Source organism: Chionomys nivalis, chromosome 14, assembly GCF_950005125.1.
Source record: "Chionomys nivalis chromosome 14, mChiNiv1.1, whole genome shotgun sequence".
NCBI classification, from domain to species: Eukaryota; Metazoa; Chordata; class Mammalia; order Rodentia; family Cricetidae; genus Chionomys; species Chionomys nivalis.
In genome coordinates, this window is record NC_080099.1 from 45000038 (window position 1) to 45072126 (window position 72089).

Here is a 72089-nt window from a genome sequence, read left to right on the forward strand (position 1 = left end):
GATTAAAGAACTTGAAATCTGCTGTGCCAGAGTCTCCAGTCAGACACACCTCATACTGGTAACCCTGGGACAGGGTCCCTGCACCGCTGACATCCACCAGGTGACCAGGAAAGTGACCCTCAGTCACAGAGCAGCCACCCAGTGAGGTCGCCCTGGCCCTCCTGCACAGCCTTACCCCCACAAACAGCAGAACAGACAAGAGGAAGAGTGAAGACACAGATGCCAAGGCGATAACCAGGTACAGTGTGAGTGCGTCCTCATCTTGGGCGGGGTCGCGCGCCACCTCAGGCAGAGGCAGGTAGGGCTGAGAGAAGCCATCCACCACCAGCACATGCAGAGTGACACTGGCAGACCGCGGAGGATCGCCATTGTCCTTGACCAGCAGCAGCAGCCTGTGCTTGGGCGCATCGCGCTCACTCAGCAGCCTAGAGGTGCGCACCTCGCCATTGTGAGCCCACACGTTGAACAGCCCTGGCTCCGTAGCCTTCAGCAGCTGAAAGGACAACCAAGCGTTCTGGCCAGAGTCGCGATCCACAGCCACCACCTTGGTGACCAGATAGCCAGGCTCTGCTGCCTTAGGCAGCAGCTCGGTGAAGGGCGCAGAGGCGTTCTGCAGAGGGTAGAGCACGAAGGGCGCATTGTCGTTGGCGTCCAGCACCTGCACGCGCACCAGCGCCTGGCTACTGAGCTCAGGTGAGCCTTGGTCTGTGGCGCCCACGTGGAACTCAAAGGTCTTCAGGGCCTCGTAGTCCAGCGCCCTGAGCGCGAACAGCTGCCCATTGTCGGCATTGATGGAGATGAGCGAGAAGACGTCCAGCTGCGGGTCGTGGGTGGGCAGCAGCGAGTAGGTGATGTGGGCATTGGAGCCTGAGTCTGAGTCTGTGGCGCTGATGGTGCCTATGTGCAGGGCGGGGCTGTTGTTCTCTTCAACAAACAGGGTGTAGGAGCTTTGTGTGAAGGCTGGAGCGTTGTCGTTGACATCGGAGACCTGCATTGTTATGGTGTGCTGGGTTGTGAGCCTGGGTGTGCCCATGTCGCTGACTGTGATGGTGATGTTGTACTCAGCTCTGCTCTCTCTGTCCAGTGGCCTCTCTGTCACTAAAGTGTAATAGTTCTCAAATGTGGGTTTTAAGAGAAATGGAAGATCATTTGGAATAGAACACACCATCCTTCCATTGTCGCCAGAATCTGGGTCAGAAACACTGAAAACAGCAACCACAGCTTCAGGAACATTTTCTGGGATTGAACTAGTGAGCGAAGATATGGTAAGTTTAGGGGCGTTGTCATTCACATCCAACACCTGTATAGCTACACTGCATTTCCCTGAAAGACCTCCACTGTCTGTGGCTATAATTTCCATGTTATAATACTGAGTTTCCTCAAAATCCAATACCCTTTTAAGACGAATTTCTCCTGTGACCTGGTCTATTACAAATGGTTGAGAAACTTCACCACCTTGAAACAAAGAGTAGGCGACATTTCTATTTATCCCAGCATCTAAATCCCTGGCAGACACCATTAAAACTAAGGCATCAAGGGGGCTGTTCTCAGGGATCTGAACTTCATAGAGCGACTGTACAAACTGGGGAGCATTATCGTTGATGTCCAAGACTTCAATGCGAACTGTGGTGGTCCCAGATCTGGACGGCGACCCTCCATCCACAGCAGTGAGGGTTAAAGTGAGCTCAGGCTGCTCCTCCCTGTCCAGGGCTCTGTCCAGCACCAGCTCTGGGTATTTCCTGCCATCAGCTCGACTGTGAGTAACGACATGGAAGTGGAGGTTGGGGCTGATTGTGTAGTTCTGAACAGCATTGCTGCCTATGTCAGGGTCCTGAGCCGCCTTCAGAGGAAACACAGTCCCTGGCTGGGCACTTTCTTGGATTTTTAGGAGCATTTCCCTGTGCGGGAACTCTGGAGAATGGTCGTTTATGTCTGTGAGCTGCAGGTCAGTTTGGAAGAACTGCACAGGGTTTTCCAGTATGAGCTGGAAGTGCAGCACACAGGGTTCTGTCACCCCACACAGCACTTCACGATCTGGTTTTTCCTTCAGGAGTAAATTCCCGGTCTCTGCATCCAGCTGCAAGAGCTCTTTGTTTCCTCTATGATGGATTCGCGCCCCTCTAGTGGCCAGTTCACCCACCCTAAGGCCCAGATCTTTTGCCAGGTTAGCCACCAAGTATCCAGTCTCTGTTTCTTCTGGCATGGAGTATCTAATTGCCTCAGAGCCAGCGTCCCACAAAAGCAACAACATAGTAAGAAAAACGACTTGCCTTTTCTCTGGCGTTTTTGCTAGAGCTGTCTCCATTGTTCAGATGCAGTTCCTAGGCGGCTGCTACTTCTTAATCTTTGAATAATGTTTGATAATGTTTGATAAAATAACCTCGACTTAAATCTTCCCGAATTGCTTACAGGAGTCTATTATCCTAGATCTTATGTAAATGCGCCCTTCTTTCAGGGAACAGTCCGCATTCTGATTACTGGGAAGGACTTCCTGCTCATCCTTAGAGCGCCTCATTTTACAAATTGTTAGTCTGCAGCGCCACCGTGCGTACTTTTCTAGTGTTGCAATTGGGTACACTCGTTTTGTTCTCAGTCCAACCCTGTTGTGTTTAAACACCCTTTAAGATGCAGAGCTATTCTTCCATTGAGTGCTCAAATCTTAGCAACCATAATTTCCGACACATTTGATGAGTTAATTTTCAATGAATGTAACTTTTTAAATGAGCAAAATAGCAATAGATATGTATGAAAGACGTTTTGAATACATAAATTCAATGTAATGGATACCGACAAAATATTGGAATATTCCCCAATTACTTTCCACTGAAATATACATAAAAAGGGCACCAGTCTTGAGTATATAGCACAACAAATGATCACCAAGATAATACGGTTTGATAAGCAGAATCTATATAAGTAGCTCACACCTAAAGAGAAAAAAGCTCCCCCTGCCGTTTTATTACCATAGGATATTTTTGCTTTTCTTAGGACTTTTAAAGTAGTGCCGGTAGAGTACTCCTCTGATGTAAGATTGCTCTTCACTTGCATTTTCTTTGGCGTGCTCATCTATGGTATGATGCTGTCATCGTTTGTACCATTCCTCCGTATGTCTGCATCATTTGCATGCACACACACCACAAAAGGAACATTGCAGATTTCCAGGTTTCAGTTTTTAGTTGCTTGTTTTTTTGTTTTGCTTTGTTTTGGTTTGTTTTGGCTTTCTTTTTAAAGGCAGGGTTTCTCTGTGTAACAGCTCTGGCTGTCCTGGCTCACTTTTCAGACCATGTTGACCTCAAACTCAGAGAGATCTGCCTGTCTCTGCCTTCCGAGTCCTGAGATTATAGGCGTGCATCACATCAAGCCTAGATTTGCATCTTGGATATTACTCTTGTGAACAATCCTTCACATGTCCAATGTATAAAATATGCATAAGTTATACGTATCAGAATGATGTGCTGTACATCCAAGTGTGAAAATACATTTGGCCTTGACAAATGCTGTGAAATGGTTTTCAAAAGCACTTGTGCTGAGCTGGTGGCTCACCCCTTTAGTCCCAACTCTGAGAAGACAAAGAGGTATCACAAATTCAAGGCCAGAGTGGGATACATAGCCAGTCACTATCTCAAAGACATTCCTTTAAATGCTCGAAATAGCTCAACAGTAGAATGCTTGCCTAGTGCACTCAGTGGATTGGGCTCCATTCCCAGCAATGTGAAAAAGTAATTCCAGGAACACATGGGAATTCCTGTTGCTCCATAATCTTGTCAACATTTGATGCTGTCTTTCCCGGTTTTAACCACTCTAGTGAATAGGGATGTCATAGTGTACATTTAATTAGCATTTCCCTAGAGATTAATGAAATGTTACAAACTTTCACATGTTTATTGACCATTCAGATGCATTCTCATGATGAGGTCTTTTATATATTTCCTATCTGAGACATTGGTCTGATGGCTTTTTGGTCTGCGGAAGAATCTATATTCTTAGTATAATCCTGTTTTGTATATGCATATTGCAAATAATTTTTTCTATACCTTCTTTGAGAAACAAAAATTACTAATTTTAACTTAACCTTATCTGTCAATATTTTCCATATCTGGGTAGCACTATTCTACTGTTTAAATCTTTCTATCTCCATGGTCATAAGAATTCTTATGTATTTTGGATGATTACTTTTTATTTTCATATTTAAAGCTATAATCAACATAAACTCTTTCAAGTGCATAAAATTAGGGTCCATATTTTCCCAAATCCTTTGCATTCTGTACTGAAAAGATGACCCATTGCCCATTGTTTCTGAGTTGTCACAATGTCCTAAGTCAGGTGATCATGAATCAGCTCAAAGATTCCATTTGCCTCGAATATCAAACAGTAATGCTCTTCTCTCTTACTTCTTATAACTCCACAATAGGTCTTATTATCTTAAAGGTAAGTTTCCTTCTAAAATAAATGACTTTTAATGAACGTTAAACCAACAAAAAAATATTAAAAGGCATAGAGAACAGCCACAACTGGGCACAACCTTCCTCATTATAGTTCAGTCTAGAGTGGTACATTTCTTATAACTGATTGAGCTTCAATATTAACATATATTTCCCTGAGTCCATCACTTTAACTGGGTTTCCTTCTACATACTACACACACACACACACACACACACACAATTTATCATGGCATGCATCTATTTTTTAGTAACACGAAGCCATTTCTCTGACACCAAATCTTCAAAATCAATTTATTTATCTACATCTCCATTTTCTGAATCTCTGGAAATCATTGATCTTTTATACTGCCTGTATCCTTTGAATTTTTTGATATTTCATATAGTTAGAATTTTTCAGCTTACTTCAGTGATAAATGTGTTTAAGTTTTCTCAGAGACTCTTCATGATTTGACAGCTCATTTCACTTGTTATTGAATAATATTCCATTTTGTGATTGCATTAGGCTATCTCAGTTTCACTTACTGAAGGATCTTGGTAACTGTTAGAGTTTGACAAGTTATGTAAAAGGCTCCAGTAAACGCCCCTGTTTCAGTTTTTTGTGCAAACATAGTTTCAACTAACTTAAATATTAAGAAACATGATTGCTGTCTCCTATAGTAAGAGTGTGCTTGGTTTTGCTGCCAAACAATCTTCTAAAATGACCATATCATTCATTCCCATAACCCATAAATGAGGTCCTTAGTGTGTCATGTCCTCTCAGGAGTGGTAGTGTCAATGTCCCCGAGATTAGTCATTCTGCCTTATGGTTGGGTAGTGGTGTTTTATTTCTCAAACTTGTTGACATGGAGCCTCTTCCCATGTGATTATTCATCATCTGTATTAGTTGGGGTTATCTAGAGTATAGATATAGATGATATATATATATAATGTGTATATATAGAAAGAATATTTATTACAGTAAGAATATATATATAAAGGAATTCATTAGAATGAATTTCATTGTTACTTAATAAACTATAACCTTGCTACTGTTGTGACTAATAATAAAAAATCTGTGTTTTCCAATAGTCTTAGGCGACCCTTGTGAGAGGGTCATTTGATCCTCCTCAATGGATCACAACCAAAAGGCTGAGAACCACAATTATAAAGGCTCCCAGTAGAAGGTGCAGCCCAGATTAGAGATGAATCTTCTCCCACCAAAAGAGCTGGATTAAAGGCGCGTCTACCCACCTTGAAGGTCTGTTTAGAGGTGGATCTTTCCACTTCAAAGTAAGCAAAATCTTTCACAGGTGTGCCCCATTTGGGGGTTTTAGTTCATTTCAGCTGTAGTCAAGTTGACAACCAAGAATAGCCATCCCACCATCTCAGAATTTTGTTTGCTAAGTGTTAGTATCTTTGGCATTATGTAGGCTTGTTTTCTTAATGTTGAGTCTTTAAAGTCTGTATTTTACACAGCTGTCTTTTATCAATTGCATCATTTGGCAGCATTTTCTCCTGATCTTTGACACTTTTTGGTAGACTCTTTCACAGAGCATAAAATCTAATTTTAATAAAGTGTGCATCTTCAATTATTTCTTCCACAGATCATTATTTTGGGTCAAGATTGTTTATTGTTTTTTCTTTGCATTTGTATACAAAAAAGTCCATCAAATACACAAAGAAGATTGCTGAAATTCTGCATAAGGTTTTATGATCTATTGATTCTTCCAAAGATAAACAATATTTCAGCAACTGAGCCTTTCCAATAGATTATTGTGCATTCCTCAGTTTATTTAGATCTTTATATTTTTCTCAATAATTTTTGATCTTCCTGCTTTATAACTCCCTAGGAGATTTGTTTGTTGGTGTTTATATATTTGGAAGCCATTTTAAATGCTATTTCAATTTTTCTTCTTATAAACAGAGCTGATCTCACATCTGCCGGCGTTCCTGGCTTACATTATCACTTCTGTGCTGCAGGAATTCCTACTGCCAGTAGCCTTTAAGTTACCCAGCCACTTGGGTGTAGCCTCTTATACTATTTATGCTGATGTTTACTTCTGATTGCAGAATTTTCATAATTTTAATCACATAATTTCATCACTTAAAATATAATTTTATTCCTTCTGCTGTGCCTTTTTCTTCTTCTTTACCTTATTTCTCTGGCTGGAACTGGCAGTAAAATCTTGTTAGTAGCCAGGGTGGACATCCCTGTGTCATTGTTGATTTCCAGCAGAAAAATTTTAATAGTTTGTCTTTAGTAATATTTATTACACACATACATACTTGTTTGGGTATCTTATGAGAGTGGGTGTCATTATGTGTAGCTTGGGCTGTTCTGGAATTCACTATGGAGAATGGCCTTGAACTCAAAGAGATCCACCAGCCTCTGCTGCCTGAAGATTGCTGAAATTCTGCATAAGGTTTTATTTTATTCTGCCTCCTGCATGCTGGAATTAAAGATGTGCCATTATGTTTGGTTACTGTATACTTTTGAACATGCTCAAAAGTTTCCTTCTGTATTCTTTTCTATAATTTTGCCCATTAATATGTGCTGTATTTTGTTGAGTAATTTTTATGTATCCATTGTGATTAATTGTGTTGCTTTTCTCCTTGACCTCATGCTATGGTGGGTTACAGTAATCAGATTTCACATGCTAAACTGCTTTGCATTATACAGATTAATGCATGATGTCATCATTTGATTTCTTCTCACACATCTCTGAATTTGATTGTCTTTTTGTTAAAAAAAAAATTTAACATGCCCATGTATATATATATAAAAGAGGTTGTTATGTAATTTCTTTCTTATAGTGTCCTTTTGAAATTTGGATATCATAATCTATTCAGAGTTGTTGGCACCTAGCTGATTTGTGATATGCTGACTATTTTAACAAGTTTAAACATTTGTGTTAGTCATCATATATTCATTTTTAATAATTCCACATTTGAAACTGACTTTTATAATATCTAATAGATGCGACAGATCAGATTTTATGTTTTCTTCAGTTTTTTAATTCTAAGTGGGATTTTTTTATAAATTGTCAAATGCAACAACATTGTTCCTTATAAATTTGATGGCTTGATTTAGTAAAGATTAACAAAAACAAAATAGATACACTTGTATGACAGATATGACAATGTAATCTAGGAAGTTCATGACCCATTAGTTCACATGATTTCACCAACTGAATACAGTCAAATTTTATGTTTTACCAAATATCCTGCACACATTCAACATACTTACCATTCTCATGTAATGTGCTTCTTGACTCTATATATTTAGTACAAGTGAGATAGAAAGAGAGGAATGAGGAAAAAAGAAAGAAAAGAGGGAGGGCAAAAATGGCAGGCAGGAAAAGAAAGGTTGTCACAGCAGCCATTGTATGAGAAAAAATTCATTGGAAAAAGGTAACTTTCTCATTAATCTGTTCTCATTGCCCTAAGACTTCTCAGCAAAGTAAAGAAGAGAGCAGCCAAGGTTAGCAATAGTAATTCCACATAGTAAACCGATGATAACCAGAAAGTAGATGCAATACATGATGGTGTAATTTATCTGATAGGAGCTGTACATGTAGATTGTGTAGGTGTGTGTGTATATATGACTTCTCCATCATGAAGATGTGGTCAGCTCCATTCTTTATATCTAAAGGAACCAAGGGAGAACTGAGAGATGAAAACTCCATCCCAAGTAAATATAAAAATCATGTGAGGTCTTTAATTGTTAAAAATAATGAAACTAGAAATAAATTATCTTTGAAACAAACTTTATAAAACTAACTCTTAGATGCTTGTACATCCTTGTTGACTGACAGACTTGGCATGAGCTGAGATGACACTAAAATAACCCCCTAGCACAGCAAGGAGAAATAAAAATATAAAGTCAAGGGACATAGAGAATGGAATGAGAATCTCAGAAAATAAAGTTTCCAGAAAGAAATCATAAAGATAAGGAAGAAAATGAAAAAGTCAAATAAAGAACTGTTTATTTTTTCTAAAAGTACACTTAATTTCCAAATAAAATACCCTTAAAGCCTACTGAAACTGTAAAAATAAAAACATATGTAACATAGCTGTGTGAACAGAAGGATATTTCAAAGAAAGAGAAAAATCGTAAAAGGCTCCGCAAAACCTAAATTATACAAAACATGCTCATGAATTGATAAGAAAAAGGAGTAAGACTATTATATAATCGGCTTAGAAAACCAATTTTTTTGAGTCAGGTCTCACTATATAGTCCTAGCTGGCCGGGTACTCACTGTGAACAACAGGCTAGCCTCCAACTCAGTGATCCACCTCCTTCTGCTTCCTTAGTGTTGAGATTGAAGGAGGATGCCTCCAAGACCAGCTCTCTTTTCATTTTTAAAGCTTTTTCTGTTTTCTCCCATTTTCTTGCACATCTATTTCTCTGCCTCTGTATTATCTTAAGATACCACTGTTCTTGCTTTATAGAGCCAACACCTGGTCAATATTCACTTGTAACCTTTCCTGCTACTTTTTACCTCTTGACACAAGTCTGTAATTCATTTGGGATTGTTTCCTTCCCCCTACTTAATCCATTAAAGGTGTTTCTCTCAGTGTCACATGAGTCAATGATTTCTCTCAGTCTTTGCTGAGAAGTTTGAACTCTGAAGGCTCTGTGCACTAGAGTTACGCTCGGGAATACTTTCCCCCAGGAATTTAATGGCATTGTCTTTGATTTCATGACTAATGCTCACAAGTCATTTCTTGGCTTTATAGATGCTCCTTTAATAGAAATATATGTCTTCAGATGGTTTCTTTAGTACTTTTCCTCTCCTGGATCTTGTGTTGAGCACCTTTCCTGTGAGATGCTCAAGTAGGCTTTGCTTTTTACAGTCCCTGATGAGGTTTCCCTTTCCTACACCTCAAATCTCCTTTCTTACTGCCTCCTCCTGACAAAGCCCTTCTTCCCAACAGGTCTCCTCCCCACTTTCAGGTCTTCTGTGTGTGTGGCTCACTGACTTTCATGGCTATTTATTGCTTTTAAAAAAATCTGAATAATGACTAAACTCCACATTTCACCAAGAACCTAAACTGCCGTAATTTGCCTTTTTCATTGCTGTGTAGCTTTCATGAGGAGATGAATGTGGGCAAAACTACAACTACTTCTCTTCAAATAGACTGACAGATTTGAAATAGATAGAGGGATATAAAGAAAGCTTTTCAATTGCTCATTTTCTGCCAAAACTTCAAGAAGTTTCGACAGAGTCTCACTTATCTACATACATGTAATGAGTTAGAAACCAAGCAATCAATTCCACGGGCTTATTGAACACAACAGAGAGCTGTAAATACAAATCAATAAGTATGCTACTGCTCCACTTTATTAACAAGCAAAACACATTATTACTCATCAGTTTAACTCAAAGTAACTGAAGGGTATGCTAAACAACAAAACAAAATGATTTAACACCAAAAGTAATCTTTGCTGCTTGATAAACTCTACCGATATCCACCAAGTAACAAAAAGTGAAAAATTTCAGATCTGTTAATAAACGGAATCAAACAGAATAACCAAATTTCAAAAAAAATTCATTTTAAAGGTGTCGAGAAGCTTCCAGGAAACACACACACATTACCCCATGCTTGGATTTCTTTGTATGAGGAAAGAAAAAGATAAATGTGAGGCCCTCAAGAGCCCTGCATTTTCCTTTTAAGAAAGAAAGGACAAAATTCTGATTCTGAGATTAATTATTAAAAGAGATTATGGCAAAGCAGTGAGGCAACAATTTTATTTAATAAGTGAAATGAGAAATTAATTTATATTTTCTCTTTAATTTTTATCACGTAAGAATTCAAAACTTTAACCTTAGTATTTCCAGGACACCTGCAACCAATAAACAAGACCACTAGCGTGCATGATGTTCACAAGCAGAGAGTGTCACAACCCCTGTCTACATTCACATACAGTTGAAATTTTATGACTTGACTATTCAGGGCACTTGGTCTGAAAGCGAACACGATGTAACGTTACTTTCTATTCATGCAGAAGGATCCAGGCAACTTAAGTGATCTTTAACAATCTACCTTTGAAAACATCAAATTACATGGAAAGCACAGGTGCCACAAATTCATGCACAAATGCAAGTTTTCTTGAGGGCACTAAAATGCCTCAGACGATCACTAAGAGTATCACTCAGAGAACTGGGGAGATGGATGGTTCAGAGGTTAAGAGCACTGGCTGCTCTTTCAGAGGTTCAGAGTTCAATTCCCAGCCCCCACAGGGTGGCTCACAACCACCTTCTATAATGAGATCTGGTGCCCTCTTGTGGCATGCAGTCAAAAAGCTGTATCTATTATAAAAGAATAAGCCTTTTAAAAAGAGCTATCATTCAAAGAAAATTTATACTATTTGGGTTATTTAGGTTTATAATAACCCTAATAGTAGATATACATATGCAGAGAAAAAGATAAAATGTGATTAGTACGACTAAAAGCCTAATAGCTTCATACCAATAAAAACAGCGCAATTAAGAATATGTAGGTTAGACTAGTAGAAAACCTCTTAGAAACAAGGACATTTCTTAAAATGACAATGTCTAGGAATTGACAACACTTAGCTGAAGACAAAGCTATCCCTGCAATGGGGACTTTCCTTAACTTCTCTCCCAGCATCCTGAAGCAACAGGTTGGAGACCATGGGTTTGAGGAATTTGAACTCACCAGTCCCAGAGTCCCCGGTCAGACACACCTCATACTGGTAGCTCTGGGACAGGGTCCCCGTGCCACTGATGTCCACCAGGTGTCCAGGAAAGTGACCCTCGGGAGCAGAGCGGCCACCAAGAGAGGCCGCCCTGGCCCTCTTACACAGCCTCATCCCCACGAACAGCAGCACAGACAAGAGGAAGAGAGAAGACACAGACGCCAAGGCAATGACCAAATAGAGTGTGAGCAAATCCTCATTGTCCTGCACAGAGTCGCGCGCCGCCTCAGGCAGAGGCAGGTAGGGCTGAGAGAAGCCATCCACCACCAGCACCTGCAGAGTGACACTGGCAGACCGCGGAGGATCGCCATTGTCCTTGACCAGCAGCAGCAGCCTGTGCTTGGGCGCATCGCGCTCACTCAGCAGCCTGGAGGTGCGCACCTCGCCATTGTGAGCCCACACGCTGAACAGCCCTGGCTCCGTGACTTTGAGCAACTGGAACGACAGCCAGGCGTTCTGGCCAGAGTCTCGATCCACTGCCACCACCTTTGTGACCAGGTAGCCAGGCTCTGCCGCCCTGGGCAGCAACTCTGTGTAGGGCGCAGAGGCGTTCTGCAGAGGGTAGAGCACGAAGGGCGCATTGTCATTGGCATCCAGCACCAGCACGCGCACCAGCGCCTGGCTACTGAGCGCGGGAGAGCCTTGGTCTGTGGCGCCCACGCGGAACTCGAAGGTCTTCAGGACCTCATAGTCCAGCGCCCTGAGCGCGAACAGCTGCCCGTTGTCGGCATTGATGGAGATGAGCGAGGAGAGATCCAGCTGCGGGTCATGGGTGGGCAGCAGTGAGTAGGTGATGTGGGCATTGGAGCCTGAGTCTGAGTCTGTGGCGCTGATGGTGCCTATGTGCAGGGCGGGGCTGTTGTTCTCCTGGACAAACAGGGTGTAGGAGCTTTGATTGAAGGCGGGGGCGTTGTCGTTGACGTCAGACACCTGCACTGTGATGGTGTGCTGGGTTGTGAGCCTGGGTGTGCCCAGGTCGCTGACTGTGATGGTGATGTTGTACTCAGCTCTGTTCTCTCTGTCCAGTGGCCCCTCTGTCACCAGGGTGTAGAAATTCTTATTAGAGGGTTTTAAAATAAATGGCAGAGTATCTGGAAGAGAACAAATGATTTTCCCGTTCTCTCCAGAGTCTCTGTCTCGTATTCGGAAGATAGCTACCACAGTTACGGGAGCATTTTCTGGGACTGAGCTGGTCACTGAAGATATGGTCAGCTCTGGGGCATTGTCGTTCACATCCACCACCTCTATCAGCACAGCGCCCTTCCCAGAAAGGCCTCCTCCATCCGTGGCCTCGATTTTCACATGGTAAGATTTTATTTTCTCAAAATCCAGTGCTCTTTTCAGTCGTATTTCTCCTGTGATGTCGTTTATTGAGAAAGTCTGTTGAACTTCATCTGATGCTTGGAACAAGCCATAGGAAACTCTCCCAAAGTTGCCAGCATCTGCATCCCGTGCTAGGACAGTCAGGACCGGGGAGTCTGGGGGGCTGCTCTCCAGGACCTGCACCTCATAGGGGGTCTTCACAAATTCAGGGGCATTGTCATTGATGTCCAGGATCAGGATTCGAACCATGGCTGTTCCTGACCTAGGTGGAGAGCCCCCATCCAGAGCTGTGAGGGTCAAGCTCAGCTCTGCCTGCTCCTCTCTGTCCAGGGCTCTGTCCTGCACCAATTCTGGGTATTTCTTGCCTTCACTATTATTTCGAGTGAGGACATGAAAATGAGAGTTGGGGTTGACTGTGTACTGTTGAAGCCCATTGCTGCCCACATCCAAATCTTGGGCTAAATTCAGTGGTAACAGAGTGCCTGGCTGGCTGTTTTCTGGTATTTTCAAAAGCATTTCCCTATCTGGGAATTCTGGTGAGTGGTCATTTATGTCCTGGATCAGTAATTCTCCTTGAAAAAATTGCACTGGCTTTTCTAGAAACACCTGGAAATGCAACACACAGGGGTCCACAGAAGCACAGAGCTCTTCCCGGTCTAGTTTCTCCCTCAGAAGCAGATCTCCAGTCTCGGGATCCAGAATCAACTGCTGTTTGTCATAGTCAGAAACCACCCGTGCAGACCTGGCAGTCAGATCCCTAGGTTTCAGACCCAGGTCCTTGGCCAGATGGGCTACAAAGGAGCCGCTTTCTGTTTCCTCCAGGACAGAGTACCGAGTAGGCATCGTTAGAACCTGATCCCACAGCAGCATAAAAAGGAAAGGAATCACTTGCCTGTTTGGGTGATTTCTCTCCTGCTTCTCCATGATGAAAACGCGAGTGCTTGCATCCGATTGTTCAGCTCACTCTGAATGGCTTGAAAGCAGAATTTTGATTTCTCCGTTAGAGAATTCTTTACCTAGTTGCTCTTAATCATTGTTAATTTAGAATACCGCAGCCCAAACCCATTTAGAGCCTGGTAATCCTTGAGATGCTTCCTGTCCGTGTTTTTGATTCTGTCTTACAACACAAAGGGCCGGGAAGCTTTTTAAGCGGTTATTCATAACCTTAGCCTGCAGCGCCACCCTGCGTCCATATTGAGAAAATGACAGTGTTTTCAAGTCGGAAATCTTTTGAAAATTTCCAAATGAACATGTAGAAATGTTTGTACTTTTTATGTTTACAAATGTTTTTCTCATTTTAGGTTACATAAATAATAAAGATTTTTCAATTTGGAGTATGTTCCAGAAGAATTTTTAACATAAAACAGGAAGTTAACTCAGCGTTTTCAATGGCCAAGTGGTGGGATTTGATAGTTCTTTTGTATTTTGCATATCTAACCAAGTAAACTAAATTCTTAATTTTGAATCCACTTCATGATAGTCACATCAGTTTGTTTCTCACAAATAAGCACATTTTAGAAATGCAAAAATTTCAAGTAATCTATACCACATCATCCTAAAGAAGAGATCCCCCCCCCTTAAGGATGGCTTCTATTTCTCTACACTGGTGTGCCAATAGCAGAATCAATGAATAAAATAGTTTGATGTTTACTGTGTGAAATAAAATAGATCTAGAGAGAGAGATTAGGTAAACCACAGTAGAGCCACAGAATGTTAGGCCTGGAGAGAGGATTAAAGAATTTTAACAAATAAGGTAATTGAGACTTGAAAGGATGATAGAGTTAATCTATAATCAGGATCCAAGCAGGACAAAATCAAGAGAGTGGAGCTCATACATTTTTTTCTAAGGCTTTTAGCTACCTGTATGTAAGGAATTAATTCTTAAATGAGGCTTTATTTTGGTTTCTGATTTGATATGATATAATCTATCATAGGTGTTTATTTTATAATGAGCTTCATGTAACCCTTTAAATCATGGGCATTATAAACTCCAGGAGAAAGCAAGTACTCACTTAAAATATTTTGTGCATGAAACAATAAGATTCCTATCTCCTCACAGTCTTATGGGCAGAGAGTGAAGGGTGTGCCAGGGATTGCCCATGAAAACTAGAGAATATATCTGAAAATATTTCCAGCATGAGTGTAGCTGCTGTGGTTACCCTGAAAGATAACTAGAGCATCATGGGGGAACATTTAACTAGGTCATTGGCTACAGGTTGTCTACTTGATGGTGTATTATTTACCTTTCTTGTGCAGGATTTTCTGTGCCTGTTCACCTGATTTCATTTAGTTATTGGATTCATTTATGGTTTATGTTAAATAAGTTGTTACTAAAATGTGTCAGTTCTCTCATACTCTGGATTAGAAAGCGTGGGTTATTTTAAGTATTGATCAAGTGTCAGTTGAATAAATAAATGCACTCACATAGTTACATTTCTGTCTGCATAAGCACTGGCATAAAATAAAGTAAAAATATAAAATAAATACTAAAGAGACTAAAAACAAAGATGTATCTTTTTAAAAAAAATGAATGAAAAACAGGTCCCCTGAGCAGAACAAATAGAAAAGTCCCTAGCATAGTAGGCAGGTTCTAATTAGACATACAATAAATGGTTCGGAACAAAATTTGACTATATTTTATTTTCCCATTTCCACATGTTGACAAAGTTTTGAGATAAAATTTCAGTAGTACTAACATTATAAATCACCAAATGGAAAAAAATCAACATTTTACATATCAATTCATTTCCTCTCCAATCAACTCTGTAAAATTAGTCCTTGCATTGTCCATGTTGTATAGATGAAGGAAATGAGATTTAGCAGAAATAACTTCCCCAATGTCACATGCCATGTGATGTTCTCCAGGGTTTGCTATACATTTTTAGCTAAGTCAGTTCTGATGTGTTATATTCCTTTTCTACTTCTGGATTTTTTAAAACACTATTTTTGGATAATGATTTTTGTCCTACAAACTTAATAAATTTTTATAATTTATTTTAAAATTTAATAGTCTTTTGTAAATTCTCCAGAATTTTGCTTATATTTGTATATCATATGCACACAATAAGTAGTATCATATGCAAGTATGTTTCTGTTTTTCATTTCTCAACCTGGATAATTTTATTCCTTGTACTTTCCTAATTACAATGGCTAGAACTTCTAGTACAATGTTAAATAGAAGCAGTGAGATCAAATGTCCTTTATTTGTATTTTTTTACTGTTAAGTATGATGTTAACTGTGTGGTTTTATAGCGTATTTAATCAGGCAGAAGACTTTTCATTTTACCCCTACTGTTTTGTATGTTTTATCATTATGAAAGTGTTGCATTTTCGAAAATGTTTTTCTCCATTTATTGAAATAGTTGTGTGAGTTTATTTATTATTTTGCTAACACGGTGTATTACATTGATTTGAGTATTGAACAGATGTTTTATTCCTAGGATAATCTTTCTTGGTCATAACATATAATCTTCATGTATGTTAATGGAGTTAATATCCTAGTATTTAGTTGAGAAATTTTGAAGGCATGCTCTTAAAGAAAATTAGTGTTTAGTTTTCTTGTGTTTGTCTGATTTCATCATGGGGCAATTACTACCGTCATGAGTTCATAAGTAGTTTCTGCTCCTCTGTTTTCTAAACAAATTCTAAGTATTGATGCTGTTCTTTAATATTTGGTAGAATTTTTATGTGGAGTCATCTGGTTCTAGGACTTTATGGGAAAATTTGAGTACTAACAATAATTCATTATGGGTCTATTCTGACTTTCTATTTCTTCTTTAGTCAGTTTTATCAGTGTATGTTTCCAGAAATTTTTAATGTTAATCTTAGTTTTATAACTGGTTTACCTGAAACTGATCATAGGATTATAAGAGAACTCTATTTTAATCTCTTCTGTGTGAAACAGGTTAAATTTCCTCTTTATTACATATTTTGGCAATTTGAATCTTCTTTCCCCCTGTGTTAATCAAAATAAAAGCTTGCCAGTTTTCTTGATTGTTACAGTATTCTCACCTTTGTTTCAATTGGTTTGCACTTACGCTGTTTTCCATTTTGTAATTCATTGGTTCCATCTACTCTAGTTTTCTTTTGTTTGTTGGTGCTTAAAATGATCCTATTATTCAATATTTCCTTTTGTTCCTTTTTTCAAGACTAGATCATTACAACCCATTTAGCTTTATACTCACCAGGAATACCGGTCTTGCCTTAAAGTAGAAGCCTGAGATTTTGACTTGAGATCTTTTTGATATGGGTTATTATCTGCCATAACTTTCCTCTAAGCATAACTTTTATTGCATATCATACACGTCGCTATGTTGTATTTTCATGTTTTGGTCATTTGAGATTTTCTTATGTTCCTTGTAATTTCTTTCTACCTCATTGAGTGCTAAGAAATATGTTGATTTCTACATGTTTGTGAATTTTCTGAATTTCCAAGTTAATTCCTTTATAATTGTAGATCAAGCCTTGCTTGGGTTTAATATTTAAAATTTGTGTACTCATATTTTATCATGGTCTATCACAAAGAATGTGCTATTAGAAATTGAAAAAACTATCGCCTGCTATTTTTGAGTAGAATGCTCTGTTAGGTGTAGTTTTTGTTTAGTTAAAAAGTATATTGATTTGGAGGGCATATGGCATAATGCATGTGCTGGGGTCAGAGGAAAACTTTTGAGAGTCTGTTCTTTCCTACCATGTAGGTCCTGGGGATTTAACTCAGGTCATTAGGTTTATTAAAAGGTATTACCCACCAAACCATCTCACTGGACCTGTAGTTGGTTTTTAGGTCTTGGTGGTAAATTAGGCACTTTTCCCATTGTTGTAATGAATATTCAGTGACAAAAGAGTTTTGCTTTGACTTGGCATTTGAGAGAATACAATCCATCATGATGGAGAAGACATGACAGTGGGCACATGAAGTGGCTGGTCACAAGGCAGCTAAAGTCGGGGAGCAGAGAAAGAAGTCTCCTGGAGCTCAGCTCACTTTCTTTTTGTTTTGTCTTGGACTCCACCCCATGGAATGGTGCCAACACGTTTAGGGTGTCTTATCTCCTCAGTTAATTATCTCTGGACACACCTTCACAGACACACCCAAAGGTGTACCTCATTAATGATGTAGGTGTTCGTTTTAACCTCAGTCAAATTAATTCATCAAAATTAAATATTATTTGTGTCAGATTTTGTTTAATTTGTTGGGACAGGTGACCTCAGCTGTTAGCTTGATAAGATCTAGAATTACCTGGGATGTGTGCCTTGGGCATGTCCTTAGGGGACTACTTTGAATCATTTGAGGTAGGAAGATCTGCCCACTGTAGGCAGCACAAGTCCTTTGTCTAGGATCCTGGACTGTATAAAAATGGAAAAGTGGAGTGAACACAAACATTTCTTGTTCTCTGCATCCTAGCTGTAAATGCCATGTGTCCAGCTACTTCAAGCTCCAGGACTTCCTGCCAGGACTGACTATCCCCTTGAACTGTGCGTCAAAATAAATACTTTATCCCTAAGTTGCTTTGGCCATGGTGTTTTATCACAGTCACAACAAAGTAACTAAGACATTTATTTTGAGGTACTATATTTTGGTACATATATGTTTAAGTTGTCATGTTTTCCCAATAGATTTTCTCTTTTATCATCTATGATGGCCTCTTTAATGGTGATTTAATGATCTTTAAAATTAATTTGTGTTTGACTTTGCTATTCTCCAAACTCTCTTTTGTTTACTGTCTATATGGTATAAACTTTTTTCATTCACCAACTTTCAACGATATGTCTTTGAATAATTAGGAATACATGTTCATGCATATATAATTTGTAAAAGTAGAATTTGTGCTATTATGTAACACAAAGGAGAAGGAAGGGCTATAGATAGCCTGTACTGTACAAGATTCATAAAGATTAATGATTAATCTTAATAACTATAGAAAATCCTAGGAAAATAACCACCCAAAGGAAAGTTCTTTTGTGGTACTGGAGATAGAACCTAAGGCCATGAGCATGCTGAAAGTGACTCTACAGCAGTCAAGCTCAGTCTATGGGGGTCTGAATGAGAATGGTCCCATAGGCTCACATATTGAATACTTGGTCTCCACTTGGTGGAACTGTTTGAGAAGGATTAGGTGTGGCCTTGCTGGAGCTGGTGTGTCACTGGGTATGCTTAGGGGTTTCAGAAGCCCATTTCTTTCCAAGTTAACCCCTTGCTCCTGGATCAAGGTATAAGCTTTCAGATGATTCTCCACACCATTCCTGCCTCCTGCCATACTTCCTGCCATGATGCTCACGTACTCTCATCCTCTGAAACTGTAAGTCCCCAGGGAATTTGTTCTTCTTCATAGAATCTTTCTTGATGGGACTCTTTGTTCTTGCCTTGGTCGTCATGTCTTACTGCAGCAGTAGAAAACTAAGACATTTTTTCATCCAAAATATTCATATTATTTGAAGGTTTGGTTCCTTCTAAATTTAATTCTAAATTATAGTTGATCTTTGTCAATGATATTGTTCTCTGATTCCCATTTTCATACATCTTTGAATTACCATGGTGGAGGCAGAACATGGATCAAAAGTTATTACCTGAACAAGATTCTGAGCAATTCTAAATCATATCAGGTTACAATTTAAAGGAACCTTGACAGTAAGTTAAGAAAATATTTTTCTCCTAAGTCACAATATACATGGAAATGATTATCAGTAACCAATATGGCTTAATGGAACTCCATCCTTACTGTAGTACCTTTAAAAGTTAACCCATGGTTTTTACTAAAACAGCTCAGAATTTACAACCTCATCCAATAATATGAAAAGGAAAGAATGCTCAATAGTTTATTGAATGTCTTCTTAGTTTATTCCTGTACACTGTGATTATACTTTTAACAGCCATGTGGAGTGAAAGCATAAAACTAATCCAGTGGGTTTATCTATGGCTTGCCTTTTTGATCAATATAAAAATTAAAGCTTGAATATTAATTACTTCCTGGTATGGTCATGCATGCCTTCAATCCCCTTACTAAGGAGAGAGAGGTAGTTGGAGCTCCATGAGATTGAGGCCAACTAGGTCTACATAGTGAGTTCCCTGACAATCAGGGCTCTGTAGAGAGACACTGTCTCAAAAAAACAGCAATTACTAGTGCCAATAAAGAAATGTATTAACCCTCTTACTCCTAAAATGATTGCAAATGACTATATTTCTTTTTTAAAGATTTTTTTTTATTATGTACACAGCATTCTGCCTGCATGTGTGCCTCTGCACACCAGAAGAGGGCATCAGATTTCATCATAGATAGTTGTGAGCCTCCATGTGGTTGCTGGGAATTGGACTCAGACCTCTGGAAGAGTAGCCAGTGCTCTTAACCTCTGAGCCATCTCTCCAGCCCCTATTATATTTCTTAAAGAAAGCATATTTCATTTGTACTTAACACTGTATTTAACTATAAAGAAAACACTTTAAGATTATTGAGCTAGTTCCGGGACAGGCACCAAAGCTACAGAGAAACCCCGTCTCGAAAAACAAACAAAAAAAAAAATTACTGTAACGGATTAAAAAAAGTGGTGTTTATGCAAAATGCTTTGTTTTGTCTTTTGAGAGAGAGAATCTCCCATAACCCAGATGGAGCTTACGCTTGCCATGTGATGTTGGTGCTCAAAGCCAGGGCATTGTGCATGTCAAGCAAATGCTCTACCAACTGATCTACACCTCCAACCCACACATTGTGATTTTACTCATCCATAAAGAAGAATGAAGCTACATCACTTGCAGGAAAAATGGATGGAACAATAGCCACACACACAAGGACAAGAACAGAACATTTTCATTTGTCAGTGGTACTCAGGGGTTATATGAAAGCAAGGGGGAGGGCTGAAGATTAGGAATGAGATTGAATAAACAAGATAAATTATCTGCATGTATGCAAACATCACATTAAGCCTAGCACATTACATAGTTAGAATCACTACTAAAAATCAAGGTGGAAATTGTTTAGATAAATTGTGAAAATTTTATGGATTCTGCATTATTCACCAAATTCACTATAATAAATGAGATTTAAAACTATTTCAGTCATCACTAACAGAGTGAAGATTTTACTTCCTTCGAAGTAAGAGAAAAAATACATTAAAATTGCATTGGTAAGACAGGAGACATCTTAAGAATTAACTGATTATGGAAAAGGAAAACCACACAGAAAAAAAATAAAATCTCAGGGAAATAATACCTTTTACCAGAAAAATAATGACATCCCAACAGCAATGATTTTAACCTCTTAATGACACCTAAGTCATTTCTGTAATTTTAACTATTCAACATATAAGTGTCTGGAATCAGACTACTGGGAATAACAGGCTTGAGGAAATTGAAATCTGTGGTCCCAGAGTCTCCAGTCAGACACACCTCATACTGGTAGCTCTGGGACAGGGTCCCTGCACCGCTAACGTCCACGAGGTGTCCAGAAAAGTGGCCCTCGGGCACAGAGCAGCCACGCAGAGAGGCCGCCCTGGTCCTCCTGCACAGCCTCACCCCCACGAACAGCAGCACAGACAAGAGAAAGAGCGAAGACACAGATGCCAAGGCGATGACCAAATAGAGTGTGAGCAAGTCCTCATTGTCCTGCGCAGGGCCGCGCACCACCTCAGGCAGAGGCAGGTAGGGCTGAGAGAAGCCATCCACCAACAGCACGTGCAGAGTGACACTGGCAGACCGCGGAGGATCGCCATTGTCCTTGACCAGCAGCAGCAGCCTGTGCTTGGGAGCATCGCGCTCACTCAGCAGCCTGGAGGTGCGCACCTCGCCATTGTGAGCCCACACGCTGAACAGCCCTGGCTCCGTGGCCTTGAGCAGCTGGAATGACAACCAGGCATTCTGACCAGAGTCCCGGTCCACTGCCACCACCTTGGTGACCAGATAGCCTGGCTCTGCCGCCCTGGGCAGCAGCTCTACGCAAGGCGCAGAGGCGTTCTGCAGCGGGTAGAGCACGAACGGCGCATTGTCGTTGATGTCCAGCACATGGACGCACACCACCACCTGACTGCTGAGCGCGGGCGAGCCTTGATCTTTGGCGCCCACGAGGAACTCAAAGCTCTGCAGGGTCTCGTAGTCCAGCGCCCTGAGCGCGAACAGCTGCCCATTGTCGGCATTGATGGAGATGAGCGAGAAGAGAGGCAGTTGCGGGTCATGGGTGGGCAGCAGCGAGTAGGTGATGTGGGCATTGGAGCCTGAGTCTGAGTCTGTGGCGCGGATGGTGCCTATGTGCAGGGCGGGGCTGTTGTTCTCTTGGACAAACAGGGTGTAGGAGCTTTGATTGAAGGTGGGGGTGTTGTCGTTGACGTCAGATACCTGCACTGTTATGGTGTGCTGGGTTGTGAGCCTGGGTGTGCCCATGTCGGTGACTGTGATGGTGATGTTGTACTCAGCTCTGTTCTCTCTGTCCAGTGGCCCCTCTGTCACTAAAGTGTAATAGTTCTCGAATGTGGGCTTCAAAAGAAATGGAAGATCGTTCTGAATAGAACACACCATCCTTCCATTATCCCCAGAATCTAAATCAAAAACACTGAACACAGCAACTACAGTCTCCGGCGAGTTTTCTGGAATAGGATTTGTGAGTGTGGAGATGGTCAACTCTGGCGCATTGTCATTTACATCCAACACCCGCACAGCTACAGTGCACTTGCTTGAAAGGCCTCCTCCATCCGTGGCTGCTATTTCTATGTTATAATGGTTAGTTACCTCGAAATCCAACTCTCTACTCAGACGAATTTCTCCTGTGACTGCATCTATTACAAATGGTTGAGAAACTTCACCACCTTGAAACAGAGAGTAGGCTACATTCCCATGTATTCCAGCATCTAAATCCCTGGCAGAGACCATGACAACTAAGGCACCAAGGGGGCTGTTCTCAGGGACCTGAACTTCATAGAGCGACTGTACAAACTGGGGAGCGTTATCATTGATGTCCACGACTTCAATGCGAACTGTGGTAGTCCCAGACCTGGGTGGAGACCCACCATCCACAGCAGTGAGGGTTAAAGTGAGCTCAGGCTGCTCCTCCCTGTCCAGGGCTCTGTCCAGCACCAGCTCTGGGTATTTCCTGCCATCAGCTCGACTGTGAATAACGACATGGAAGTGGAGGTTGGGGTTGACTGTGTAGTTCTGAACAGCATTGCTGCCTATGTCAGAGTCCTGAGCCGCCTTCAGAGGAAACACAGACCCTGGCTGAACGTTCTCTGGGATCTTTAGGAGCATTTCCCTGTGCAGGAACTCTGGAGAATGGTCGTTTATGTCTGTGAGCTGCAGGTCAGTTTGGAAGAACTGCACAGGATTTTTCAGTATGAGCTGAAAGTGTAGCACACAGGGTTCTGTCACCCCACACAGCTCCTCGCGATCTGGTTTTTCCTTCAGGAGTAAATTCCCGGTCTCTGCATCCAGCTGCAAGAGCTCTTTGTTTCCTCTATGATGGATTCGCGCCCCTCTAGTGGCCAATTCCCCCACCTTAAGACCCAGATCTTTTGCTAGATTAGCCACCAAGTAGCCACTCTCAGTTTCTTCTTGCATGGAGTATCTAATTGCCTCAGTGCCAGCCTCCCCCAAAAGCAACAATATAGTAAGAAAAACGACTTGCCTTTGCTGTGGCGTTTTTGCTCGCGCTGTCTCCATTGTTCACACAGGATCCAGAAGGGGCAGAGCCTTTTAATTTGTTTGAATCCACTCTCGCGTTTTGAGGGAATAATAGAACTAATTTTACTCAGACTTGCTATTGGAGCTATGCCTTCTCTGAAGATTTCGCTCCTAGATACAGCCTGAATGCCACCTTCTTTTAGGGAGCAATCTTAGTTCTGATGCTCAGTAATGGCTTCCCGGGCATCTGCCGAGCTCTTTATTCACACGCTTAGCCTGCAGCGCCACCAAGCGTCCGTATTCACAATTGCATGTACCTTTTTCGTCGTGTTCCATTCCTTCCTTGCTTGTTAAAATCTATTTATTACACTTTTTATTTTGATTTTAAGAGCTGGTATTCAAAGTGGAGAGACCTGCCTGATCCCGGTGAAAAAAATACTAACGGTAATCATTTGGGAGATCCGCTTCCGAAAAATACACAAGTGTTTCAAAATTATTGTGAGCCTTACCTTAAATTCAACTACTAACCCTTGATATTTCAAAAATTATAATACTAATTTTGTGACTTTAAATCATAAACGTACTCGGTACTAAAACATGCGTGTATCTAACAAATATTCAACTTGGTCAACTGTCAGTAACTGATGGATGCTGTTGGCCTGGCATGGACGCTTAAAACAAGTTCGTGAATTAAGACAAAACCACGAATACTTTTCTCTGCATGTTACAGTAAAGAGGGTGGAAGGAAGCTGTTTTTGAAGTTGGTTTCCCAGTGGAAACAACATGAAAAATGACTTTAAAGAACTCTGAAGTAGCAGAGTTCTTGGTAAGTTCTATGTGTATGGTGCAAAGCTGGGGAACATCCTGGGCTTCTCTCTCCGTCTTGATCATTTTGGGTTCCCAGCCCTATTCTTCTTTCACAAGACTTATTTCCTAGTTTGTTCTTGTTTGTTTGAGACCGGCTTTTTCTCTGTAGCCCCAGATGTCCTGGAAGTCACTATGTACACCAGGCTGTTCTCAAACCCAGAAATATCCCCCAGTCTTTGATGCCAAGTGCTGGTATTAAAGACATGGATCCTGCACCCAGCCAGAAGATCTCTTACAGTGCCAGAACTAGAACTATTCGTGAACCTGATTGCTGAGAGAATAGCAGTACAACTAGAAGAAGCATCTGGTCTCTAGGGCTGACCTCTGTAGGATGGAAGAGTATGACTTTAATTGAGGGCAGTGGTTTGTTGCCAGGATCGCACCTGGGAAGTCCACGTCCCCATCTTCGTGTCCCATGTGCACTGATACACCTACAATAGCAGCTTCCCCGTGGGCTTGTCTGTTCCAATACTTTGACTTCCGACATTCTGCCAGTTTTCTTGTATCATATTTGGCCTGATCTGACCCACCAGAAACTGGAATTCATTCTGATGCCTTTTACAACATGTACTGTGGATTTTACTTATTTCTGTTTCTGCTTGTTCCTTTGTAGAGTCATGACACCAGCATTGTGTCTCCTTGATTTAAGGCACACTCTGGCCTTCTCTGTGTTCTTAATTTCTTGCATGTTTTCAGCTGCTGATTTGGGGTGCAAAGCATCATATTGGGCATTGTACATGTGTGTAAATTCTTGGTGTTTTTGAACAAGCTGCCGCTCATTTCTTTGAATAGATAATCCTTACCGGTTTAGCTTTTTCTTTAAATCACAGTCAGAGAGCAGGTTTTGCAGTTTGGGTCAACAGCTTCCTTTTACATGCAGAACTTCTAAGGTTCTTTTCTTGACTTGAGAAGCTGTTGTCTAGATGCTTAAGAATGAGACTTTCAGAAATGTTGGCCCCACAAACGGGACCAGCCACTGTAGTGTCCAGTTCCAGGGTAGATAGAAAGGGAGACACAGGACAGTTAGCATCTAAGGAAGTAGGAGTCATCTTTCCTACAGAACGAGCTTCTTTAGTCTCTGCAGTAATGCTTGGCCTTGTTTAAGGGTTCAATGTCTTGTCACTTTATTTTCCCAGCAACTCTGATGAAGACTTCTGGTAAAAGAACCTGTCCACTACCCTGCTCCCTTGTTTGATAGGAAGGATGTGTGAGGACTTCAGCAGCTCTGATTTGCATTATTGTTTTTATGAATCTCAAAAAAAACTATTATTCTTACCTGTATAACCAAAGCCAAATGATGTGTGTTCATATTTATCTTTCCTGTTACTGTTCACTTCTCAGCAGAATTCTGTAGTCTCTCAGGATTGTTTCTTTCTGTCTAATGAATTACACAAAAAGTATTTTTTGGCAATGATTGGAATGTGATTAATTCTCTGTCAGAAAACTTTGTTTTTGAAAGGTATGATGGTAATACAATTCTACTTTTTAAATAACTTGCAAGACTTCAGAGATATTGTCTTCAGTTTTATGACCTATTTTTTTTAAATCAGCTGTCCATCTAGTAGAATCTCTTTTAAAATAATTTATCATCTTCATGTGGTTGCTTTAAGAATTTATTTGTTTTCCTGTTCAATTTGGTATTGATTACTTTTTTGTGATACCCCTGGCTGCTCTTTGTCTTTTATTTATTCTGACTGAGTTTCACTAAGTGGAAGACTTTCACCAGTTTAGTAATTGTAGCCCATCCTTTCTTTCTTCATCTCCCATCCCTCCTAGGATTACAGTTGGATGCACAGGAAAGAACTTCGTTATATCCCAAATGTTACTAATATTCTTTTCTATGTTTAAATTATATTTTCTTTGTGTTTACTTTTCGATACAGGGTTTCTCTGTGTATCTTTGGCTGTCCTGGAGTTTGCTCTGTAGACCAGGCTGGCATCAAACACACAGAGATCTGCCTGCCTCTGCCTCTGCCTTCCTGAATGTTGGCATTGTGTTTCTATTTGGATGTTTCAACTGGAGTCATCTTGCATCCACTTTTTCTGCATTTCTTTATAACTATGGCATTAAACAATTTAGTTCTATATCATGTTTTTTTATCAGTTACAAAATTTACAGCTTAAGATTTTCATTTGACAGTAAAATTTCCTATTATCTATTTTATACACTGTTTCTTACTTTAACACATTAGCTATATGTTTAAAAATACTGTACATTTGTTTCTAATATCTGGATCTTTTAGACCATATATTTTATTGCTGATTTTGTTTATAGGATTTAGTTATGTTGAAGTGTGCCTTGAAATTTCTATGGAACTTCAGGTAACTAGATAAAAGCCATCTTGTATCATGATTCTATTACCTTCATCTAGGAGGAGGTCACCTTTTGCTATTAGATCAAGTCCTATCTAATCAATTCACTCTAATGCAAACAGGCACTGTCCTTGTTTGAGGTTCTTGGCAGGCCTAATAAGCACCCAACTCTACAACATTTACAGCTGAGAATTTCTTACAGTCTTCATATCCCCTTCTCATGGAAGGTTCCAAGCTGTTTAGCAAATAAAACTTGACTTGCTTTTGACTGATTTTCTACTTGGGTTCTTTTACTCTGGGTTTAAGTGTCATGAATGGGGAAACTAAATCAAAGCTTGTATCTTCCAGGCTGTAAAAGTTTACTGATTTGCTTTGTCCCTGTCAAGAGCTTGTTGCTTGTTTTCAGACTTAGAAAATTTCTCTGGAACAAAACAGACTGGTCAGTTCAGCTATCCAAAGATCTTTCTTCTCAGAAATCTTAGCCCATCCAATTCTTGCAATATCTCTATCTTTCTGTTATTTTAAATGGATAATTTCTGACTTTTAATCTGTAAGTATAATTGCTTTATGATGTCAGATAATCTAACATAGAAGATTAATTCTACAGATATAAACACAATTTTAGCTGACACTAATAATGTAATATATATTAATAATGTTATTATATTAATTATTATATATTATATTAATTAACTATAATATATAATTTTGATTGTGCAAAGAACAAATCTTAAAGTGATATGAGCGTTGATGCCTTCAGTAGAATTTCTGCTCTAGAACAACACATGTTAAACTCATTCCATGTCTAAAACAGCAGCAATAAATAGCAAGAGATGCACATGTAACAGAAGCCCCCGGGGAAAGAACAAGTTAGCATATGTGCCATTAGCAAGACACCTGGCCTCTAGTCTCCACTTTTCTTTAGTAACAACAAAATGACCGTGTTCCTTACATTGTGTGTAAGTTGTTTGGGTCATGTTTACTACTACATGGCAGCAACTGGAATTCAAATTGCTGATCCATTTTATAAGTTGGTGGTGATCGCCAGCTGGTCTAGAATGTTCCACACTTTTTGAATACACAGAGGGATTGGAGAGGCATATTCCTTGGTGTTTATTTGCCCATCTTCATTTATATGATTATACAAAATGGACGTGGGTGGCTAAGTTAAAGTGGGCTTGAATCGTCATGATGTTCAAGCATGACTATGTAAGCTTTGTTTAGGTTTGTTAATGGTCATCCCAAATACATTTTATTTATGGAGCTGATAACAATGGCAAAGTCATTAATGTTGTCTACTATATTTATGTCATATGTTTGTGTTTGATTCTGTTCTGAGTTTTATCTCTTTCTTAATTCACTTTTAAAGTTTGATAAAGACTAAAAACTTATTAACTTCCTTGTTTGATACATTCTTAGAGGAAAAAGTAATTCCCAGAATTGTGAAGGTCCTAAAACTCCAGAAGTATAATATACTGGCTTTTAAGAATAAATCCAGGAGTATAATATATTGGATTTTAAAATAAATGTTAAGTTATAAAAAAAGTTTTTAAACAGCTCATTTTTCTCTGACAAAGTTCAATGACATTTCATATTTAGAAGCATAAATCTACTTATAAATGGCACCAGAACTTCACTAGGCTTACTGAACATTACAACAAACCATTACCATTCAGACAAATGCAATATTTGTCCAGTGTATTATGCTCAAAATAATATATATTTTATACAAATAAAACTTTCTTTACTCTAAAATCAAAGCTAATTTATAATAACTGAAGGCTACATTAGACAAATCTAACCTTAAAAAGTAAAGTTAAACACAAAAAAATTTAAAACTTACCATTACTATCAAACATTATAAAATCAAATATCTGGGTTCAGTATTAAACTTGAGAGTCAAAATTCAGAGGAAATGTCCTCTTCTTAAAGGTAGGGCAAACTAGAGACCCCCAAGAAAATACAATCTGTTCATTATACTGGGACTTCTGTCTATGGTGACAAAGGAAGGAAGGAGACAGAGAAAGTCAATGCCTTCAAGAGCCCTCAATTACCTTAGAGGAAACTGGTTCATAATTCAGATTCTGAGATTAAATTTTTAGGAGATTGTATCAAACCAGTGATTAGCAGACTGGCTTCATAAAGAAAGAGGAACAAGCATGTGATATTTTCTCCTTGGTTTTTATTGTATAGTAATTATTTGAGAAGTTTAATTTTAGTGTTCATGGCATGCTTGTGAATAAGCACACATATCAATCTCTAGGATACACGGTGCTCACAACAGGACACGGCACAACTTCCATGCGCTGATGTTTTAATGAAATGTGTGTTTACATATTATTCAGGAGAAAGAGTTGTTCTAAATTTTACAGCTATGCAGATTGCTTAACCCCAAAAAGCCAAGGACTCATAAAGAATTACAATGTAGCCTAAAAGAACATAAAGTTATATGGTAAAAATAGGTGCCAAAAATACACACAACTGTAATTTTTCTTAAGTGAATTGAAAAGTTCCAGAATGTCATAAAGATACTAGTTTCATTAACTGTTATGACAATAAGCACCGAGATATTATGGAGAAAATGAATATAATAGGCACAACTACAAAATCCTACGTAAAACTAGTATTAGTAAAAGAGTAACAAGTTTAGAGCTATTTGGGATACCATAGGTCGAATTACTGGTTTAAAGCTATTGAATAATATAACTTCTTAGAAGAACAATTAAAACAAGTTTAACGAAACTGAGCGATGATGAACCATTAACAACACTTAGCTGACTACAAAGCTACTCCTGCAGTGGGGATTTTCCTTAACTTCTCTCTCACAATCTTCCATAAACAGGTTTGGTATCACCGGATTCAGGAATTTGAACTCACCAGTCCCAGAGTCTCTGGTCAGATGCACCTCATACTGGTAGCTCTGGGACAGGGTTCCCGTGCCGCTGAGATCCACCAGGTGAGCAGGAAAGTGTCCTTCAGGCACAGAGCAGCCTCGCAGAGAGGCTGCCCTGGCTCTCCTGCACAGCCTAACCCCAACAAACAGCAGCACAGACAAGAGGAAGAGCGAAGACACAGACGCCAAGGCGATGACCAAATAGAGTGTGAGCACGTCATCGTCTTGCGCAGCGTCGCGCGCCACCTCTGGCAGAGGCAGGAAGGGCTGAGAGAAGCCATCCACCAGCAGCACATGCAGAGTGACACTGGCAGACCGCGGAGGATCGCCATTGTCCTTGACCAGCAGCAGCAGCCTGTGCTTGGGCGCATCGCGCTCACTCAGCAGCCTGGAGGTGCGCACCTCGCCATTGTGAGCCCACACGCTGAACAGCCCTGGCTCCGTGGCCTTGAGCAGCTGGAATGACAGCCAGGCATTCTGGCCAGAGTCGCGATCCACTGCCACCACCTTGGTGACCAGGTATCCTGGCTCCGCTGCCCTGGGTAGCAGCTCTGTGAAGGGCACAGAGGCGTTCTGCAGCGGATAGAGCACGAAGGGCGCATTGTCGTTGGCGTCCAGCACCAGCACGCGCACCAGCGCCTGGCTACTGAGCGCGGGAGAGCCTTGGTCTGTGGCGCCCACGAGGAACTCGAAGCTCTGCAGGGCCTCATAGTCCAGCGCCCTGAGCGCGAACAGCTGCCCGTTGTCGGCATTGATGGAGATGAGCGAGGAGAGATCCAGCTGCAGGTCGTGGGTGGGCAGCAGTGAGTAGGTGATGTGGGCATTGGAGCCTGAGTCTGAGTCTGTGGCGCGGATGGTGCCTATGTGCAGGGCGGGGCTGTTGTTCTCCTGGACAAACAGGGTGTAGGAGCTTTGTGTGAAGGCGGGGGCGTTGTCGTTGACGTCAGACACCTGCACTGTTATGGTGTGCTGGGTTGTGAGCCTGGGTGTGCCCATGTCGGTGACTGTGATGGTGATGTTGTACTCGGCTCTGCTCTCTCTGTCCAGTGCTCCTTCAGACACTGTAGTGTAGAAGTTCTCTACAGATGGTTTCAGGATGAAGGGGAGATCGTTCTGGATGGAACAGGTTACTTTTCCATTATCTCCAGAGTCTAAATCAGCCACACTGAAAACAGCCACTACAGTCTCTGCTGAATTCTCAGGGATAGGACTGGTCACTGATGACAAAGTCAGTTCTGGTGGGTTATCGTTCACATCAACTACCTGCACTATGACCGTACATTTTCCCGAAAGGCCTCCACCATCCTTGGCTTCTATATCAACCTCGTAAGTATTAATTGTTTCGTAATCCAAACCCTTAACCAGCTGTATATCACCAGTAATGGGATTTAGTCGAAAAGTTTTGAGAATTTCTTCAGAAGCATGGAAAAATGCATACGATATTTCACCAAAATTCCCCGTATCTAAGTCAGAAGCTGAGACCGTGATAACGACAGAGCCAACAGGGCTCTTCTCTAGAATTTGAACCTCATAGAGTGACTGTGTAAATTCTGGTGCGTTGTCGTTTATGTCTAAGACCAGGATGTGAACCTGGGCAGTGCCAGACCGAGGTGGGGAGCCTCCATCCAGGGCTGTGAGAGTTAAACTGAGCTCTGCCTGCTCCTCCCGATCCAGAGCTCTGTCCAGCACCAGTTCTGGATACTTCCTTCCATCCCTACGACGGCGGGTGCGAACGTGGAAATGGGACTTGGGAGACACCGTATAGTTCTGGAGTCCGTTTCTTCCTACGTCCGGGTCCACAGCATTTCCCAAAGGAATTACTGTCCCGGGTGGGGAACTTTCCAGGACTTTGAGCTGCATTGCATTTTCAAAGAACTCCGGGGCGTTGTCATTTACATCTATGACCTCGAGTTCATTTGTAATAAACTGCAAAGGATTATGCAGCAATATCTGAAAGTGCAGCACACAAGGCTCTGCGGAACCGCACAGCTCCTCCCGGTCCAATTTCTCAACCAAGAGCAAATCTCCGGTCTGATGGTTGAGCTGAAAATATTGTATGTTCCCTTTGGAAACAGCCTGAGCTCTCCTTTCAGCCAGTTCTTCTACCCTGAGTCCCAGATCCTTCGCTACATTGGCTATTAAGAAGCCTTTCTCTTTTTCCTCAGCCACAGAATAGCGCCTAGACCCGGACCCAGCCAGAGACCCACCTAGAAAAACAAAGAGAAGCAAGACTTGCCTTTGTTTAAGAAAGCTCTCCTTCCAGGCCTCCATTGTATTTCTGCAGTGTTTTTCCAAGGGCTCGTCACCAAAAGGAGCTTTATGCTTCTCTGTGAAAAGTAAAGTCTTTTGGAGATAGCCTAACAATTAATGTTTCCCAGAGATTTAGATTTCACTGCTTAAAGATCTGTCCAGGTCCACAGCCCTTGTTTTGTCGCACCGGATCGCTCGGTTTGTCTGTGAGTATGGAGTATATAAGGTATTCTCTTTTTTAGTCAACAGCGCCACCACGCGTTCGTTTTCAGTTTTATATTTTTAGAAAAGGTGCCGGTTTTGTTACTGGTTTATTTTAGATTTATCAACCCCTTATCAAAACCCCCTAATCAAACTTATTTGATCCTACCGAGGGAGTTTCTTGTGACATACAAGGTAAACAAAAACTAGGCATGTATAATACACTAACTGGAATTAGCTATCTCTAATAAGAGTCCTCATTTACGTGATTTACAAGTGCGCACATGCTTGGGTACCTACCTACAAATTTTAAAAGATTTTGTTTTAAGTGATTAAAATGCTTATCTCTCCTTTTTGTGGTTTTCTTCATTTTCCAATTTTTGTGAAGTGTGTGAGTTGCATTAATAATAGGAGAAACATTATGAAAAGTCAAGGTGGTAAAATACAGTAACGTACATCAGGTAGCTGAAAATGCATAATTGCTTCCATATTTTCATGCTCCTGGAGTACTTTCCTCTGCTTTCACAGTAATTTAATAATTATTAGCTTAACATTTATTAACTTATTACGTTAGGTGATTATTTAATTTCTAGAAGTTATACATGTAACGGCAGCAAGGTAAGATCTATGAGTTTTGTAGTTTCACATCTAACAGAGTGTACAGATCTTAAACATGTTCAAACCGTGTGAACCATGTGACACAGGAAACATACTGACTGCACAGAACATGATGGGGAGTAGTTATGACAATTCTCCCCAAAGTCTTGGCATTTAATATGGACTGTTAAGGATGAGAAGCATAACGGGTGAAGAGCCTCCAACAGTAAAGTATTGATAATTTAGATTAAGGACAGTGTGCCAGAGCTTAGCGTCTCAAGGGCTACAGAGATGAAGGAAGTGAAACCCAGGAGAAATGTAAGTACTTGTATTTTATCTCAGAGCAAAAAAGGAGCTATTGTAAAGTTGTAGGCAGAGAAGAAATGAAGCAATGCAGCTATAACGTGTTCAACCTGCTCTCTGTGCAAGTATCAGGAGTGTTACACACCTGCTCATTATGAGTTTATTCCTAATATTAAATATTAGTGGCACTGAAACTAATAGCAACTGTACTTCTATAATGTTATGTTATTGTACTTGATAATAACGGCAAGAGAGTTAGTTGACAATAACTGAAACAGTTGGGGCCATGGGAGGTCACTTAGCCAAGATCCCCCATGTGATGAGGTCGATAGCTAGAGTCTTTTGATACCAAGATCGTCCTTTTCTGTCCCTGATGATCTCAAATGAAATATTAACATTCCACACACTTAAGAGCATATCTAATTCAAATACACATAAACTCATATAGAAAATAGTAGGAGGTTGAGAAACAATAAGAATTAAATATCAATAGCAGGTGTGTCACAAATTCAACTTCAAGAAGTGAGGAAAGTGGGTTGAGTGACTTGCCAAAGAAGCATATTTAACTTATAAATGAAATACCAGAAATTCCGTATTTGTTAAGGCAGTGGATAGGAGAGGAGACTTGAATTAAACATTAAGAGAGAAGAAGGAAAGATACATTAAAAAAAACAGTGATAACTGCACAGCACCCAAATAACGGCAACAAAGTCAGCTTATTTGTAGGTCAGAGGATTTAGTTCCAGCAAAAGTTTTGTTCATTAGGTATCTTACCATATTTTTTAAATCATCAGTATGTCACAATTAAAACAATTCTTTCTATCAATTAGTTAAAAAATATTAAGAACCTAAAGCATCTTAGTGACTGTGCTAATTGTGAAATAGATGGAAGTTGTCCATAAACATAACTCAAAAACTTAAATTTTTAAAAAAATACTTTTGTGTGTGTGTAAGTTAGAAGAGTTTGGTTTTCTACTTCCATCATGTGGGTCATGGAATAAACTTAGGTTGTCAGGTCTATTGGCCATCTCATTGGCCCATCACAAACTTTGTTTTTTTTTTTTAAAAAAAAAAAGCTTGAAACGTCTATGGTACTAAAGAGAGGAAAATAGAACAAGTCTGTCCAGAAAATTAATAAAAATTATAGTAAATTCACATCACATTTCAATGAGTTATGCTCAATTAAATATTTAATGCCCCAGAAATTTTTTTAAATGGAGTGCCAAGCTACATACAAATTTTCTAAATTGGTAAATGATGAAAGTATATATACTCTCTTGTATATAGTTCAATTATCATAAAGTCCTCAAGAGTTTAATTAACTGGGAATATTAATGCAATGCCTATTTTCCCAACACTCTGGATGTGGGAGGACCTGTCACAAGTTCAAGACCACAATGAGATCTTGTCTCAAAAGAATGTTTAAAAGGTATTGAGTTCAGAATAAGAGTTTTGAAAGACTATTTGAAATAAAACATGAAAAATTATCACACCCTTGAAAACTACTAGGCATGTATTCTGTAGCTATGCTTTAGAATCACATATGATTTTGGTTGAGTTTGTTTTGCATTTGTAATCTGAACACTTTGTGAGACTCAACAATCAGGATTTCCACAATCTTAAAGAGTCATAAGTTTTCTACGCTGATACTTTCAAATATGTGCCTAGAGCAACATGGAAAGAGTGCTACATTGTTCACACTCGTGTAAAGAGTTTAAAGTCGGAACACAAGACAAAAGTTACATTAACAAGAGACTAAATGAACACAAGTGATCTAGACTGCAAAGTATTACAACTCGGGTAATGAGTGAAAATATTTTTAGACAGCACTTAAGAATAATTCAGAAGTGAGAAGCTAAATTTGGACAACGATGCTCTAACTCAAAATTTAAAGATTTCTGCAGGGTTCAGGGCCACGTGCCTTTAGTCCATCACTCGGGAGGCTGATCTCTGTGAATTAGAGACCAGCCCGGTCTACATAGTGAGTTCCAGGACCGTCACAGCTACACAGTGAGGCCCTGTCTCAAAAAAAAAAAAAAAATCTCTGAACACAAATTTTACTTGCACATTATAAGCCAAATAAAATTTCAAGACTAATCATAATTAAAATACAAGCAAAATTTAAATTCCTTATTCCACAAGTCGTACGTATGTAGAAATAGCTGTAACAGACAAAGAATTAGAGCGGGGGTGGCGGCGGGGGGGAGATACTCCTTCAATTGGTAAAGCAGTAAGGTCAGGCCTTTAACATTTTAGCTAAGACTCGATTCTGTATTTTCCTCATTAGTATCTAGCTGATTTCAAAACTATTCCTGTAATTGGTGTTTGCGTCATCCTCTCTCTCTGAACTCTGAAGAAGAAAGTTGGGGAAAATAGGCTTCAGAAATTTGAAATCTGTGGTTCCAGAGTCCCCGGTCAAACACACCTCATACTGGTATCTCTGGGACAGGGTCCCTGTACCGCTGACATCCACCAGGTGACCAGGAAAGTGTCCCTCAGGAACAGAGAAGCCACCCAGAGAAGCCGCCCTGGCTCTCCTGCACAACCTCACCCCCACCAACAGCAGCATAGACAAGAGAAAGAGCGAAGACACAGACGCCAAGGCGATGACCAGGTACAGCGTGAGTGCATCCTCATCCTGAGCGGAGTCGCGCGCCGCCTCAGGCAGAGGCAGGTAGGGCTGAGAGAAGCCATCCACCACCAGCACGTGCAGAGTGACACTGGCAGACCGCGGAGGATCGCCATTGTCCTTGACCAGCAGCAGCAGCCTGTGCTTGGGAGCATCGCGCTCACTCAGCAGCCTGGAGGTGCGCACCTCGCCATTGTGAGCCCACACGCTGAACAGTCCTGGCTCTGTAACCTTGAGCAGCTGGAATGACAGCCAGGCATTCTGGCCAGAGTCCCGGTCCACAGCCACTACCTTGGTGACAAGGTAGCCTGGCTCCGCCGCCCTGGGCAGCAGCTCTGTGTAGGACGCAGAGGCATTCTGCAGCGGGTAGAGCACGAAGGGCGCATTGTCGTTGGCGTCCAGCACGTGGACGCGCACCAGCGCCTGGCTGCTGAGCGGGGGCGAGCCTTGGTCTGTGGCACCCACGCGGAACTCGAAGCTCTGCAGGGCCTCGTAGTCCAGCGCCCTGAGCGCGAACAGCTGTCCGTTGTCAGCATTGATGGAGAAGAGGGGCAGCTGCGGGTCGTGGGTGGGCAGCAGCGAGTAGGTGATGTGGGCATTGGAGCCCGAGTCTGAGTCTGTGGCGCTGATGGTGCCTATGTGCAGGGCGGGACTGTTGTTCTCTTGGACAAACAGGGTGTAGGAGCTTTGTGTGAAGGCGGGGGCGTTGTCGTTGACATCATGGACCTCTACTGTTATGGTGTGCTGGGTTGTGAGTCTGGGTGTGCCCAGGTCAGTGATGGTGATGGTGATGTTGTACTGTGATTTGGTCTCCCGATCCAGGGCTGTATTTGTCATAAGAGTGTAAAAGTTCTCAACTGAGGGTTTTAGAATAAAAGGAAGATCCTCTGGGATGGAGCACACCATTTTTCCATTGTCTCCAGAGTCAGGATCTGCAACACTGAACACAGCAATTACGGTTTCCGGGGAGTTTTCTGGGATGTGATTGGTAACTGTGTTCACAGTCAGTTCCGGTGGGTTGTCATTCAAGTCCATCACTTGGACAATCACCACACTGCTTCCAGAAAGGCCCCCACCATCTGTAGCCTGAACATATACTGTATATGTCTGGATGGATTCGAAATCCAGTGTCTTTGCTAAAAGGATTTCTCCAGTTGTTGCATTCATACGAAATGTTTTCCGAATGTCTTCAGAAGCTTGGGAAAGAGAATAAGCTATTTGTCCATTGTCCCCAATGTCTAAATCCCTAGCAAAGACAGTAGCAACCTGGAATCCAACAGGACTGTTCTCTGGGACCTGAACCTCATAGCGAAACTTTGAAAATGTAGGGGCGTTGTCATTGATGTCCAAGACTTCAACAAGGACCAGGGCAGTGCCAGACCTGGGTGGACTCCCACCATCTATCGCTGTGAGTATTAATCTAATTTCAGATTGCTCCTCCCGATCCAGCACTTTGTCCAGAACCAGCTGTGGCAATACCGTGCCATCGGGACTGTCTTGCAATTTAAGATTAAAATAGAAATTGGGGCTGATTGTGTAAGTTTGGAGACCGTTGCTTCCTACATCTAAGTCTTGAGCCCGTTCTATTAGGAAAGTGGTTCCAGAAGCAGTCATTTCTGAAATTTTCAGAATTATTTCTTTGTCCAAGAAAATGGGAGAATGATCATTTATGTCCCTAACCTGTAGCTCAGCCTGAAAAATCTGCAAAGGATTTCCCAATAACACCTGGAAAGGTACCACACAGGGTTCGGCGGGGCCGCACAGCTCCTCCCGGTCCAGTTTCTCCTGTAACAACAAATCCCCCGTCTGCCTATTGAACTCTAAGTTCAGTTTTTTCCCTTTGGAAATGACTCGTGGTCCCCGCGCAGCCAGTTCCTCTACCTCTAGCCCCAGGTCCTTTAACAAATTGGCCACCGAAAAGCCATTCTCGGCTTCCTCCTCCACTGAGTAGCGCCTAAGGGTGGACCCAGTCTGAGCTATGCCCAGCAAAACAAAGAACAGCAGGACTTGCCTTTTTTTCAGGACTCGCTCCATTTCCTCTCCAGCCTCCATCTCCTTCTGCCTTCTCCAGCCTTCCAGCAAACTCGCTCCAGTCGTGGTTCACGTTGTCACTGACTCCCTCGGCAAATATCTAGCAAACAATGGGACAAGTCCACAATCCCTAGGCCTAAGGCTTTCCGGAACCGCTGCCTTAGAAGGCTTCCCCTCCCTCCTCCTTCCATTAGCGTCTGACTACAGAATAGCAGGACCGGATTCCTTCAACTTCTGAGGCTGCAGCGCCACCCTGCGTTCTTTTCAAGCATTTATTTTCTCCAACGCATTAAGACAATTTCATGTTGATGGCTCTCTAAATAGCTTCGTTTCAATATGTCCCACAATATACCAACATCTTCTCTGTGTTTCAAACACAGGCTTTCATTGCTTCTATAACTGTGTGTAAGGCGGGCGAAACATTCAGAGTTTTTTTTTTTTTCAGATTCAAGCTCATTCTCAGCTACATACCAAGTTCCAACCTTCCAACCTAAGATATAAGAAACTTTATCTCAAAACAAGAACAAGTAGGGCTAGCATGAGCATTTATAGTAGACAAGGACCTAAGATACTCATATTTTGATTATTTAATCAGATATTCTAACTAAATCAACTTCAGGACTGAAAGGGTGACTGGCTGCCATAGAGAGAAGTTTTTAACTAGGAAATTCAGTTTTTGTTCACAACTTGGGCATGTCCACATTCGGAATGTGGTTAGCTTACTACTCTCACATTAAATTCAACTGAAAGACTCAGTAAAAGACCAAGAAAAACACAGAATTTAATGAGAATGCCTTAGCGGGCATAGAACTGTCCTCACTTACACTTCCTCTTTGCATTGTTTCAGACCCACATTTCCCTGAACTATAATATGACCAAGGCTCACAAAAATCTCCATGGTCAGTTCATTTCTTCTTGTCTGTGTTTTTATTTTCCTTTCTAACAGATAAAAGCATTTTAATATAACTGCAATTTAGTTATTTCATCTTTCAGAGTTAATAAGTTCATAATATCAAATGCAGAGTAAATATTTAAAATTGCTTATAATTTTAAAGTCTTTCAGAGCTGGTTTATTCAATCAGAATTCAAAATATGTACATTGAAACTTAGACCACTAAGTTTTAAAAATTACCTTTTTTTTTCAAATGCTCAGTAAAAGGAAGTGAATTATCAAGCCACAAAAAGGGCATATTGCTCACTCTACCACCTTCCAGCATGGACTGGAAAGAGGTTAATGAGTCCCTACCCCTGAGGAGGCAGTTGGTATCTTCCTGGGGGGGTAAAGTCAGTTTTATTTAAGGGTATGGCTCCAGACCATGCTCAGGTGGTGGCTCACACACAGGTGTGCATGTACAGCTCAAATTGGAGTGGATAGGTTACCGAAGAGGAAAAACCAGCACTAAAGCTGGGGGATGAGGAGTGGGCGTGGGTCTGGGAGGAGCTCAGAAGTAAGGGTGAATGTGATAAGATACACTGCATGAAATTCTCAAAGAACTAATGGAAATGTTTTTGAAAAGAAAGACAATATTGTTTCAACTATATAACATTCTGGCAAAAGCAAAATTATAAAGACATTAAAAAGATGATTATCAGGGTAAGAGGAGGATGAGGACAATGAGCTACAACAGACAATTTTTAGGACAATGAAATTTTTCTTTATTATACAATAATGGTAGATATGTGTAACTATGCATTTGTAAAGAAAATAGACTCATACAACAAAAGTCAATCCTAGTATGAACTTTGCACGCTAGTGAAGAGTAATTTGTATAACAGTGTTACCAAATGTGTCATGTTGAGACATGATATTAATAATGGGAGCTGAGGGTGGGAGAAAGAGGGTATATAGGAACTCTAGGTACTCATTTTCTCTAAGACCTAAAGTTGCTCTAAAAAAACAAAGTTTATTACAATAATTCAAAATATTTGTTTTAGGCATATAAGTATATAGGACAGGAAAATAGATGTCTATGGTGAATAAAGGAGTAGAAGGAAAATAAGAATAATCAGAAAAGATTTGAATGAAGATATGGGAGAATATGCTCAAAATGCATTATATGCATGAACTAAAATTGTCCTTTGGAAATCCACTGCCATGTACAGTGACTACATGACAACTAAGACATTATAGAAAAAAGAAAACTATTTCTATAGAGAAAATATTCAAATTTGTAAAGAAGTTAAAAGAAATATACAATAAGTACAACCCTATCTTCCTCCCAAGCAAATAAGCTGTTTTTACGTGAAAGTTGCATAGACATGGCCATTGGAAGAAATCAATAAATTCCTTAAAGAAAGCCAAGAAAAAACAAACATGTGAATAAAACAATTTAGGACTTGAAAATTGAAATAGAGAAAATAAACAAAACACAAACAGAGGGAAATGTCAAAATGGAAAGTCTGGGACGTGAACAGGAACTACAGATGCAAGCAAAACCAACAGAATGCAAGAAATGGAAGAGAGAATCTCAGGCATTGAAGATATGATAGAGGAAATAGATTTATAAGTCAAAGAAAACATTAAATCCAACACTGTTAACACAAACATTTAGGAAATCTGGGATACCACGAAAAGGCCAAACCTAAGAATAATATGGATAGAAGACAAACTCCAGTTCAAATGCACAGAAAATATATTCATCAAAATTATAGAAAAAATCTTTCCAAATCTAAAGCAGGATAGCCATATGAAGGTACAAGAAGCTTATAGAACACCAAATAGACTGGACCAGGAAAAAAGTCTGCTCGCCAAATAGTAATCAAAACACAAAACATACAGAATAAACAAAGAATATTAAGAGCTGCAAAGGAATAAAGTCAAGTAACATAAAAAGTCAGAATTATCAAAGTAAGACCTGATATCTCAGTGGAAAGTATGAAAGCCAGAAGGTCCTAGATAGATGTTCTTCAGACACTAAGAGACTATGAATACCCGGTTAGACTACCATACTCAGCCAAACTTTCAATCACTATAGACAGAGAAAACAAGATATTCCATGACAAAACCAGATTTAAACAATACCTATCCAGAAATCTAGGCCTATATAAAGTACTAGAAGGAAAACTCCAACCCAAGTAAGTTATCTACACCCACAAAAATGACAATAGATAATCTTACACCAGTAAATTCCAAAGAAGGGAAACACACACACTACAAACAATAAAACCAAAAATAACAAGTATTAACAATTACTGGTCATTAATATTTCTTAATATTAATGGACTTGAATCATCAGTAAAAAGACACAGGCTAACAGAATGGATACAAAAACAGGAGCTGACCTTCTGCTGCATACAAGAAACACACCTTAACCTCAAAGACAGACATTACCTCAGAGTAAAGGGTTGGGAAAAGACTTTTCAATCAAACAAACCTAAGAAACAAACTGGTGTAGCTATCCTAATATCTAACAAAATAGGCTTCAACTAAAATTAATCAAAAGACATGGAGAAGGACATTTCATATTCATCACAGGAAAAATATATCTAGATGAAGTCTCAATTCTGAACATTTATGCCCCAAATACAAGGGCATCCTTGTTTGTAAAAGAAACATTGCTAAAGCTTAAATCACACATCAGACCCAACACACTAATAGTAGGAGACTTCAACACCCCACTCTCACCAAAGGACAAGTCTTCCAGACAGAAACTTAAAAGTAAAATAAGGGAACTAACAGATGTTATGACTCAAATGGGCTTAACAGATATATAAATGCAACATTCTTCCAAAACACAAAAGAATATACCTTCCTCTCAGCACTTCATGAAACCTTCTCTAAAATTAACCACATACTTGTTCACAAAGAAAATCTCAATAGAAATAAAATAAATGGAATAACCCCCTGATCTTAACAGACCACTATGGCTTAAAGTTAAAAACCAACAATACAAATTACAGAAAGCCTACAAACTCAGGGAAACTGAATAATGCTCAACTGAATCGCCCTGGGTCAAGAAAGAAATTAAAGACTTCCTAGAAATCAGTGAAAATGAATATACAACATACCCAAACCTATGGGACACTATGAAAGCATTGCTAAGAGGAAAGCTCATAGCACTAAATGCCTACATAAAACATTTGGAGAAATCTCACACTAGCGACTTAACAGCACACCTAAAAGCTCTAGAAAAAAAAGAGGCAAACTTACTCAGGAGGAGTAGATGACAGAAATAGTCAAACTGAGGACTGAAATCAATAAAATAGAAACAGAGAATAATACAAAGAATCAATGAAGCAAAGAGTTGGTTCTTCAAGAAAATCAACAAGATAGAAAAACACTTATCCTAACTAACCAAAAGGCAGAAAGAGAATAACCAGATTAACAAAATCAAAAATGAAAAGGGGGACATAACAACAGGTGCAAAGGGATCATTAGATGATACTTCAAAAACTTGCACTACACAAAACTGCAAAATCTAAAAGAAATGAACAATTTTCTGGATAGGTACCACAAACCAAAATTAAATCAAGACCAGATAAACAATTTAAATAGACCTATAACTCCTAAGGAAATAGAAGCAAGTCATTAAAAATCTCCCAGCCAAAAAATTCCCAAGGCCAGAAGGTTTCAGCACAGACTTCTACAAGAATTTCAAAGAATAACTAATATCCTGCAGTTACTATCATGCACTGTATAAGTTTCTTTTTAATACAGAACTCTTTATGTAATATGTACATCATTCTCTCTCCCCTCTCCCTTGTTCACTCGCTTAATTTCAACCTTACTCATTTTCTCTCTCCCTTCCCCTCTCCTCTCCTCCTTGGGTTTTTCATAAGAATCATATTTGTTCATAACTCTCCTAGACAAGGAAATAGTATTAAGGACTCTACAGCCATAATATATTTTAGATAGTTTTATTTTATTATGTATATATAATTATTTATTTATATAATTTTATTATATACTTGTTATAGTATTTTATTACGTATATAGTTATTTATTTATATTGTTATATATAATTATTAATAATTGAGATCATTTATTTAGTTTAGTCTAACAGTGTCTAGAACTCTAGAACCATAAGTTGGAAATAACTCCCTGCAGTATTTTTTTTTTTTTTTTTTTTTACTTTGGAAACTGTCTCACTTTGTAATTAACAGCAACACTGGCCTTGCACGGTTCGATTGTGCCTCTAAAGCTAAATTCCTTCCTCCAAAATCATGTGACTTGGAGCGAGACGTCACTTCCTCAAACAAGAATACCCGAATCCTCCACGGTCTTCCCCCTTCCGCTTTCTCCGGGTAGGACAGATTTTACTGACGGCCCCGGAAGTGTTCACCGCAGCTACTTCCTGTTCTCACGGAGCTTGTGTTCTTTTGGCGAATCGCTCCTATTTTTACAAGGCATAGGAATTAAGCAACCGGTTTACATCCAAATTAAGATGCTCTTTTGATTAAACTGAAATTGTTTTGAGCAATTGCAGCTACAGAGCTGTTTTGAAAGGCACCGCGGCTTTTACTTTCCGACTTTCGCAAGAGGGCGGAGTTTTTAAATCAGCAAACCGGAACCTTAAGGGAATGGTACCGTGAAAAGGAGTTTGTGAAGACTGAGATTTAGAATGGAGTTTTGCTTTGCGATTTCTAGCAAGTTCTCGGGATGGGATCGCTAATAGCTCTTTTCATGAAGTGCGCTCTCGCTTTGATTTTTTTTTTTTTAATTTAAAAAGCATTGAGCCGAGCATTGGTGGCTCACGCTTTTAATCTCAATCTTGGGAGGAAGAGGCTGGCGGATCTCAGTGAGTTTGAGGCCAGCCTGGTCTACAAAGCCAGTTCCAGGACAGCCAGGACTGTTACACAGAGAAACCCTATCTCGAATAACCAAATAAATAATAAATAAATAAACGTATTGAACAAAAACAAATTAAAAATAAACATGCACAGAAATTATCCAGTTCCAGACTAGAGTACTCAATGAACTAGAGTAGCCACTCAAATTGAAAGCTGTGGAGCACGTTGGATCACATATTTTCTCTGTGGAATATATTTTTATTCACTTATGCTAAACCCAAAAAAAATCCACGAAAGAGATAGAACTGGACCCAAAAAAATCCACGAAAGAGATAGAACTGGAAAACCACTTTTTTCCACTTTCATAACTCGAGAAACCTGTTTTGTTTTGTTTTGTTTTGTTTTTAAGACAGTAGGGTAGTAGACTAGCACGCATTAAGTGTGTGACTCAATTCCCAAAACCTTAAATTTAGGACTATTTTTTAAATTGTATTTTAATGGTTCTTTGTTTTGATCAATGATCTCAGGCTATTTTTGAATTAGTTTTTTGTTTGTTTGTTTGTTTGTTTGATTGGTTGGTTGGTTGGTTGGTTGGTTTTTGGTTTTTTGAGACAGGGTTTCTCTGTAGTTTTGGAGTCTGCCCTGGAACTAGTTCTTGTAGATCAGGCTGGCCTCAAACTCACAGCAGTGTGCCTGTCTCTGCCTCCCAAGTCCTGGGATTAAAGGCGTGCGCCACCACCTCCTGGCTTTGACTTTGTTTTATAGGTTTTATAGACCAAAATGACCTTGAATTTGTGCCACTCCGGCCTCCACTTCCAAATTGTTGGGGTTATAAGTGCGTTCATTATAACACTGTGTTACCGTTTGGATGAACTCTGGGCTAAATCCATACCAAGTACCAGGAAAACGCTACCTACTGACCTACATCTCCAGCCCTACAAAACTGCATTTTAAAATTGATCCCACCTTGCTTATTAAGTGTAAATTGAAACAGTTTGTGAATGAGAATAAAATATTGGGAAGATGAGCAGTCCAGGTCACTGTTTTTATACCTCATTTTGCAAAGATAGGCTTGCTAGCATATCCGTGGTTTGATTTTGCTGGGTTGTATATAAAAGTATAACACTGTGCCCCCAACCTCGGAGGCCTTACTGGCTTTTGAACTTGCCTCCCACGTGCTAGACAAGTGGCCTACTGATGAACTACAATTCCCCAGCCCTGAAGTGGAAGTACCATGTGTTTCCTATAATACTGAGCCCCAAAGTAAGAACATTAGATGTAGGAACTACTGCTTTCACCTTTGCACACACAAAGTTCATAGGAAAAAGTAAGAACAACTATGCACAGGCTGGCCAAGCAAAACCCTAAGGAAGCATTTAACTAAAGACTGGTTCTGTTTTCTTAACAGAAACCTTCAAAAAAGTATACTTGCTGGACTACTGGTACAGAAAATGGTTTTATTGACTTTAGCCATCCATTAAAGTATTTTGCACAGTTTACACTTCTTTCCCCTTATCTCAGCTTTTCTTTCTATTGAGGATCCTGTCTTTTGCATTATTTTCTCGATAATATGAGGGTTTTTTTTCTATTTTCAGCATAAAATAGGATCAGGTGATTGAGCACAGAGAGGTACTTGACTGGCAACTCATCATGAATGTAACCACATCAACTATTATATTAAATTAACAACACAACAGTTTACTCCCAGACTATGAGATTTCACTATCATATTTCAGAAAGCAGTATAGTTTTTATATAGGAAAATGTGTATTTGCTGCTACAGGTGGCTTTTAATTAACAGCACAAATATACACTGAACATGCCTCATCTAAAACTGAAGCCTGAAATACTCCGAAAAAAAAATAGTGCCACAGAGTTCTGTATTAAGGGTGTCCAATTTGTGGTGTTTGTGCAGGTACTCCCAAATCTGAAAATCTATATTTAAAGGCTTCTCCTTTTTTGCTTGTTTTTGCTTTTGTTTATTGAGACAGAGTCTTAGACCTGCAGCACCATGCTTGGCTAATTCTAAATCAGAAATGTGTCTTGTCCCAAGCCTTCCAGATAAAAGATATTCAATCAATAGCTACAGTTGAACTATACAAATGAACACAAGTGAACATTCCAGCTTACTTAGTAAGTACTAAGTACGGAATACTACTGTCTAATAAATACTCCTGATGGAGGAAGGTCATTGGTTAAAAAATAAAGAAACTGCTTGGCCGTCATAGGTTAAAACACAGGTGGGTGGAGTAAACAGAACAGAATGCTGGGAGGAAGAGGAAGTGAGCTCAGACCCGATAGCTCTCCTCTCTGGGGCAGATACGATGAAGCTCTGACCCAGGATGGACGTAGGCTAGAATCTTCCCGGTAAGTGCACCTTGGGGTGCTACACACATTATTAGAAATGGGCTAGTCCAGGTGCGAGAGTTAGCCGAGAAGAGGCTAGATATAATGTGGAATTATTTTGACTTTCTCTCCTGTTAATTTGATGTTGGATGTCAGCTTGCTGTATATTGCCTTTATTATGTTTAGGCATATTCCTCGATCTATCCAAGACCTTTGTCACGAAGGGGTGTTGGGTTTTGTTGAAGGTTTTTTTTCAGCATCTAATGAGATGATCATGTGGGTTTTTCTTTTAATTTGTTTATATGGTGGATTACATTGACAGATTTACATATGTTGAACCATCCCTGCATCTCTGGGATGAAGCCTACTTGATCATGAATTATTATTTTTTGATGGGTTCTTATTTTGTTTACCAGTATTTTATTGAGTATTTTTACATCAATATTTATAAAGAGGATTGGTCTGTAATTCTCTTTCCTTGCTGCATCTTTGTGTGGTTTAGGTATCAGGATAAATATATTCTCATAAAAGGAGTTGACAATGTTTCTTCTGTTTCTACCGTATGGAACAATTTCAGGAGTGTTGATATTAGCTCTTCTTCTCTTTGAATTTCTGGTAGAAATCTGTGCTGAATCTGACCTTGGGCTTTTTTTTGGGGGGGGGAGGCTTTTAATGTCTGCTTCTATTTCTGTAGGGGTTATAGGTCTATTTAAATTATTTATCTGGTCTTGATTTAATTTTGATTTGTGGAACCTTTCTAGAAAATTGTCCAATTCTTTTAGATTTTGTAATTTTGTATAGTACAGGCTTTTGAAGTATGACCTCATGATTCTCTGGATTTCCAGTGTCTATTGTTATTTCCCCCTTTCATTTCTGGTTTTGTTAATTTGGATATTCTTACTCTGCCTTTTGTTTAGTTTGGATAAGAGTTTGTCTATCTTGTTATCTTGTAGAACCAACTTTTTGTTTCACTAATTCTTTGTATTGTTGTTTTTGTTCCTATTTTATTGATTTCAGCCCTCAGTTTGATTATTTCCTGGCACTCCTCCTGGGTGAGTTTGCCTCTTTTTTTCTAGAGCTTTCATGTATACTGTTAAGGCACTAGTGTGAGATTTCTCCAAATGCTTTATGTAGGCACTTAGTACAATGAACTTTCCTCTTAGCACTGCTTTCATGGTGTTCCATAAGTTTGGGTATGTTGTGTATTCATTTTAAATTAATTCTTGGAACTTTTTTATCCTGTCTTTATTTCTTCCTTGACCCAGTGGTGACTGATTTGAGCATTATTCCATTTCCCTTAGTTTGTAGGTTTTCTGTAATTTGTGGTGGTGTTGTATTCTAACTTTAAGCCATGATGGTCAGATATGATACAGGGGTTTATTCCAATTTTTGCGTATCTGTTGAGATTTGCTTTGTGACCAAGTATGTGCCAATTTTAGAGAAAGTTCCATGAGGTTCTGAGAAGAATTTATAATCTTTTGTGTTTTGGTTGAATGTTCTATAGATGTATGCTAAGCCCATTTGAGTAGTGACTTCTGTTAATTTCCTTCTCTGCTAATTTTCCATCTGGCAGATGTGTCCACTGGGGAGAGTGGGGTGTTGAAGTCTCCCACTATTAGTGTGAGGGGTTTGATGTGTGGTTTAAGCTTTGGTAGTGTTTCTTTTACATATGAGGGTGCCCTTGTATTAGGGGCATAAATATTCAGAATTGAGACTTCATCTGGATGGATTTTTCCTGAAATGCCCTTCTCCATCTTTTTTGATTGATTTTAGTTTGAAGCCTATTTTGTTACATATTAGGGTAGTTACTCCAGCTTGTTTCAAATGTTCATTTGATTAGAAAGTCTTTTCCCAACCCTTTACTCTGAGGTAATGTCTGTCTTTGAGGTTGAGGTGTATTTCTTGGATTCAGAATGATGGCTCCTGTTTTCATATCCATTCTGTTAGCCTGTGTCTTTTTATTGGTGAATTGAGTCCATTGATTTTAAGGGATATCAATGACCAGTGATTGTTAGTTCTTGTTATTATTTGGTTTTGTTGTTGTTGTTCTGGTAGAGTGTGTGTGTGTGTGTGCTTCCCTTTCTTGGGATTTTCTGGCGTGGAATTATCTATTGCCTGTGTTTTTGTGGGTGCAGCTAACTTTCAAGGGTTGGAATTTTCCTTCTAGTACCTTTTGTAGGGCTGAATTTGTGGATAGGTATTATTTAAATCTGGACTATCTTGTTTTCTCCATCTAAGGTGATTAAAGTTTTCCTGGGTATAGTAGTCTGAGCTAAGAGACATGCATGGTCTCTTAGTGTCTGAAAAATGTCTGTACAGGATTTTCTGGCTTTCAGAGTCTACATTGAGAAGTTGGGTGTTATTCTGATGAGTCTGCATTTTTATGTTTCTTGGCCTTTTTCCTTTGCAGCTCTTAATAATCTTCCTTTATTCTGTATGCTTAGCATTTTGGTTATTATGTGGCGAGGTGACTTTTTTTTTGATCCAATCTATTTGGTTTTCTGTAATCTTTGTGTATCTTTATAGGCATATCCTTATTTAGATTGGGAAAGTTTTGTTCTATGATATATATATATATATATATATATATATATATATTCTGTGCCTTTGAGCTGCAGTTCTCTTTCTTTTAACCCTATTATTCCTAGGTTTGGTCTTTTCATGGTGTTCCAAATTTCCTGGACATTTTGTGTTATGACTTTATTGACTTTGATGTTTTATTTGAGTGATGAATCTATTTCCTCTATTGTATGTTCAATGCTTGAGATTCTCTCTTCCATCTCTTGCATTCTGACGGTTATGCTTGCATCTGTAGTTCCTATTCATTTACCCAGATTTTCCATTTCCAGAATTCCCTTGGTTTGTGTTTTCTTTACTGCCTCTATTTCAATTTTCAAGCCTTGAATTTTTTTTCTTCACCTGTTTTTTTTCCCTTGGCTTTCTTTAAGGGATATATTGATTGCTTCCAATTTTTGTTTGTCTTTTTCTCAATTTCTTTCAGGAAATTTTCATTTCCTATTTAAGAGACTATCACCTTCATAAATTTATTTTTGAGGTCATTTTCTCTTCTTCATCTGCTTTGGGTTGCTCAGGTCTTGCTGTTGTAGAACCTTTAGGTTCTGGTGATGCCATATTGCTCTTTATGTTGTTGAATGTATCCTTCTACTGCCACCATCTCTTCTTCCAACTGTGGAGCTAGTGCCTGTGCCTTGGGAGCCACTCGTCCTCCAACTGGTACAGGCAGTGTCTATGATGTGTTAGGGGATGGTTGGGAGTTGTAGATTACAAGGTCTAATGGGAGACATGGGTGGTGGATTGGCCTACCCATGGGAGTCTTACCTGCTGACTGGCTAGTGGGACTATGATGAGTGGGGAAGGGACACAGGATTTTCCCTGGGCCTAGGACCTAGAGAAGGGACTGTTCAACCAGGAGACCCATCACTCACCTCTTCCTCCAATCATTGCAGGTGGTGTCTGTGTCTCCTGGAGCTGGTGATGCCATGGGGGATGTGTGGGCTTGGGCGTCAGACTGAGGCTTGTAGATTGCAGGGTCCTATGGGAGGCATTGGCTGTAGATAGCCCTGCCCACAAGAGTCTTACCTGCTGACTGGCTACTGGGACTGCAATGGGTCAGGGAGAGGCATGGGATATGCCCTGGGGGCTAGGGCCTAAAGATGAAACTGTCCAGCTGGAAGACCAGTCTCTGACCTCTTTCTCCAATTGGTGCAGGTGGTGTCTGTGTGTCTGGGAGCCTAGACTTTTTCATCAAAGACCTTCTTTCAACTTCCCTAGTACTTAGACATCTGTTTCCACTATTTCTTCAAAAACAGTTTTCAAGAGAGAGTTCTTCCAATACACAGCTCTAAATGGGATATCTTCATCAAATCCTTCCCCTCAGAGTTCAGTGAACCCCATGGAAGAGGAAGACGAAGGAGTGTAAGAGCCATGGGGGTTCGAAGATACCAGAAGAAGAAGGTCCTCTGAATTAACTGGGCAAAGCTCATATAAACTCACAGAGGCTGAAGTAGCAAGTCCACGGCCTACATAGGTCTGCACCAGGCCCTCTATGTTTATGTTATAGCTTTCAGCTTGGTTTTTATGGGACTCCTGAGTATGTGAATGAGTGGGTCTGATTTTTTTTTTGAGACAGGGTTTCTCTGTAGCCTTGGAGCATGTCCTGGAACTAGCTCTTGGCCTTGAACTCACAGAGATCTACCTACCTCTGCCTCCCAAGTGCTGGGATTAAAGGCATGCACCACCACTGCCCTGTGGGTCTCTGATTTTTGTGCCTGATCTTGGGTCTCTTTTCTTTCTGTTAGGTTGCCTTCTCTAGTCTTGGTGTGATGGTTTTGTTTTATCTTATTTTATTTCCTTATGTTTCCTTGTTGACTCTTAGAAGCCTGTTCTTTTCTATTGCGAGACAAAAGGGGGAATAATAAATATAGTTGAATGGGTATGGAATGAGGACAGATCTGCGAGAGATAGGGAGGGGGAAATATTACTAAAATGTGTTGTATAAATTATTGAAGAAAAGAATAAAGCTACAATATAACTGAAAAATCTCACTTTTTGTATTTTTCTTCTCCTGGGATATGACTTTTTGATGCAGTATCATTCTTTTATTCTCTGAATATATTACTTTTTATTATATATCTTTGTCTTTTCTCCTAGCTTCTAAAAGATTTACCAAAACAAACTTTTAATTAAATATATCTTTAACTTTTTCTATTATCTATCTCATTAACATTTACATTCAATAATAATAGTTTTAGGACTAATATTTCACTTAAAACTATATGTTGTTCTTATTTTATGTAATTGTTTTTAAATTCATTACTTTTTATCTGGCCAACAGTTATGATAGTTCATATGGCAAATATAGTAGTTTGCTTTTAGGTATGTTTTTGAATTTTAATGTGTCATTGGCATCAGCTCTTCTTTCTGATAAAGGGCACATGTCTTTGTAACTTAGGCATGATTAATAAAAGAAGAAAGAATGTGCTTTAATATGGAAAGATATAACTAAGTACCAGAGAACCCCGGTTAATCATTATGTCTCATAACTCCATCAAGAAACTCTTCAGAACTGGAGAAATGGTACAGTAGGCAATAGCACTTGATACACAGGCACAAGGACCTGAGTCTGAATCCAAGCACCCAGCTAAAAAGCTGGTTATGGCTATGTGCCCTGTGCTGTAGGGATACAGACAGTAAGAACACTAAAGCTTGCTGGCTGTCAGCCTAGCTCTGGGTTCAGTGAAGACACCATCTCAAGGAATAAGGCAGAAAGTCATTGAGTACACCTAATGTCCTCCTCTGGCTTCTGTAAATATGTATGTGTGCACGACACACGCACACACACACACATGCACACACACACACAACTCTTCTGGTTTGGACCTCAAATTCCCATATACCTTTTCCAAAGAAAATGAACCTTATGAAGGAATGGTTACTGTAAATTGTAACTCCAGGTATAGAGTTTGAGAGAAGAAACAGGGAGAGGGAATATCCAGTCTACTCAATCTACAATTATTTAATGTAGATCTTGACCTGCAGTGTAAACTGTTGCCACTTGTTTCCTGGACACAGGCATTCGTTGTCCAAAAGCAAAGGTAGGTAGTTTATTTTTAATTTGTCATGTAATAGATGTAATGGATCCTTCTCCTTTCTAGGCAGCAACTGCCTCCAAGGCTTAGGAGACCAGCCTGAGATAGCCTTCAGCTTCACTTGGATTGTCTTAGGGGTTTGCATTATTTCATAAATGCTATAATGTTTGATATATTGTTGTTTTGAACTAATCTTGATGTAGAGATTCTGTAATGCACATGAACTTGCCATATTGACAAGAACCAGATTTGATATTAGCTTTCCTCTGTTGTTTTTTAAGTTACTTATTTCTGGAATTTCTGTTTGGCCTTTATAACAAAATGACACTTTTGTGGTCCTAAGTTTTGAGTTGTCTTTTTAAATACAATAGATAATTGTGGTATCCTCTTGACTTTTCCTTCACAAATTTTACCTCGTTCTATGCTATTGAGCTCCTCAGTTAGTACCAGTTGATTGACTTTTTTATTTTTGTTTTTTGTTTGTTTGTTTCTTTGATTGGTTGGTTGGTTAGGTTTTTTGAGACAGGATTTCTCTGTGTGTATCTCTGGCTGTCCTGGGACTTGCTCTGTAGACCAGGCTGGCCTCAAACTCACAGAGATCCTCATGCCTCTGCCTCTTAAGTGTGCCACCATGCCCAGCCTGACTGGTTTATTTTTCAATGGATCCCAGCCTAATTGTATGCCATCTGCTAAAGTTTTATTACAATGAACATGTTTCATATCTAAAAGTTGCATTGGTTGTATTTTTACCCATTTATTTTCATTTTGTTCTGAATTTGTTTCAAAATACTATTCATTCAACTCTGCAAATGTCTTAAACTATCTTATTTTGAATGATACTTTCAAAAACTACTGTCTTCTTTTCCTTCATCTTCTCACTTTATCTATATCCAAGGCTACCTGGGTATGGCCAAAAATTAGGTCTTACAGTAATAATTTCAAGCTTCTACCTAACAGGAAATAGTACAAATACTTTCAATGAGCTTGTTGGTCTCAGAGTACAGTACAGTTTGGAGGTCATGACTATGTTTTCTAGTCTGTAAATGCAAAATGCTAATAAATAGCTTCAGGGATCTTTTAGGGATAGTTTTTCAACTTCATAATGGTAGGTGCACTCTAGATTAAGCTGTGACTGTAATTTTTATTCTCTGCCATTCACAGAGAAAATTTGGTTTTAGATAACAACCATGTTAATAGCAGTCAATGCCAGATTCCCACCCTAAAGCTCAGAAATCCAAGGGTTCCATCTCTGTCCACCATCTTAAGTCTCTGTTATGTTTTTAACATTTGTTTTCTAACATCTAACAGAAGCATAGTACACAGAAGTATATTTATCCCATCATCTTGACAAGGGAGTGTTTTGTGTCACTTCTTATCATTATTTCAATGTTATATCAATGTAACTAATACCCACATAGTGTTTTTGGAAAGCAATACACAAATTGGGATATTAAATAGAACTCTGATTGAAGAGTGTGTAAATTTATCATATGCTTTGAAGATATTAAGCTCTAGAAAAAAAATTATATGAAAAGTTATATGTGGGTTGGTTCTGTGTCTAGGAATAAAACAAATTTCATTCTTACAGAAAAGAACAAAAAGCACACAGACATGAGGAATTATCAATTATTTATTTATTTTTAGGAGCATTACATAAAACCAGATAGACTAATTCCATTTCTTATATATATTTCTGTGTGTATGTGTGTATATATTTTATTTCAGCATGTAAATCTATTTTAAATTACATCTCTATTATATCTTATAAATATATAAATACATATGTATAATAAACTTTGAATTTTTATGTTTAATATCTAATTGTATACTTATAGTTAAAACTTTAAATAATTTCAATGTATTTTCCTTTATAGTAAAAATGTTCCTTACAGATAAGCCTTTACAAGATAAAAGAAACCTATGCTTGATTAAAACAATCTAATATATAGGGTTAAAATACTAATTTTAGTCAAAATGTTTTCTATGTGAATAATTCCATTATTAAATAATAACCTAAACCCATTTGCTAAACAAAATAGATAATGGTTTCATTGAATTATAACTTTTGAAAATAAGTATCCAAAACAAAATAAATATGTAGAAGTAACAAATCTTTCTTATCAAAAACTAAAAGAATTGGAGAAATAGAAAGTAATGGCTGTTGGAATACATGATATTGTCTCTGTAAATATTCTGCATGAGATACCAAAGTTAGATGATGCTGAAACATGATATGTATATATTTCAATGTGTCTTCCTCTGAGTATTAGCCATAAATGGAAAAATAATAGCTTTAAACAGAGAAGCTTGGCTAATACAATAAAGATAAGCATCACCAGACACCATTGAACTTTGCACACTCCATAGAGACAACTGTAGTTAATTTTATGTTTTGTATCTTTACAATAAAAATACTATAGCCAGTGTTATGATATCTACATTGTGCACTCGCTGGTACTCTAATGCCCTGGAGAATACAAAGAATCATTCTGTGGTACTCTTTCCAGTTGGTTCATAATCTCAATCTAATCATGAAAAATAAAAGCAATCGCAAATGCAGAGGCATCTTCCTAATAACTGAAACCCTTCAAAAACTGTTAAAGCTGTGAAAGACTGGGCAGGACTAGGGACCCACCACACGTATTAGGGATGAAGGACACATAACACCTAATTGCAGCATGAGATCCTGTGTTAGATGTTTCTCTGTTATTTAAAGTTTCCATTATAAATGTATATTGGCAGATGCCAAATTAAAGAAGTAACAGAGGCAGTTTGCCCAAGTCAGCTAGATAGTTCTAATTTCTAAGGTGTGTATCATAGTCTTTTTGCACATGACACTCTTCAAAGTTTTTGAATTGTAGCTACAAATACATGTGATATTATTTGAGGTTTTGGAAAGAGAAATTGTCCTATTTATTTACATCCTTTACCTTACTTTCTGATGGAGATTTAGTCTTAATCTCAACTGATGTATAAAGTTCTGTCCAAGTATAGATAGCTCAAAGCCTATCTGAGTCAATAAAGAAATGTTCTTACTTTTTAGTTTGCAAGTTACAGTTGGCATTCTCATGGGAACTTGAAGTCAAATTTAAAAGATAGAGTAAATCTCCATTTAATTCAGCAAGTCTTAAACCAGCCGTCAGTGAAAATGTTTTCACTGACCTAAAGCAAAAATAAAGAAACCAGTATCTACAAATCTCTGTTTACTGCTGCACTATTTATGATAACCAAGTTATAGCATAACCTGAGTACCTATCTGTGAATAGATAAAGAAAAATTGACATAAATCTACAATGAGACTTTATTCAGCCATCAGGAAGAACAAAATCAGGTTATTTATGTAGGAAAGTGGATGGAACTGGAGATCCTCATATTAAATGAGAAAGCTAGTCTCACAAAGGTGACTTATTACATGTTTCCTCTTGTATGTGGAATTGGGTGAAAAGTCATAAAAATAAATAGGAATGCAGAAGGGAAAAGAAGAAAGGAGAGAGATAAAGTGTAACAGAGAGCGATGAAGATGATCCAAGTACCTTATGTGCATATAGCAAAATAACAAAGTCCTATTACTGTGTACAATTAATAGACATTAATTTTTAAATGGGGATCATATGAGGTGGACTAGTCACTCAGTTCCAAAGATAACCCCAGTCTTCTTATAGTCCAAATTAACACTTCTTTACTTTTTGATGACATGAAAAGCAATATCAAAAGAAAATTATTTACAAATTTTCCATTAAACCGTATTTTAACTTGAAAAGTAGTTTATCTCATGAGATTATTTCACCATTTTATATTAAAATATCATTTTCCTTATGAAATAATCATGATATAAAGTGATATTTTATTTCATTTAATAAGAAAAAAGTTGGCAAATCTAGGTCTCCTCTCCACTATGTCTGTTCATGTGTGTATGTAAGTGTGAACATTGTGAAATATACTGAATGATCTTCTGATTTCTGCAAGATATTTGCTTCAATGAGCGGTCTTATAACTCAACTCATGGGCAATATTTAGAATTAGTAAAAGAATTCATTATTTGTATTTACTTCATCTATTCTTAAAATAAATAATATATTAAGGTACTACATAGGTTATAACAGCTCTACCTCAAGAATTTAATAAGTACCATTAAGGTTTAATATATTCCTGGCCACCAATAGCATCCAGATGCTATTGCCAGGTATCAGTCATAAATCTAAAAATGTAGAATATATCAGTGAGTAGGATATGGTATATTTAAGAAGCATTTTGAGAAATACTCCTCTACTCTAAGAATTCCAGATACAAATGTTGTGCCTCAGCCAGGCATGGTGTGCACACCTTCAATCCTAGCAAGGCTGAGGCAGGTCTGAGGTCAAGTCCAGCCTGCTCTGCAGAGTGAATTCCAAGACAACCAGGACTACACAGAGAAACCCTATCTCAAAAAGCAAACAAACAAAAATAAACATTGTGCCTCTTGTATAAAAGGAACTAGGATACGCTTCACTGAGTCTACATTGACACACATTTGTTAAAAGGGAAGGTTAAAAATGAAGCTGTGGCCTCGTTAAAGCAAACTGATTTGCAAGGCGTAGTTAGTAGTACCATTAGGGTACACAAATTACAACGATGTTTCAGAGCCAGTTTATCTTTGGCTTTAGAATGAGAGCACCTAAAAAAAAACTTGTGAAGGTTAAAAACACTATTTTAAAAGTAGCCTAACTTATTTCCCCATTCCAACTCATTTTATGCATGATTTATTAGAAATAGCAACATTTACCATGCTTTGTTGATAGCTTGGAATGCTCAGAGAGAGAAGAGGCCTGCCATCTAATCAGGTACTACCTGCTTCTCTTAAGGCCATTTAACTGGTATTAATGAACGTCTTTCTTTGGTTCCTTTTTTATAGTTGCTCTATACAAAATAGTTTAAAAATATAAAATACAAAACTACAAAATAATTTAAAAATATAAAAGTTCTACATTATTTAAAATAAAATTATTTAAAGTAAATATTCTATAGTCAATTAACTATAGTAAAAAGTATTCTATTTATATCCTAACCCATTCTTCATTACCTATTTTCAAATAACTTCTCTCTGATAAGGCAAGGATATCTGTATTGAAAGAAACTTGAGACCTGCCTAAGACCCAAATAATCCTTAAGAAGCTATAATTAATAATCCTGGGTAATAGTTCTTGACTGAACTCCAGCTTTATATTTGTCCTTACATTTACAAATAAATGAAATCCTTTTCTTTTTGTTTTGTTTTTTGTTTTGTTGTTGTTGTTGTTGTTGTTGTTTTGGTTTTTCAAGACAGGGTTTCTCTGTGGTTTTGGAGCCTGTCCTGGAACTAGCTCTTGTAGACCAGGCTGGTCTCGAACTCACAGAGATCCGCCTGCCTCTGCCTCCCAAGTGCTGGGATTAAAGGCGTGCGCCACCACCACCCGGCAATCCTTTTCTTTTTTAATCTTCATCTTTTCTGTCATTGTCAGCAAGGATCATCACTTTTACTGAATATTTTTAGGATTACAAATGATGCATGCAAGCTGATTCAGAGACGATCTCCATTTGTCAGGCACAAAATATAGAAATTTCTGAATGAACTATGTCTCTGTAAAATCTTTTCGGAGACAGGGTCTCACTGTATAGTACTGACTGGCCTTGAACTCACAGCAATCCACCTGACTCTACCTTCTGGAATTAGAGGAATGTGCTACCACTCTCGGGCAAACCCAATTCTTAATCAGCTGAGAACCTAGTCCTCCTCCCTGTATATAAAGAACTTTCTACTGAAAGATGATTTAAAAGCAAAATAATTAACTTTTGCTATGGAACTAAGTATTTTTCAGGCCAGGGCCAGTGAACTTCCATGGGAAACAGGAAAAATGGCTCCTTCATTTTTTTGCCTAACACATGAGAGATGAAAAAGCAGAATTTACACAAAGTAACATTTCTTTAACAGAATTCCAAATGTATATATAATCTAGAGATCCAGATACTTGCTTTATATTAAGCTAAGCTGAGCTTCCTATTTTCACCAAACTAGGCACTTGTGTTTCCCCAGAGTTGTAATCTACTCCCATCCTTGTTTTAGTGAGGGTAGCTCTTTGACGATGGACTGTAACAGCATGTATCTGAATTAGTCAGCATTACATATAGTCATCGTCTATCCGGGCATGGCCCTCTGAACCCCGAGATCGATTTCTATTAGAATTTGGAGGTAAACTGGGGTCATCCTCCGTTTTCACCTCTCCAGTAGCATGAGGGAAAGGGAAATTGGGCATAAATCGCTTAAGAAAACGGAACTCACTATTTCCAGTTCCAGTGGCTGAGCACATATCATAAGGACAAGGCTGAGGTAAGGAACCATTGCCTCTTCCTTGTACCAAATTGTTAGGAAAATTGCAGTCATCATAGAAGTGCTCTTGAATTGTGAGTTTGTCTCTGTGTTTAATCTTCTGATAGAGGTGTATAACAAAGATCACAGTGACAGAGACGAGAAAAAGAAAAGAAAGCACAGCCAGAGAAATGACTAAATATTTTGTGGTTGGATTTACCTTTCTGGAATGCTTGGATGGATCCTGGAACTGCAAGTAAGGCTCTGAAAAGCCGTCTACCAGCAGGATGTTGAGTGAGGCCGTAGTGGAGAGAGCTGGCTGGCCATGATCCTGAACAAGAATGGTCAATTTCTGAATCATAGGATCTCTCTCGGATATCTGCCTCAGTGTACGTATTTCCCCGTTTTGTCTCTGAACAGAAAATAACCCAAGGTCAGTGGCTTTAAGGAGATGGTATGAAAGCCAAGAGTTCTGCCCAGAGTCACCATCTACAGCCACCACTTTGGTCACCAGGTAACCTGCCTCTGCAGACCTGGGCACTAGGTCGTTGCAGGGCAAGCTGCCATTCTGTAGTGGGTACAAGATCATTGGACGATTGTCGTTGTCATCCAGGATAACCACTCTGACAGTAACTTGGCTACTCAGTGACAGAAAACCCCCATCGGTTGCCTTTACCACAAACTGAAAATCTTGAATGGCCTCATAATCCATGGTTCTTAGTGCATAGAGCTTTCCATTGTCTGAATTTATAGAGATGTAGGCAAAGACTGAGAGGTCTCCACTCTTTGGAGGCAGGAGAGAATATGTCACTTGGGCATTTTCGCCCACATCTAGATCATCAGCGTGGACTTTGCCAATAAAAACTGCGGGACTGTTGTTTTCACGGACAGTCAAGATGTAGGAATCCTCCTGAAAGATTGGAGGATTATCATTTATGTCAGATATTAGCACTTCAATCACAGTCTCTGTGGACAGGTTGGGTGGTCCAGTATCCATGGCAACGAGTGTGATGTTATAACTGGAGACATCTTCCCTATCCAAGCTTCTGTCAGTGACCAGCGAGTAAGAATTCCGGAATGTGTGCTTGACTACAAAGGGCAAGTCTTCTCTGAGGAAGCAGGTGATTTTCCCTCCAACTCGCACATCCCGGTCCCGGATAGTGAAGAGGGCCACTACTGTCTGGAGCGGAGAGTCCTCAGGAAGAGGGCTGGACACTGAGGAGACTGTCACTTCCGGAGGATTGTCATTTACATCCACCACTTCCACCAAGACTTTGCTGTGGGCGGAAAGGCCCCCTCCATCTGTCGCTTGAATGTCAATGTCGTATGTTTCCATCGTTTCAAAATCTAGGGGCCCGCGGAGTCGAACTTCTCCGGTTTGCGAGTCGACAAGAAACGTCTGGAGAACTGCTTCTGGATTTTCAGCTAAAGAATAAGTGATCTGCTTGTTGGTGCCCTCGTCCAGGTCCGTGGCAGTCACCACCACTACTAAAGAGCCGTTGTCGCTGTTCTCTGGTACCTGAGCGCGATATACCAAGCGAGAGAACTGGGGCACGTGGTCATTGACGTCCAGAACAAGCACTCGAATGTTGGCGGTGCCAGACTTGGGAGGGGACCCACCATCCACCGCTGTAATGGTCAAGTTGACTTCAGGTTGCTCCTCTCTATCCAGGGGATTATCCAGCACAAGCTCCGCATATTTGGGCCCATGGCTTCGGAAGCGCGTGTGCAAGTGGAAATAGGGGTTTGCACTCAGGGTGTAGTTTTGGAGGCCATTGAGTCCCACATCCAGGTCCTGGGCGCTCTGCAGAGGGAAGCGTGAGCCCAAAGGGGTGCTCTCGGGAATCTTTAAAAGAGGCTCCTTGTTTAGAAAAACTGGGGCATTGTCATTGATATCAAATACTCTGACTTCCACACGGAAGGACTGCAGCGGCTCTGCCAGAACAATTTCGAAGTGCAGCACACAAGGGTCAGCTTTGCCACAGAGTGCCTCGCGATCCAGTTTCTCCTTGACGAACAAATCTCCCGTCTTGCGGTGGAGCCGGAAGTGTAACTTGTTGCCCTCGGCAACCAGCCGCGCCCCGCGCTCTGCCAGCTTCCCCACCTCTAGCCCCAGGTCCTTAGCCACGTTAGCCACAAAGGATCCGCTCTCCATCTCCTCCGCCACCGAATAGCGGATAGTGGCCGCGCCTCCCACAGACACACACCAGAGAAGGAGAAGAGATCCCACCTGCCTGATCAGCAAAGGTTTTCTGCGCGCAGCTGCCATCATTCCTCCTCACAAGTGCACTCCCCAAGGCTGCTGCCAGCTCTGGGATACCTGGCTTTCACTTTTGCCAACAGGTTGCACAAACACCAGCTCTCCTATTACTAGCCTCCAACCGCAACGCCACCAAAGGCTGGCTCGGTGGCCAGGTAAGCTGTTTTGCACCTGAAAGAAAATCTGCTGTGAGTAACTTAATTCCCTAGGCCATTAAGCGTATTAATAGGTATGTGCTCATTCCGGAGAGTTGAGCAGAGGTTGGAAGTTTGTTGCTACAGCAACCGTAGACTCCCGGTTAATTCCCTTTCAGGAAAAAAAAAGTCCTTGGGAATTGAGAAACCGAGGAGGTTGTGCGCTCACGCTGAGATCACTAGCTATCGTCTGGGGCCACTGCAGCAATGAACAAACAGTACGAATTAAAGTTACATTTCCATAGCGCACCTAGAGACCAAGGAAATGGTGAACAGAACCTGCACTGTCCTCTGAAGCCCAATGGAGAAGCGCTGGGGTGATGAGCAGAAAGGCGAGGGCGGTGGATATGGAAGGATGGTAGGAGAGGAAACAGAAAAGTAAGCAGGCAGATATTCTTCAGGAACCTGGGGTCCAGTAGGAACACATTTCTTGTTTTTCACAAATGCATTGCTTCACCCAGAGGAAGCAACTGACGGCTTGTCTCTTAGGATTATTTGTCAGGCGGCAATATTGACCAGGCATGGTTTCTATGAACTAGCGCTGCGATTTACATGCAATATTCAATATAATCTTACAGCAACCCTATTAAGAAAGGCAATATTTCTGTCTTAAAAGATGAAGAAGCTGACAGGAGATATTTGGTAAACAGAAATATTTATGCACTGTAGTTTTGACTGACCCAAACTCTATACACTTAGTCAATCTAATGCTTTTTCCTGGGTAATGTAGTGGATAAATAAAGTGAAGATCAATTTAGGACTTTAGATTCCAAAATAGGGAGATGAGATCTAATCCTCCTCTCCCTGAATTTCTTTAAACAGACGAATAAACTATGGTCCTGAGCTCTGGGGTGGTAGTTCAGTGGTACAGCCTTGTCTAACATGCACAATGCCTGGGGTTCAATCCCAAATGATGCAAACAAACAATCAGAAAGACCAAAGGTCCCAAGTGATGGAACATATCATTAAAACCGCCTCCTCCTGCTGATCAGAAGTATTCTATTTCCATTTATACTTAGCATTTTAAACCCTAGAAGCTATACGATAGATTGCTGTCATTTCAGAGAAGCCTAACCCTTATTTCTCAGTGGGGGCAAAGTGAATGAAGAAGAAAGTATACAAAATATTTAGCTGAGCATGATGGAGCATGACTGTAATTCTAGCATTTATGAGGCAGAGGCAAGAAGATCAGAACTACACAGCCAGCACTGGCTGCTGTACATAGTGAATTCAAGGCCAACACAGGGCACATGAAAGCCTGTCTCAAAAAGTAAAAATACACAAAATGTTAATATTCTGTCATCATTAACAAACCCTTTGAGCTCTGTCTTAACACGTGGTGCAAATGTGCATTCCTAAATTTTTTCTCTCTTCTCTCCTTAATGCTATATATAAACTTTGTGCCAGATGAAACTTCGACACTAGCTTCTTGAATATCTGAGTCTACAACTGATGGTCTTCTTCCACTTCCATTATCACTGGAAATCCTGCTGTTGCTAAGTTAAGCTGCACTGATTGACTTACTGCAGCAGTGAAAGCTGCACATCCTTGGAAACATGGGGAGCATCAGTAAGAAACTATTTTAAAGGGCATGTGGTTTGTGGCTTTGTGTTGGGTGATTTAGGGGGGATTTGAGGTAGGACTTTGATCTCGATTGGCATCTGTCATAAGTGAAGTTAATTACACGGTGAGTAAATTAATGACCTTATGCAAAATATAAGAAATGAGTAAGGATAACAATGCCATTGGTCAGGGCCCCAATTACTAATATTTGCAATCTAAAGAGGCATTTGGTCATTTTGTGAATAGGTTAATTAGTTCTCTTTTTTGTCTGTGTACAGACTGATTATAGTATGCTCTTTTCCCTGATCCACTCCCATCACTGAATAGCCTTGTCTAAGTATTCTATGAAATTGTTTATGTTGAACAGGAAGACACTATGACTTATTTATATTAACCCAGCTCCTAGATATCAGAAATTGCTTTTATCTTTTTCAGGATAATTGTAACCAAATTCAATTGTTTATGATTATAACTTTAATTAAAAGTTATTTCATGAATATGCATATCACTCTGTGTGTATTTACACAGATCTGGTGGACAGAGTGTCTACCTAGAAGTGAAACTGGTGTCGTAATACATGTTCTTTTTCAGCTTTATGTTGTAATGACAAACTGCTAAGAAGTTGTATCAATTTACACTGAAGTTCTACAGTCATCAGCAGTGTAGCCACCAATTGCTCAAACTATATCCAATGTCTAGTGTCTTTTTTCTGTTGCTAATGGTGCAATATCATGGGGTAGTTTATTTTTAAACAGCTTTACTTTGGTCCATGGGTGCAGTCCAAGATTAAGGAACCATTCTAGTGATCTCCTTCCTGCTGCCCTCAGCAATGAAAGGGATCGTGTGATGAAAAAGACAGGGTGTGTAAAAGAGACCTGAACTTTATAGTAGACCCCCTTTTGAGATAATCTATTAATTACAAAAAGAACTTCCTGAAAGTCTCAGCTTGCTCCCACCTTATAAAACCTCATAATAGGGACCAAATAACAGCTTGAGTTTTAGAGTGAGCAAACTGCACTCAAACTCTGGTGCTTTATAATGCTAGCCTTCTAAAAATGTGTTCATAACTCATTGTGTAAGTTTTGTTTCTCTGGTTATTAACCTTTTTGCAGTATTGGAATTTGCAGATGCCAAAACAGCATGGAGCCACATTATTAGCCCCTGACTGTTAACTATTGAATATATTTTCAGACATCTGGGTGCTTTGGAAAGAGGAGTTTTTGTTCAGTTCTCTTGTCATTTTCCTGTTGGTTTGTAGTAGCTTTACATATTGTGAATTTGAATCCTAAATAATCAAAGGAGACATCTTTATGCCTAGTTGATATATGTCTTCAAAGAAAACACTCAGCCAATTTGTATAAAAAAATTAAAATCATGTTATTTAGCATTCTCAAAGAAGACATTTCATCACATTTTTCTAAATATTGTTGACTATAAATATTCAGATTAAAGATCAACAACCCAGGCAGAATAAACTGTTGTCTGTTTTTCTGTCTATTTGTGTGATAAAGCATTCTGACCAAAAGCAACTTGGGAAAGAAAGGCTTTATTTGGCTTATGTTTCCACATGACATTCCATCACTTGGGAAAGTTAGGGCAGGAGTTCAGGGCAGGAACCTGAAGGCAGGAGCTGATGCCCAGACTATGGAGGAGTACTACTTACATGGCTTTCTCAGCTTGCTTCTTCGTACAACCTAAGCACACCTGCCCAGGTGTGGCACTGTCCACAGTGGACTGGGCCCTCTCATATAAATCAATCATCAAGAAAATGCTTCCACAGACTTGCCTATGGGATAATCTGATGAAGGTATTTTCTCTTCCAAGATGACCCTAGCTTGGACGAAAGGGACAAAAACTAACTAGCATAGCCATATAAAACCAATCACTGTATTGTTTAGAAACAGCTAGGTCTGTGAAAAATGCAATAAATACCAAACGCAGTATTTACCAGACTTCAGGGTAGTGGTCACTTCTGAGGATGTTAGCTTCAAATGTACCACCGAATAATTTTTTGGTATGACCTAAAGAGTAAATAAGCATTTGTTACTATTTAAATTACACATACTCAAAATTTTTACATGTATGATAGATATCACAATAAGCATGAAAGTAATAAAGTTTATTCATTCTACTTCTTTTACTTATAATAACACAATCCATTTCTTTTTTACTGTGAACCTCATGAATCTACCTCCTGAGTGCTGTGGTTGCTGATATGAACTACTATGCCTAGCTAACATGGGCTGTGTTTTGCTATTACTGTTTTGAAAGCCTGTCTGGTCTCAAACTCATGGGAATCTTTCTACCTCAGACTCTCGACTACCGGGATTACAATCATGAGTCATACTGTTTTCATTTCTTTTTCCTTTCCAAATATTTTACTGTGTGTATTCATTGTACAAAGCACTGGGTCTCATGATAACATTTTTAAAAGTGCATCATCCTCTTTGACCATATTCACTTCTCATTGTTCTTTCCCTGCCCCCTCACCATTTTGGCTAGTCCCCTTCTCAAATACTACCCTCTTTATTATCACACATATCTGTATTTAGTGTAGGTTTCATGTGAAAAAGAAGATGTAGTATTTGTCTTTCTAGGCCTAACTTATTTCAGTTGACATAATGATCTCCAGTTCCATCCACTTTCTTAAAAATAACATAATTCCATTATTCTTTATGGATGAATGAAACTCCATTACATTTATATTTCCCATAAACTTTATCCATTGCTCTGTTGATTGACATCTGTGCTGTCTTGATACCTTATTGTTAGTAGTGTTGCAATAAACAAGGGTGAGCAAGTGTCATTGCCGTGTGCTGACTTATATTTCTTTATGCATATTCGCAGGAGTTGGATCATATAGAATTTTGAGGAAGAAGTTCCACACTGATACCCACAGTTGAAACAGGTCCCCAGACCCTTAGCATACTAATGCCATCTTAGAGCCACCATTCTGACCTTAAAACCCAGCATGTAAGTCTCTGAACTTGCCAAAATGGGAACAAAGACCTAATCTATTGTAGAACTTGTTCGGTTTCAAGATTCAGGAAAGTACCTAAATGTACTAACCTTACTTTTTTCTTTCACAAGTTCTGATTATGGCTAACTGTTCTTGTTAACTGAAGTATATCAACCAGGATGTGGTTTATGTGCTTAAAATACAAAGATTGGTGAGGCTTGGGGGGCTGCATGATTTTGGCAGGCTCCCCCTGCAGCTGCCGGCAAACAATACAGACTTTCTATTTGACTTTAAGAGCATCCATGCTATTAACTGTAAAATAAAGGATAACTATGCTACAATCCACAGACCCAGAGAGACTAGGCAACAAGGAATGCTCACGTGGAGAACACCAGGATCTCCCCAGGAAGGGGAAATAGAAAAGATTTCATGAAGGGACTGAGGGTGGATGGAATGGGAACAAGAGTAATCAGGTTGGGACTGGGGATATGGGGATAGAATACTGAAAGAGAATACTGGGAATGGGGAGTGGGCATTTCTGGGTCAGGTATAAACCTGGCACAAGGGAAACTCACAGGAATCTCTAAGGATGAACCTAGCTGAGATTCCTAGCAATCACAGATAGGTAACCTGAACTGGCCATCTCCTGTGACCAGACTGATGTCATCAGAGAGCTTTCACCCAGAAACCGATGGAAACAGATGCATAGACCCACAGCCAAATATTAGATAAGTTCAGGGAATCCTGCAGAAGAGAGGAAGAAATGATTATAAGAGCCAGAGGGATCAGCGACACCACAAGGAAACTCACAGAATCACCTAACCTGGGCTCCTAGGGGCTCCTACAGAGTGAACCAACAGCCAGGAAGCCAGCATGGGACTGACCTAGGCATTCTGCATATATGTTACAGTTGTGTAGCTTGGTTTTCTTGTGGCATTCTTAACAACAGGTACCAGGGATGTCTCTGACTCTTTTACTGACTTTTGGGACCCTGCTCCTCATACTGGGTTGCCTTGGAACCATGGGAAGGAAGTTAATATTAACTGCACCTTGATATACCATGTTTTGTTGATACTCAAAAAAGACCTGCCCTTTACTAAACAGAAACAGAGAAGGAGTGTATGGGGGTGGGAACAGAGGGAGTTGGGAGAAGGGACTGGGAGGAGAGGAAGGAGAAGAAATTGCAGCCAGGATGTAAAATAAGTAAAGTCCATGTGTGATCTCTGGTGGCTTTACCTCCCTACACATTGACTACACAATGTATATAAGCATTCCCTTTCTGTAGGGGACCAGCCTCTACAAAAATACCACTTATCAAGGTAGAGGCTTGGGGATGAGAAGAGTTAGTAAAAGGCATGAAGATGCAAGTAAGAAATAATATAACAGAAAACATCGGATAGTATCAGAAGGGAGTTCCAGTGAATACTGAAATCCACCTTCATTTAATTTTCCATATACTTTTATACCCCAATACAATAGGGGAAAGAAGACAAAAATCTGCTTTAACATAATACAAAAGACAGCTAGAACAGTTACTTGCTCCGGGGCTTTGAGACATCAAGTCACTAGCATTCTGTTATTTAGGCAGTGAACCCAAACTAGACCAAGTATCCTAAAGGCAGCCACCCCCAAGGTCAAACCTCCTGTTTCAAAAAGGAGCGGAAGTATGCTTGACTATCCTGATCATTGGTCAGGGTGAAGTGGATCCAACTGTATGGGCCACCTTAACATCAAAAGAACCAAGTAACCGCACCTAGGTCAGGATGTGTAGCACTGGTTGTTGTCAACAATTTTGAGCAACCTCAAATCTCTGACCTTCAGACGGGGTGAAAAATAGGCTCACATTTTCGAGCCTCCACACCTTTCCCCATAGCTTTGTCAACATTTTTTTTTTTTTTGGTTTTTCGAGACAGGGTTTCTCTGTGGTTTTGGAACCTGTCCTGGAACTAGCTCTTGTAGACCAGGCTGGTCTCGAACTCACAGAGATCCGCCTGCCTCTGCCTCCTGAGTGCTGGAATTAAAGACGTGCACCAGCACCGCCTGGCTGTCGACATTTTTGTTTGTTGTTTTAATGGCAACCATTGTGATAAAGGCAAAAGAGAATCTCAAAGTTTTGCTCTGCGTTTCCCCTGTGGCTTAGTGAACATTTATGTATCTCTCAGTCACTGGCACCTTGTCTTTTGGGCAGCATCTATTCTTTTTATTGCCCACTCATTGGCTAGATTATATATATGAGTTTAGAAGAGGGAAGTTGGAGTTTAATTACTTTTTTAGCCCTCTGTGTATTCCATTTATCAATACCATGTCAGGTGTTGTGATATAGCTAATCTTTGTTGTCAACTTGACTACATCTGGAATCTACAAAATCCCAACAGTTGGGCAAACCTGTGAAGGATTTTTCTTAACTGGATCACTTGAGGTGGGAAGACCCACCCTAAATCTAGGCCCCCAACTTCTGGTAACAGCCCACATAAAAGGACATGGAAAAAAGAAGCTTTTGCTGTTTGGCCCCACTCTTGTTGGCCAATTCATCTATGCTGCTACTGATGCATTCCTTCCATGACATTAGAACCTACATTAGTATTCCAATGTAGACTAAAGGCTAGGTGAGACATACAGCCTTGTAGACTGAACAAATACTGGATTGTTGGCTTTTCAGCCATTATTGGACTAGCTGGACCACAGTCTGTAGGTCACTCTAAATAAATCCCCTTTTAATATAAATAGATTTGATCTATTAGTTCTATTCCTTTAGAGAACCCTAATACAGATGTACAGTTGGAAAAAAATTTCTCTCATTCTATAAGCTATCTCTTCATTCACTGTGAAGAACTTTTAACATAATATCATTCATTCTCCTTTGTCAGTTCCTGGAGATATTTTCACATCTTGTGTATGTCTTTTTCTAGCAGTTTTATTGTTTTAGTTCTTACATTTAGGTCTTTGATCCATTTTCAATTTGTTTCTGTACAGGGGGAGAGATAGGAAACTTGTTTCAGCCTTCTACATGTGTTACCTAGTTTCCCCAGCATCCTTTAAAAAGGTCATCTTTTCTTCAAGTGATTGAAGTTGTGTGTTTATTTCTGGGTTCTCTGTTTCATTCCATTAATTTTCTGTGGCTCCATAGTATGACTGGAAGTCAAATATCTGGAGTGTTACCTCCAGCATTGTTCTTTCTGTCTAGGATCACTTTGGCTATGCTGGGTTCATTCTTCCATATGAAATTTGTGATTAACTTCTTTCTATTTCTGTGATTAATAGGTTTGGAATTTTGGTAAGGACTTTAGTGTCTGGCTGCTTTTCTTCTCTGATCTTTTAGTTGTCACTGCCTGATATCTGACTCTGGGTCTTAATTATTAAGACCAATTAGATTCATGCTACATCTGGCATCCAACTTTGGGACATGAATTCCTGAAAAAGCCACTTGCCTGTAGCTTTGTAGCCACTGGCACACACTGGAGTTGCATGCAGGGGCTCCTGCCAGAGTCATTGCTTTACTGGCTAACTTATTCTCTCTTTTTTCCCTAAGCCTCTGAATGTGTTTGAGGTTTTTCTGTTATAGCCTCTCTGCAGCAAACTCCACATGTGTTTGGCTTCCAAACACCTCAGGAGTTAGCCACTTTTACACATTCCCCCATGCAGACAGCTGGCTCTTTGACTTGTTTTCTCTTGGTGGGATGTGGGCTTTCCCTGAACCCCTTCTCAGGCTGCTGACAAGCTAAGTAGCTTCTGGAAAAAGCCATTCATGCTTCTACTGCTCTACACAGCAGCAGTCAGCCTCACGTCTTCATCACCGTCTTCAGCAGACTTGGTGAGACAATTGGGAATATGAAAGGGGGAAATTAGTTTTAAAAAAGAGAGTTTTTCCCACGTTCAAAAAATGGGAAACCCTATTGTGATGGAGAGATGTAGGTCTCTGTATGATTATGCAATGTATGATTTTAAAATGGAACAATTAAATAAAGGAATAGTCAGCTTAACTGGCATTGACATAAAGTTAATTATCATTTTGATCATTCTTATTGTTGGTTTGATAATTCTTGGTTTATCTCTAAAAAAGTTGGTTGATATGAGCACCAAGATACAGGCCTTATAAAACTTAAAATAGATCATAGAGATATTCAGATCCAAACAGAGGAATTTAAAGTAGAACCAATTTCAGCATTGCATTATAAGATTAGAGAGGAACAACCTAAAGCTTTCAAACAAAAAACTTTAATTTATCTAATAACCTTATGAAAATTTCAAAATGATAGATATCCCCAAGGTTGAATGAACTCCTATGGAAATGTTAGATTTAAGGAAATTTAAGGAAGCGATAGTCTCATATTGCTTGTATTTACCTTTTGTGAAGCTGTTTAACTCGTGGTCAACTTGTAATAGAATTATTCTTCAAGAGTAGAGAGACTTGGTTACAGCAGTCTTGGAGCCTGGTCCTCAATTACAATGGAGGACCTGGTGGAAAGAAGAGGCTAAGACCATTGAACAGCAAAGTAGGACTAGAGGTATGAAGACCAACTTCTTGTACATTATGCTAATGTACAAATGCAATCTCTGTATGATTACCATACCCTGGCTTTATGCCCTGCATCAGCTTTGAATGCATGGGACAAAATTGAAGAAGTAGGAAAAAAAATGAGTCACTCACTAAAGGTATACAGGACCCAAAAGAAACCTTCACTGATTTCTTACAAAGATTGACTTCAGCAGTAAATAGAATGATACCTAATTCAGAAGCTATAAAAATAATAATTGAATCTCTGGCTTTTGAAAATGCTAATGCACAATGCAAAGGGGTAATTAGGCCTTTAAAGTCAAGATCAGCACCCTTGGGGGAATGGATCTGACATACAATCAGTAATGAATCTCATGACCATGATGATGCTTGGATAGGAGAAGTGATTTCCAGAGGTTTGAAGAAATATTGAAATATGAAGGGTTTCAATTGTGGTAAACAAGGTCACCTAAAAAGGAACTGTAAACAGGGCATGCCTAGAATGTTTAGAATGTTTTTTTCTAGGAATAATCCAAACAAAAGGTCCCTCCCTACTTGAGTATGCAGAAGGTGTGGCAAAAGCCAACACTGGTCCAATGAATGCAGATCAAAAAGAGACAGAATAACCCATTGCCATCAAGAAATGCTTTGGGCTCCCAATAAATCAGTTCCACTGTCACAGTGGGTGGGTGCATCCCTCGTGGTCCTGATTTTTTGCTCATGTTCTCCCTCCTTCTGCTCCTCATTTGGACCTTAAGAGCTCAGACCGTTGCTCCAAATTGAGACTCTGTCTCTACCTCGATCCATCGCCAGATGAAGGTTCTAAGGTGATATGCAAGATATTCATCAGTATAGGATAGGGTCATTTCAGGTTCCCTCTCCTTAGTTGCCCAAGGTACCAGCTGGGGACATATTCCTGGACACCTGCGAACCCCTCAAGAGTCAAGTCTCTTGCCAACCCTAAGATGGAGTGGAACTGATTTATTGGGAGCCCACCAAGGCCAGCTGGTCTGGGACTGAATAATCATGGGTTGATTCCGGACTCTCTGAGCATGGCGGTCAATGAAGACTGATGAGAAGCCAAGGACAATGGCACTAGGTTTCGATCCTAATACATGAACTGGCTTTGTGGGAGCTTAGCCTGTTTGGACGCTCACCTTTCTGGACGTAGATAGAAGGACCTTGGTCTTCCCGCAGGGCAGGGAATTTGGACTGCTCTTCAGTATCGAGAGGGAGGGGGAATGGAGTGGGGGGAGGAGGAGAGGAGTAGGGATAGGGGGAGGGAAGTGGAGGGAGGGGGCAATATTTGGGAGGAGGGGAGGGAAATGGGAAACGGGGAGCAGGTGGAAATTTTAATTAAAAAAGAATAAAAAAAATTAAAAATAAATAAATAAATAAATAAAAAAGAAAATAAAAAAAAAAGAAATGCTTTGGGGGGCCTCGTGAAGGCCCCCATGTCCTTCCCTGTCACCATGGGAGAAATTGCTTCCCAGAGCACCTGAAAGAATGGATTTGAAGAAGAGAGACCTTTTAATTAGAAGAGGAGATAGTTCATCAAATAGCATGACCATTCAGTCTAAACTATACTATAAAACTACAAAAGCTTCTCATTTGATCAGATATAACTTGCCAAAAGGGAACTTCCACAAAGTTCGAGCTGGGAAAGGGTTTTCTTTTTGTCTTTTCAGGAGAATAAAGACATCCAGATATGGAATCTGAAGATCACTGAGCATTTGATAAAAAAGGAGAACTCATCCAGAAAAATAGTAAATTGGCCTGTTTATATGTTTCCAATGGGATAAAATTTTATAAATATCCCAAAATGTTTGTTTCTGTTGTTCTCTACAGATATACAATGCAAATGGTCTTTTTGTAGTCTTAGTTCAATTAAAAATTGAAACTTGCTTTGGAGTTGGAGTGTGGCTCTCTCCTTCTCTAAACCCAAGAATGCTTGTTAAAATAAAGTCAAAATTTCTGTCTCATGTCAGAAGATCCACTTGATATGGGACAGAAAACAAACAAAATTAAGGGACTATTTTATTTCCATTAATCTCATAATCCTTTGGTTTTATTTTGACTCTTAAGGTATAAATTTTATCTCAAAATTTATACGATTAATATATTTTTTAAACTTTTTGTCATGATATTAATAGTCATATAGACTAACTGATTCTATAAAAAGACTTCATCTAGCTTCCTGTACATGATTTCAGGTCTGAGTCTCTTTCAGGTAACTAGGAATTAAGATTTGCACTCTGGATGTACATAACAAATATTAATCTTTTAAACTCTTTGAGATCTACTTTGTATGACATTTAAAATGTTTAAGTTTTTGGCAGTGAACCATGACCACAACTAACAGTGACCTTTGAAATTTCCAAAAGGGTAATAAAGCCACACAATGACATTTCCACCAGGACTATGATAACACCACTAATCTGGAAAACACTACCTAATGATTGACTTTGGAGTACAAACTACTCAAGACAATTTCAAGGTGGCTCGCTGAGATGATCCAGTCTCATGGTCTACTCTAGCCAGGACTTGAGACAAGTCTTGAACTTTCTCCTTATGCAGAGACTAGACAATAAATGATACTGCTACCTCTCCCAGCACTTGACAATTGACCCAAATTTTTTTCTTTTCAGGATTCCCTGAAGATGCTGTCACTCTCCCCACACACAGACAGCAGGAAGTAAATTTAAGAACAAGATACCCACATTACCAAGAGATGGGGTGGATGGTTTTGGTCATTCAATGGGTTATGGATATTTGTCATCATTTAGGATGGTTGGTTATAAGTGGTTATTGGTAACGATCAGGGAAAAGGTTGAATAAAGGAGATAAGATTCAGCATTCTTATTTTTAAATGAAAAAGAGGGAATATATAATAGCCTATATAATAGGCTAAGGGTAGATCATTACATTTACTTTAAAACCAAAAAAGCAACTAACAGCCTTAAATATCTTATATTAATATGGATTTTTGTATATTAATACAAATTTAAGATTATTTTTGTTATAACATGCTGTACATATGTTTCTAATCTTACTCAAGGTGTTGTACCTATACAGCTCATTTAACAATGTAATGCAAATTTCTAGTCCTTGAAAGTTATATTACCAACTATTTAGGATTATAAGGAAATGCAGGCTAGTAATTAGTTGTCTATTACAATCAAACTTGTAGTCATATTAGGTATATTTTCAGGGTCAAACTGAAAAATATTTTAGATAAACAGGTCATCTTCAACCACTTCAGAAATTTACAGAATATAGCATTTAAGATGTTTTAATAACATAGGTTATTTTTTATGACAATGAAACATATCTGCTGCTGGCAGTACCAATCTACTTCAGAGAAGATAATGAGCACCAAAGAAACTCCACATGGGGTTTTCTTTCTGTGTTAGAAAAGTTAGTCACTGGGCAATAAACTGGCCTTGCTTCAACTGCTGACA

At 39.5% G+C, this 72089-nt stretch overlaps 6 protein-coding genes across 6 annotated transcripts in view; all 6 read right to left on the reverse strand.

Moving 5' to 3' along the window:
* The window catches only part of LOC130886908 (protocadherin beta-8), a 2589-nt gene extending 150 nt beyond the window's left edge, over window positions 1–2439 (reverse strand). The window contains exon 1 of the mRNA XM_057789148.1: window positions 1–2439. This exon is cut by the window's left edge and continues 150 nt beyond it. Within this exon, the coding sequence (XP_057645131.1) occupies window positions 1–2305 (2305 nt within the window). The 5' untranslated portion in view covers window positions 2306–2439.
* A 7393-nt stretch (window positions 2440–9832) lies between these two features.
* LOC130886932 (protocadherin beta-4-like) lies at window positions 9833–13572 on the reverse strand. Its single transcript, XM_057789183.1, has one exon. It carries the CDS (start codon window positions 13392–13394, stop codon window positions 11001–11003), a length of 2394 nt encoding a protein of 797 aa, XP_057645166.1. The 5' UTR covers window positions 13395–13572; the 3' UTR covers window positions 9833–11000.
* Window positions 13573–20748: 7176 nt separating this feature from the next.
* LOC130886622 (protocadherin beta-6-like) lies at window positions 20749–23236 on the reverse strand. Its single transcript, XM_057788606.1, has one exon. It carries the CDS (start codon window positions 23104–23106, stop codon window positions 20749–20751), a length of 2358 nt encoding a protein of 785 aa, XP_057644589.1. The 5' UTR covers window positions 23107–23236.
* Window positions 23237–28582: 5346 nt separating this feature from the next.
* Window positions 28583–31582, reverse strand: LOC130886606 (protocadherin beta-3-like). Its single transcript, XM_057788565.1, has one exon. The coding sequence runs from the start codon at window positions 31408–31410 to the stop codon at window positions 29017–29019; it is 2394 nt and encodes a 797-aa protein (XP_057644548.1). The 5' UTR covers window positions 31411–31582; the 3' UTR covers window positions 28583–29016.
* Window positions 31583–34765: 3183 nt separating this feature from the next.
* On the reverse strand, window positions 34766–37292 carry LOC130886655 (protocadherin beta-2-like). Its single transcript, XM_057788680.1, has one exon. The coding sequence runs from the start codon at window positions 37169–37171 to the stop codon at window positions 34781–34783; it is 2391 nt and encodes a 796-aa protein (XP_057644663.1). The 5' UTR covers window positions 37172–37292; the 3' UTR covers window positions 34766–34780.
* A 19677-nt stretch (window positions 37293–56969) lies between these two features.
* Window positions 56970–59426, reverse strand: Pcdhb1 (protocadherin beta 1). Its single transcript, XM_057789377.1, has one exon. The coding sequence runs from the start codon at window positions 59424–59426 to the stop codon at window positions 56970–56972; it is 2457 nt and encodes an 818-aa protein (XP_057645360.1).
* Window positions 59427–72089: the final 12663 nt, after the last annotated feature.

Coding starts and splice junctions, on each gene's coding strand:
- LOC130886655 (XM_057788680.1), bottom strand. CDS start 37,171: ATGGAGGCTGGAGAGGAAATGGAGCGAGTCCTGAAAAAAAGGCAAGTC.
- Pcdhb1 (XM_057789377.1), bottom strand. CDS start 59,426: ATGGCAGCTGCGCGCAGAAAACCTTTGCTGATCAGGCAGGTGGGATCT.
- LOC130886932 (XM_057789183.1), bottom strand. CDS start 13,394: ATGGAGAAGCAGGAGAGAAATCACCCAAACAGGCAAGTGATTCCTTTC.
- LOC130886622 (XM_057788606.1), bottom strand. CDS start 23,106: ATGGAGACAGCGCGAGCAAAAACGCCACAGCAAAGGCAAGTCGTTTTT.
- LOC130886606 (XM_057788565.1), bottom strand. CDS start 31,410: ATGGAGGCCTGGAAGGAGAGCTTTCTTAAACAAAGGCAAGTCTTGCTT.